This window comes from Saccopteryx bilineata, chromosome 9, assembly GCF_036850765.1.
Source record: "Saccopteryx bilineata isolate mSacBil1 chromosome 9, mSacBil1_pri_phased_curated, whole genome shotgun sequence".
Lineage (NCBI taxonomy): Eukaryota > Metazoa > Chordata > Mammalia > Chiroptera > Emballonuridae > Saccopteryx > Saccopteryx bilineata.
This window is the reverse complement of record NC_089498.1, coordinates 33,175,898-33,234,392: the sequence shown is the minus strand read 5'-3', so window position 1 is coordinate 33,234,392 and position 58,495 is coordinate 33,175,898. Positions and strand designations below refer to the sequence as shown.

At 46.0% G+C, this 58,495-nt stretch overlaps 1 protein-coding gene and 1 long non-coding RNA gene across 3 annotated transcripts; both read right to left on the bottom strand.

Annotated features, from left to right (window-relative positions):
• Positions 1-28,752: 28,752 nt before the first annotated feature.
• On the bottom strand, positions 28,753-39,026 carry LOC136312860 (uncharacterized). Of its 2 annotated transcripts, XR_010727069.1 has the most exons (6): positions 38,864-39,026; positions 38,615-38,692; positions 33,503-33,560; positions 32,499-32,600; positions 29,538-30,815; positions 28,753-29,433 (listed from the first exon to the last, which is right to left on the bottom strand). It is a non-coding gene; the product is annotated as an uncharacterized lncRNA (long non-coding RNA). The 2 variants fall into 2 exon arrangements; XR_010727070.1 differs by lacking the exon at positions 29,538-30,815.
• A 5,454-nt stretch (positions 39,027-44,480) lies between these two features.
• HSBP1 (heat shock factor binding protein 1) lies at positions 44,481-49,533 on the bottom strand. The gene is made up of 4 exons (XM_066243035.1): positions 49,380-49,533; positions 48,717-48,783; positions 47,594-47,714; positions 44,481-46,017 (listed from the first exon to the last, which is right to left on the bottom strand). Exons 1-3 carry the CDS (start codon positions 49,422-49,424, stop codon positions 47,596-47,598), a joined length of 231 nt encoding a protein of 76 aa, XP_066099132.1. The 5' UTR covers positions 49,425-49,533; the 3' UTR covers positions 44,481-46,017; positions 47,594-47,595.
• Positions 49,534-58,495: the final 8,962 nt, after the last annotated feature.

Below are 58,495 nucleotides of genomic sequence, written 5' to 3'. Positions count from 1 at the left end.
GATTTCCGCCTCCCTCCCGCCCTCCAGCCGCTGCCAGTGCCTCTGCTGCCTAGACCAGCTTGCACGGGAACCTGGAAATGCAGCCCCAAGAAGTCAGACACGGATACTGTCGAAGTCACACCGTCAGAGACACAGCAGAGAGGCAGACCCACATCTAATTTGCTCCTAAATTCAGGCTGCCAGAGTTAGCAAGTCAGAATACAGGCTGTGTAGCTGAATTTGAATTTTAGATAAACAACGAAATTTTTTTTTTAAAGGATAAGTATGTCTCATGCAATATGGGGACATATGTAGCCTAAAACATTCCTTACTTATCTGAACTTGAACTTGAGCTGTGCATCCTGAGTTGGATCTGTCGATCCTATCCTAAGCTCTTACGGTCTCCACTACACTTCCCACGGCTTCTTGTAGGGAGACTACATTGCTCCTAGCTCCCAGACCCACATTTTTCCAGGAGCGATAGAAGGGCGTCTTCAATTATTAATGCTGGAAAACAATCATGGGAAAGCCCATTTTAGGTCACAGAGAAGCAATTCCCACACCACTGGTCTTCAGGAGTGTGATCCCAGAGTGGCAGCGACCATCCGTGGGAGTGCACAGGCTGCCTCAGAGGCCCTGAACCGGAATCTGGTTCAATAGCCTCCACTTGATTCTGACGCATGCCCAGAGGTGAGAACCACGCCCTCGGTGAAGGGGAGTTGCTCTTTCTAGAGGAAGAGAAAGGTTTTGGGCAGAAAGCAGTAAATTGTTACCTATTACCACACAAGACTCTCTGCACCCAGTTAGCACGATTTCTTACAATGTTTTGATCAAGTTGTCTGGGAGCTTGCAAGACGTCACCAAGAGAGGTGCCGGGGGCGGGGTGGAATGGCCTGGTGGTCAACCCAAGGGAGTCTTTCAACCCTTGACCCCTCCCCTTCCCAATCCAGGCCCTTCTACCTCTATTCCTCCATAATGAAATCATCATCATTTGGTCATAATTGTGGTAAAAATAAGTATGCAGTGTTAGTTGTCCCTTTAAACAGGAGCCTTTTCCATATTGTAAAAATCACGCAATTATATTAATATGCCTAACTGATTATGGTTTCTTCAAATGTTTCTTCTCACTTAAGACACTAAAGCCTACATTTTAAGCAGTCTCTTTGTGCGTCTCCAACATTAACGAATTATTAGACACTAACTGCTCTGGGTTCTAGCCACTTCTCTTAAGCAGACAGAGCTTTCCACTCACAGGATTTAAAACATAGCAGAGCAATCTGTGTTCCTTAATAGCTACAAATTTGTTAGCTTGACTTGGAACCAGCAAAACCTGGGAAGCTATTATGTAAATATAGATAATGTCTCTCCAATGATGCTAATTAATGCACAGATCTCCAGAAAAGCATTCACTGTATGATGAGGTCAGGAGAGCTTTGGGAAGCCTCTGGGGTGGCACAATGAACCCACAGGACACTTCCCTGGCTCCTCTGTGGTTCTTTCTGAGTCTTTGGTTTCCCTAGAGGGACTAAGAAACAGGATGCAGTCTGCTCCTTCTCCTCTGGGGCCCCAGAGCTGACTGCCAGCAGAGTGGCGGCAGATGGTTATGTAATTCCTCTCCCTGTCTCTCTCTCTCAAATGGTCAGTTCCATTTCAATATAGTGTTGGGTCTGACACTGAGTATTCTAAATTGCATTAAAATCTGTCATTAAAAGTTGTGTTTACTCTTAATCAGGACACAGATTTGCATGTTTCAGGTAACTCTAGGCGATGAGGTTCTATTTGCCAATGCAGGAAAGGTCTACCTGACAAGCTGATCTAACGCTTGTATTTTATAGAAGAGGAAACGGAGGCCCAGAGAAAGGATTCATCTGACGGGAGAAGCAGTAGGTTATGGCAAGAGACCTAGGAACCTACCCCAAAGTACTGTCTGATCTTTATACTATCTCCTAACTGCAAATCAATGAAACTAACATGTTTGGGGGTTTGCATGGGGTTTTCGTTACTGTGCAAGGTGCATGGAGGACAGAACGGTGGGTAAGACGGGTAAGACATGGTTTTAGTTTTAAGAAACTTTCAATCCAACATGAGAGTCACATATAAAAAGAAATTAGCAACAATATTAGAATAGAAAGAAGTGATGTTACTTAGATGTCTTGTCCTACTTGCCACAGGGCCTTTACACATGTTTTCTTTTCCTGATTCACTTGGTCTTTCCTCTTTCCCTTAGTAAACTCTAACTCATCGTTCCTTGTTCTGTCAACACTTCCTTTCCACCAGGAGGGGTTAGAGCCTCTTATGGACTCTCATTACACATTCAAGTTCCTTAACCAGAATGAAAGTTCCCTGAAGGCCTCCACTGCAGTTTCACTGCTTGTCATGGTACTCACTACCTAAAGATGGAGACTAGTATATTCTATGCATATTAAAATTGTAAAAGATGCCCTGTGTTTACATGTCAACAAAAGCATCCACCTTTGTGAATGCCCATCAAGATAACAGAATGTTTCAAAAGATAGGGACAAGCTTTTCTTGACTGACCATCTCTTGCATTGTAGAATACTACCCATCTCTTTCGGAGGCCACAGCCCCCGCCAAGTACTGTGACTATGAGAAAATATCCTCAAACTTCCAGAGCACCCTTCTGGGGGTGACAACTCTTACAATCAAGAGCCACCACTCTAGAAACCCAACAGAACTGGCTACATCCAAAGAGACTAACCTGCTGGGATATATGACATGGATGGAGATTGAGGAGTGACAATATAGCTGCATGCCTTCATCCCTTCATTCATTCAACACTTACTTCTGTGGATACTCACACAGGCTGGGTGTTGAGGACTACGGGTGAGCAAAACCTGGCATGGTCTCTGCCTTCATGGGGCTTCCCATCCATGATTATAACAGAGGCTATAGGGAGTGTCTCTGATATGCACAGGGATAGGAGCTTTGCACCACTACTTGTTAGAAAGTGCTGGAAGGAGGCAGGATTCCGAACCTCTTGGCAGAGCACTGGTGCATTACACAGGAGATGGTGCTGACAGCTCATTTTCATGTGTGCACTCACCTGTCTGCCCATCCCAGGTGGAACGGAAGGCACAGTTACCAGATTTGGAGATGAGAACAAAAAGAGATGGCTCTTATACTGGATGATAGAATTAAGATTTGAAAAATCTTAACAGGTTGAAAGGATGGATATAGAATAATGAATAAATCAAATGAGGTAAATGCTAATAATCTTATATACTCCCTAATTTCCACAAATATAGGACAAAGGAGATCTAGCTGAAGAGAAGCTCGTATGAAGAAGAATCCTTGGGAGGTTTAGGTACCTCTAGACCAGCAATGACCTCTGGGGGCCATAAAGGAAATGCAGCCCATGAGCTATATTAAAATAGGTATTGGGTCCTGATGCAGGGAGGAGATTCTTCTTCTTTTTTTTTTTTTTTTTTTTGTATTTTTCTGAAGTGAAAGCAGGAAGGCAGACAGACAGACTCCTGCATGCACCCGACCAGGACCCACCCAGCACGCTCACCAGGGGGTGATGCTCTGCCCATCTGGGGCATTGCTCCATTGCAATGGGAGCCATTCTAGCACTTGAGGCAGAGACCATGGAGCCACCCTCAGCATCAGGGCCAACTTTGCTCCAATGGAGCCTTGGCTGCAGGAGGGGAAGAGAGAGGTAGAGAGAAAGGAGAGGGGGAGGGGTGGAGAAGCAGATGGCTGCCTCTCCTATGTGCACTGGCCAGGAATCAAACCTGGGACTTCCACATGCCAGGCTGATGCTCTACCGCAGGAGGGGATTATTCTTGATGCAAATCATACTATTACTATTACCGAGTCCCCCAACCTTCCCCATTATTGTTGCCCGTAGCACTCTACGAACCTCCTATTGACATTACTAAAATATCAGGACCTTGAGAGAGCCTGGGATAAAGCTCAGTGGAAGGGGAGTGGCCTTCCTAATTAGCTTTTTTGAATCTCAGTTCCACCAGTTTAGCCCAGTGACATTGGTCAAATTAGTTCATCTTTCTGAAGCTCAGTTCTATCACCTGTGAGGTGGAGATATGTGAGGATTAAAGGGAATGATTTATATATAGTATAAGGTCAGCCTTCAATTATGCTGAGGTCCCTTCCCTATAATTTCTAAGATTGGGTGCAATTTTACTTCTTCTTTCCTTTTCATCTAGACTTGATGAATGCTTAAAACGTTCTACAGAGAGAAAGTAAGGGTCTTGTTACCAATCCCAATTAGGTATTACAAAAGCCCCATAAACCTTGGTGAATGTTATAGGAAATTAAAAGCTGATATTGTACAGTCATGGCTTTAAAGAACTCAGCCATCGTTCTCCTAAAGATCTCGTGTAATTTTCCCAGTCTACTTAGCAGTACTTGTGTTGGTCAAGTAAGTTTGTAAAATATGATTTTTATGTTTGCTCGCTTATAGTTTGCATTGGGGCTGGGCAGCTCCAGGTATACGTGATCTGTGAAATTGCAAATTACCTTCCTGCTTGCGATGGGCCATTGTTTTGCTAATGTTTGCTGGAGGAGGGTTTTTTGTGGCCCCAGGCAGTTTTGCAGAGAGAGAGAAAGACACACAGAGAGAGAGAGAGAGAGAGAGAGAGAGAACAGCAGAAGAGACAGAAAGAAGCCGTGTTCGCAGAGCGGAGCAGGGAGAGCAGAGAGATGCAGAGTGCTGAAGGAGAAGCCATGTTGGCAGGGAAAAGAGAAGGTGTGTAGATGGGGGGCCAGAGCTGAGGGGCTTTGGGAGCTCCACTAAGACTGGTGAGGCCTTTGATTCTAGGAGAAATCAGAGAAGATTCTCCTGGTTGTGGAACCTGAGAATGTGTCAGTGGCTTTGGGTGCCCTGGGTGAAAGGGAAGTATTTTCCCTGTGTGTTTGCTCGTCGGCTGGTGCGAGACTTTAATAAAGGAATGGCCCACCATTTTTTGGCTCCCCAGTTTCTTTACTGTCTGTCTGAATTCAATGAGAACCTGCATGTGCATGGCCACGGCAGCGGCAGCCACGGCTACTGGCCATACAACATAGCTATCAAAGATCGGCCCATCTTCGATTTCCTAACTCTGAGTAATGCAGCTAACAGTACCTATTCTTCCCAGCCAGGGCTAAATGAGAGGGCAGAGGGTGTTGAAAAAGATGACTACTTGGCTTATGATTTAGGAGCATGTTAATCCAAAGCATGAATGACCTATACAGAATTTGGATGTCTCTGGCTTTTGAGAATGGAATTGAATATTGATTTCTATACCGTTCTCTTATTATTTAATTCAACAAACCACAATCCCTAAGTGTGTGCTGGCGACCCAGTTTCTTATACATTAATAAGTTAAATGGGAAGATGTCTGAGTTATCACATTACCTGCCACAGCTCTGTGTGAGTGGAAGCCTGTGGCTCCTTGACAATTCAGAATAGAATTCATAGCTCATGTTCCACTTCCTATAGCAGACAGACTCCATTCAAATCTGTAGCAAATAACCCTGCTCCTATATCATCAGGCAGGAGGAATGCATGATGATGAATTCTGTGTTAACTTGACTGGCCATGGGATGCCTGGATTCAACATCATTTCTGGGTGTGTCTGCAATGGCATTTCCGGATGAGATTAGCATTTGAATCACTGGACTCAGTAAAGTAGATGCCCCTCTCTAATGTGGGTGGACACCATCTAATCCTTTGTGATCCTAAATAGAACAAAAGACAGGAGGAAGAAGTAACTGTTTTTTCCTTGAAATTGGGTTGCTGGTATATCACATCTCAGCTGCCTTCATTCTAGGATTTACACCATCAGCTTCCCTGGTTCCTAGACCTTTGGACTTGGACTCAATTATGCCACAGGCTCTCCTGAGTCTCCATCTCGTAGATGACAGCTTACGGAGATTCTCAGTCTTCATAACTTGCTTGAGCCAAGCCATGATAAATATTTATATGTATCTGCTATTGGTTGTGTTTTCCTGGAGAATCCTGAGTCGTGACATTCTGATGTGCCTCTGTTCCCCTTGTTTACCAGTCAGCCAATGTGCTCATCATTCCCCAACCTAGTTCAGCCCCGGACACAACTGGCAGGAATGGGGGGTGTGGGCAGGAGGAAACTGGGGAGGAAGAGACTGTGATTTAAAGTGTGTGTGTGTGTGTGTGTGTGTGTGTGTGTGTGTGTGGTAGGTGGAACACAGGAAAAAGAAGGTCAATGCCTGTGGTTGATGGCATATGTCAATGTAAAACAACTTCCAAACCTGTAAGAATTTTTATGAGTTTATTTGAGCCAAACTGTCGACAATTGCCGGGAAGCAAAGTCTTAATGGATTGAGAAAGTGCTCTGGAAAATGATGGTTTCACCACTTATTTTACACATTAGAATAAAAGGGAAAGACAGTAAAGGGGTTACATGAAATTGATTGGTGATAGATTTGGGAGGCAGGAGAAGGCAAAGCAGGGAAATCTCTGGGATTGGGTTAAAAAAAGTATATGCTGAAACTTCTTTTACAGAGGAGGGAACAAGATGGTTAACAGTTAATGGTTCACATAACAATAACAAGGAAGGTGTCTGCTGGCTCCTGCTCTGGTGGGATGTCTGGCCTAATGAAATAAAATGACCCTCACATTCCAAAGGCATGTTATCAGGTACATTATCGTAGATACAAAAGACAACAGACAGGCTTGAGTAAAAGTAAGCACTGACCTTTGTGGAGAAAGAGAACACCCCTCGAGGACATGACTACCCACCCCTAAACTGCTTTTAGCTAGAAAGGTTTAACTTAGACCATCCTGAGCGTTTACTTTAGGTCTTTGGGTTTGCAAGGCCACTGTGCAGGGCTCATCTCAGCTTTTCAGGTTTAGTTCCTGGCCCCATCTTTTATTTTTTTCACCCATACATCATTTGTACATGATTCTTCTTTCTCTACTGCCTTTGCCAAGACATCATTGTGGGTGGAGTCATCTCCCCCCAGCTGAAGTAGGGCTTAGCCATATGACTTGCTTTGGCCAATGGAATATGAGCAGATGTAGTATATGTCACACTGCGCCTGAGTATTTACATATGCTTGTGCCTCTAATGCCCTCAGCTTTCCAGAAAAGCATGCCCTAGAAAGCCGCTGATCCTTTAGGAATTAGAAGACTCACAATGCATATCAGAACCCAGTCCCCAGCCAGAACAGAGCTGAGCCTTGCTCACCTGCTGACGCATGAGTGAGAAATAAATACCTGTAAGCTCCCAGGATCTGTGACTGTTTATTACTTAGCATTACTGCCCACACGCTAACTGCTACACTGGCTGTATCAGGAGCTGGGGAACAGGAAGCAGGAGGTGGGGAAGGCCAGCCGTGAGAACTGAGAAGGGGAACTGCTGCACGGGGCCCAAACTCTGAGCCACAGGCTTTGTCTGAGACTCGGGAGGTGGCTTCCTGCTAAACGCCCCAACCTGAGGTGTGTTTCCCGGATAGATAAGTGCACCACTGTGACACTGTCATGGGCACTCAGGGAGCGGTAGGTGAGGACTGGAACTGCAGCATTGTTTGCAAAGAGGAACAATTTGATGCAACTGAAATTTCCATCCACAGGAGAAAGAACAAAACCTCTGGGGCGGATTCCAATCCAAGGGAACACGAAACATCAGGGGAACTGAGTGAGCAGAACCATGTCTATCCACCTGGCTGCAGCTAACACCGTGAAGCCCAAAACAGCAAGGTGTGGAATGATACAGCCTGGATGATAATCTTTATATAAAATTAAACCCAAAAATCCAATACCGCATGTTGTTTATGGATACGTAAACATGGACTAATAGTATAAAAACATACACATGGAAAAGCAGCGCCAAATAAGGATGGGAGGACCTCAGGAGAGAGGAAGGGAAGGGAAAGGCTGGGAGGCGGCCTCTCGGGCGGCCTCAGCCAAACAGGTGGAAAAACAGAGATTTGAGCAAGTGTGACGTTCAGCTAAGACTTGATAAAGCTGCAGGGGGCGCCTGGGCATTCGTTGTCTTGTCCTCCCTTTCTGTCTGTCTGGAGGAACTATTCCAGATAAAACTGCTTTAAAGAAAAATGTCTGTGGTGTGTGATGTGCGTGAGGAAGGGTAAGTGATGGTGGCGGGAGTGTGGGGGTGTGATGAGGCTGGGGGTGTCTGCAGCAGGCTGGAAGCCCAGGGCACTGCCTCTGAGAAGGCTGAGCTGCAGTCGGCACTAGCTGGGGGAACCTGGGGGTCAGCACCGTGGCTGGGTGGGGATGCAGGCTTGGCAGGGGGGCACAAAGCTGCCATGCAGCCTTGGCTGGCCCCCTGGGAGCTATGGCGCTGGGGCGGCCCTCAGAGTTGTCCCCAGCTGGGCTGAGATGGCCAGGCCTTCACGCACCAACATGGGTCACTGAGCACAGGCCGGGAGAAGGGCCTAACCTTGCGAGCAGCTGACCCTGAGGGTGACAGCTGAGCTGTCTGATGACAGCATCACCAGCGGCTGGGACATGTCCCCCCACTGAGGGGGTCTGTAGCCCCACAGATCATTTTGGGCAAATTCATGAAGAACTCAGGAATCTGGACTTGATTATCCCAGCAACTGTCACTTGTTAGTGACACAGGATTGCTATACCTAGAATTTTAAATAACATTTTTAAAACTTTAATCTGAAAAACATTTTAAACTACAGAGAAGTTGCAAGAACAGAATAACAGACACCACCTGCATAAGCCCCTCACCTGCAGTCATGGCCTGCTAACACACACCCTGAACAAACACGCCCTCTCCCTGCACTTTCTCAGGAAGCCTTGTCACCCCGAGTTAGAAGCGGGAGTCATCATGACTCTTTCTCCTTCAGTTCGTCAGCGTGCATTCCCCAGGAACAAGGACCTCCTCTTCTACAATCAGAGCACAGCGATCGAGTTCGGGAAGCTTGCTATTCAGCCAATGCTACTGTCTAAATAATAATCGATATCTCATTATCCGACACCACGCTGGGCAACAATTGTCCCCCCAATCCAGGATCCAATCTAGGATCACTCATTGTATTGTATTTCAGAGTCATGCTAACTAGCTTCTTAAAGGAACAATACTTTGCGCCTTTTTTTTTTTTTTGAGTTTTCCTGACATTTTCCAGCTTCAACTCATGGGGGAGCCTCAGCTTGGAAAGAGCAGCCATTCCCTCCCACGGAAAGAGAAAACTTAGCTGGCCCAGGGTCGGAGGGTCCAACCCAAGCCCCTCTCTCCACCTAACTCTCCTCTGTCTGTCCCTTCCCTGGGACGCCAGTGATGACCAGCGGGAAGGTTTCACTTGGCCTGTGGCTCTCAGAGCCTTGCTGTCTGATCCACAGTAGGCAGGAGAATGAAGCCACTGAGAGCCTTGTAATGAGGTCCTAACCTTACCGGGGATTCTCAGGCCCCTGGAGGAATATGCACCTTAGGCTGACCAGAGCTGAGCAGAGATGCTTCTAAATCTGTGAAGCTACTTCTATTGTTTCCAGTCCTGCAGCATGCCCCTAGCATGCCCCACTGAAACTATGTAGTACTAAGTGCAGAAGCCCCTGACATTTCTACCAAGTTTGCACCATCGGCTGTGGCCTGAGGCCGTCTTCCACTATCAACCAAGCCTCTGACTTCCCATGGTCATTCAGACGCTGCCTTCTCTCTCAAACCTTCACCCAGAAGCTGCTCGGAATATGATCCAGTATCTATAAATCTCAGCCAGAGATGTCATCAGGGATGCTTCACCCACAATTCACCCTCCACGTCACAAGTAACAATAATTAAACGTCCTTTATGAAAATCCCTATCTGTTCAAGCAACTGTAGTTGGGAGTTCCTGTTACATATGCCAAGCGTTCCCACTGGATACAGGCTCCTACAGGTACAGCTGGCCGGAACCTGAATTTCACAGCAGCGGATGCTTGCTCTCTCATCTGCCGCTACCAGCAGTCAGGCTCTGGCCCTGGCTCTGTTCCTGAGGGACCTAGAACAAGCACTGAAGTCCTGTGAACCCCCCTTACCTCATCTGTAAGCAAGTGACGTTGTGAGAATTAAGAGAACTAAGGCGGGGGGGACATCTTGGCGGTGACCGGCCAGCACGCAGCGTGTTCGCCGCAGGCATTACTACCCCGGCCAGCCCGTCCTCCCAAGAATGATTCCTGCGTCGGCGCTGGGCTCCTCACACAGAATGCACATGGTCAGCAAAAGGCACTCACGTTACCTTTCACACCAATAAAAAAAAAAATACCAGTCAATGGAAAAAGTATTTCTACCATCTATACAGATTAATGCTCATATCCTTAAAATAGAGAAAGATCCTACGAGACAGAAAAAGAAAAATTAATAACCGTCCTTTCAAAAATGGGCAAAACCTTTATGCTGGCAATTCACAAAGAAGAACCTTAAGGCTGAAAATCACACATTGCACTAGTAACAAAAGAAATGCAACTTAAATCAATAAAGAGATAAAAAAATAAAACTTTTCCCACACTATGGCAGGATTTTAAATTTATATCATTCAAGGGTCAAATTGGCAACATTTGGCAAGACTTTCTAATCATTTAGTATCTATGAATACATCTTTTTTTTTTTTTACATTTTCAAGAAGTCTGATTTGTCTATTTTTTATTTTTCTGAAGCCGGAAACGGGGAGTCAGACAGACTCCTGCATGCGCCCGACCGGGATCCACCCGGCACGCCCACCAGGGGGCGATGCTCTGCCCCTCCCGGGCGTTGCTCTGTTGCAACCAGAGCCACTCTAGCACCTGGGGCAGAGGCCGAGGAGCCATCCCCAACGCCGGGCCATCTTTGCTCCAGTGGAGCCTCGGCTGCGGGAGGGGGAGAGAGAGACAGAGAGGAAGGAGAGGGGGAGGGGTGGAGAAGCAGATGGGCGCTTCTCCTGTGTGCCCTGGCCGGGAATCGAACCCGGGACTTCTGCATGCCAGGCCGACGCTCTACCACTGAGCCAACCGGCCAGGGCTATGAATACATCTTAAGGAAATAATGATAGAGGTCTAGAAGGAGCGTCCAGTGTTCACTGCCTGCTGCTTGTAATAGTGAACAATTAGATTCAACCTAAGGGCTAAGAAGGGATCATTTACATAAATTAGCGCACATCCACACTATGAAAAACTATACCTTTTCAAAGTGGTAAAAAATGTTTACTGAGCCTGACTAGGTGGTAGCATAGTGTACAGAGTGTACGTCTGGGATGCTGAGGATCCAGGTTTGAAACCCCGAGGTCACTGGCTTGAGTGCGGGGTTGCTGGCTAAGCGTGGGATAATAGATATGACCCCATGGTCGGTGGCTTGAGCTCAAAGGTTGCTGGCTTGAGCCTAAGGTCACTGGCTTGGCTGGAACCCCCCAGTCAAGGCATGTATGAGAAAGCAATCAATGAACAACTAAGGTCCCACAACTATGAATTGATGCTTCTAATCTCTCTCCCTTCCTATCTGTCTGCCCTGTCTGTCCTTCTCTCTCTCTCACTAAAAAAAATAAAGTGAATATATATAATTTACTGATCTAAAAAAGTTTTCACAAGTTATTGGTCAGTGAAAACACAGTTTAAATAACATATTGTACATATAGGATAACCCATTTTGGTAAAAAATAAAAAGTGAATTTATGCAAAGGAAAAAAATTTAGAATAGTACGCTCCCAAATTTTAACAGTAGCTTATCTCTAAGTAATAGAGTATAGATAATTTTAATTTTCTTTTGACTTTTTACATTTTCTAGTTTTATAGGAGTCATATTTTTAAAATATTTTATTTACTGATTGACTTTAGAGAGAGAGGAAGGGAGAAAGTGAGACATCAATTTGCCATTCCACTTATTTCTGCATTCATTGGTTGACTCTTTTTTTTTTTTTTTGTATTTTTCTGAAGTTGGAAACCGGGAGGCAGTCAGACAGACTCCTGCATGGACCCGACTGGGATCCACCCGGCACACCCACCAGGGGGCGATGCTCTGCCCATCTGGGGCGTCGCTCTGTTGCAACCAGAGCCATTATAGCGCCTGAGGCAGAGGCCATAGAGCCATCCTCAGCGCCCGGGTCAACTTTGCTCCAATAGAGCCTTGGCTGCGGGAGGGGAAAAGAGAGACAGAGAGGAGGGAGAGGGGAAGGGGTGGAGAAGCACGTGGGCACTTCTCCTGTGTGCCCTGGCCGGGAGTCGAACCCGGGACTCCTGCACGCTAGGCCGATGCTCTACCACTGAGCCAACTGGCCAGGGCCCATTGGTTGACTCTTGTTCGTGCCCTGACTGGAGATCAAACCCACAACCTTGGTGTCTCAGGATGATGTTGCAATCAGCTGAGCTACCTGGCCAGGGCTCACATTTATTTTTTAAAAATGAAAATAAGTGGTGATTACCTGTGGGGAGTACAACTGAATAAGTATGAATTAAATACTTCTTTTTAATATACTTTTTCAAAAAGTGGTAATAAAGGTGGTTTTCCTATTTTCTTTCGTCTTTTTCAAAATAAGAAAAGGAACAAGTTGTGGCGACAGAGAGCCCAAACTCGGCCAGGGTTGTTTAAGGAACTACTAATTAAGGTCCTCACATGTGATGTCAGGTAGCCTCTCTGTATGTCCGAGAGGTTCAGCCTTTGTCTTGTCCGAAAGCCCACAAAAAGTGAAGTCATCTGCTTAGGCAGAGTATTTATTACACGATAAGTTGAATGTAGCCACTGAAAATATTCATGCAAATATCTTCATTAGTTAAATCATGCAATTAACCTGAAATACGTGCTAAATGAAGCAGCCAAATTGTTGCATATTTTCTCAGCTCTTAATTATAATTTTGGTAATCAATTTTTCTCCTGATTACCAAAAATAAAAAATAAAAAAAGAAATCCTCAGCGGATGCAAGCTCTGAGGATGAGTTGGAATGTGAGATAAAAACCCTGAATCATTTTAGCAAAGAAGGCCATTAACCTTTCCTGTGTTTTTGTTCATCGCAGGCATTTCCTGCTAATGCTCATTGCTGAAGATGATTGGATTTTAACAAGAGCTTTTTGGATCAAGCGTCAGCCCTTCCTGAACTGTACATTTTGCAAGTGCCACTGTCATTAAAGCTTACCAGCACCTCTATTATCAACTTTCTGGCGTTTCTTAAATGGCTTTTGGCCGCAGGGTAAAAAATTTCCCTAAGTAAAAACTGACATTCAGCTCACAGTCTGACTTATTTGGATGGCCCCAAATGCCCAGCGGCCACGTGAAAAGCAGGAAGGGTAGACACATCTCTCATGTCCTTTGGTCTCCAATTTACAGAGCTGTCAGGGGATTTGAAGGTGGGCCGAACCACCATAGAGCATTTCACAGGGTGACTCTGGAGGAGTTGCTTAGCCACGGAGAGCCTCAAATTCCATACGAGAGCCTCAGATTCCATATTCCGTGTCTGTAAAATGGGGGAAACGAATTCACTAGCCAGTGAGGGCTGACACAAGGTGGGCCAAGTCTCTAGCACATGTGCAGAAAATAATTTGCCAACATTGAGGCTGACACTTTTTAACTCCCCTCTTTTAACCTGTTCTCCCTGAAAGAGTCTACCTCCTTAGGCTCCCTAGGAATTTATCACCCCTGGATAGGAAACAGGACAGGGGGGGTAGTATTTGATCTTTCCAGAAAGATGTTTTTCTTGCTCACTTGATCTTAGGGTCTTCCAAAGATGCAGAGATGCTTAATGCTTAGTTGTGGGAGTGGAGTTGGGGAGAACATGTATGTGACACGAAGAAGTGCCAGGCAGCCAGCGCTGGGCGTGCAGGCTGTGCATTGTACGGGGACGTCCCCTAAGGGGGCCTGCCATTCATGGAGAGACACTGCAGGTTTGTATATTTACCCTGAGTTTTTAAGATCTCACTCAGTGCACTGTAGTGCTTTTCTGCCAGATGGAAGCAGAGCATCCTGAGAAAGGGGTACCTCTTTCTAGGATGCACAGACGCTGTGTAGCTGTTACGGAGGATTTGCTGGGAGAACAGGAAACATACAGGGAGCAGAGGGGAAGGCGGGATGCACAGGGTCTTCGGGCCTTCAGAGGAGACCCTTGTGAGGAACTTACGAAGAAGCCTGACTAGGGAGGGCTGTCCCTGGTTCCTGGTTAGGATCTGGAAGGCGCTGCCTCTTGGGTGGTCCTGGCTGTGTCAGGGCAAAGGTGGTGAAGCAGTGAGGCTAGAAGAAAAGGGCTGAGTATCCGCAGGTTCCTGGCAGGTAACAGACGCACCTTCAAGCCAGAAACTGGTAAAGATGTGGGCAGGGCTTAGGGGAGGCAGTGAGGGATTCGGCAGGGCTGAAGCCAGCAAAGGCAGGGGCCATGGCACTCCTAGGCCTGAACAGGCAAGAGAGGGAGCTAGATGGACAGGCTGCCCTGCCCAAGGGAGCCGGGTCTGGGGTAGAGGATGCAGCAGGAGGGGAGCACCGGGCCTGGGGTAGAGGATGCAGCAGGAGGGGAGCACCGGGCCTGGGGTAGAGGATGCAGCAGGAGGGGAGCGCCGGGCCTGGGGTAGAGGATGCAGCAGGAGGGGAGCACCAGGCCTGGGGTAGAGGATGCAGCAGGAGAGGAGCACCAGGCCTGGGGTAGAGGATGCAGCAGGGGAGCACCAGGCCTGGGGTAGAGGATGCAGCAGGGGAGCACCAGGCCTGGGGTAGAGGATGCAGCAGGGGAGCACCAGGCCTGGGGTAGAGGATGCAGCAGGGGAGCACCAGGCCTGGGGTAGAGGATGCAGCAGGAGGGGAGCACCAGGCCTGGGGTAGAGGATGCAGCAGGAGGGGAGCACCAGGCCTGGGGTAGAGGATGCAGCAGGAGGGGAGCACCAGGCCTGGGGTAGAGGATGCAGCAGGAGGGGAGCACCTGGGGTAGAGGATGCAGCAGGAGGAGAGCACCTGGGGTAGAGGATGCAGCAGGAGGGGAGCACCTGGGGTAGAGGACGCAGCAGGAGGGGAGCACCTGGGGTAGAGGATGCAGCAGGAGGGGAGCACCTGGGGTAGAGGATGCAGCAGGAGGGGAGCCGGGCCTGGGGTAGAGGATGCAGCAGGAGGGGAGCGCCGGGCCTGGGGTAGAGGATGCAGGAGGGGAGCACCTGGGGTAGAGCATGCAGCAGGAGGGGAGCCGGGCCTGGGGTAGAGGATGCAGCAGGAGGGGAGCGCCGGGCCTGGGGTAGAGGATGCAGGAGGGGAGCACCTGGGGTAGAGCATGCAGCAGGAGGGGAGCACCTGGGGTAGAGGATGCAGCAGGAGGGGAGCCGGGCCTGGGGTAGAGGATGCAGCAGGAGGGGAGCACCTGGGGTAGAGGATGCAGCAGGAGGGGAGCACCTGGGGTAGAGGATGCAGCAGGAGGGGAGCACCTGGGGTAGAGGATGCAGCAGGAGGGGAGCACCTGGGGTAGAGGATGCAGCAGGAGGGGAGCACCTGGGGTAGAGGATGCAGCAGGAGGGGAGCAGAGACATAATGATACCCAACTTCACAGTCCTTCTTCTCTCTCTGTGTGTATGTGTGTGTGTATGTGTGTGTGTGTGTGTGTGTGTGTGTGTGTGTGTGTGAGAGAGAGAGAGAGAGAGAGAGAGAGAGAGAGAGAGAGAGATGGTGCCAAGGTGGAGGGAGGGGAAGAGGGAGAGGGAGGGAGATCATTAAATCAAGCCCCTTTCTAATATTCAATCCCAGAAATTTTTTTTAATCCCAGAAACTTAAATGATTACTTTACCCTCATATAATGAAATGTTCTAGATGCATGAACAAAATTCTATTTCTGAAAAATATTAAAGATCAATAGCACATATCATGATAGATGCATAGGTTCGTGATAAAATTTTACCAACCAGCATAAAACAACTCATTAGAGAAGAGTCACCCAAACCAAATTGGCTTTGTTCTTAACATAATTTATCACTTCATAAGAGAAAACGCTAAAAAGAATTAATAATTGAAGCAGAAAAAAAACTTTAAAAATGATTCGATGTTCCCATTTCATAAAGAATGGAAAATAGTGGTTAAAGGGAGTTTTCCATTAACACAGTGACACTTTGCATTTGGACTTCAAATCCAACAGGTATTTAGGGTAAGGAATGCATTCTGTGCATGGCATTGTGCTGGGGCATTGGTGACCTCACTCGGTCCTCAAAGTGATGTGCTGAGCCCTACTCTGCTTGGCCCTGTGCCGCTACTTTGGCCTCACTTCTCCTGCCTTCCTTCTTGATCACTTAGCACCAGCCTGCTGGCCTCTCTGTTCTTCTGGAGCCTGCCAACTCCCCTTCTGCCACAGGACCTTTGCACTGACAGTTCCCTCTGCCTAGAACACTTTCCCCTGCCACAAACAGCCCCATGGCTGGCTCCCCCATTATCTGAAGTCTCAGCTTAAATGTCACTGTCTCCTTAAGGACTTAGTCAAGAACCCTATGTAAAAACACAAGCAAGGCCCACCCCTGAGAGGGGAGAAACCAGAAGAATGCAGGAGAGGGGGCCTGCAATGTCTGTGGTCTTACGCTCAAGCCAGCGACCTCAGGGTTTTGGACTGAGGGAGGAAGGACTGACTGAGAAAGTTTGAAAAATAACAAACCACAGCTGTAGCCCCTTTATCAGTTCCCTGAAATAAACTTGCAGCACCAGCAAGAAAAATGGAATAGGTGAATAGTCAAGGACAGACATTTCAAACTTCCCCTCTTACCCTCTTCCTTCCTGGAGACACAAAAGTCATGTAGGTCTGCAGACAAAAAAGCCAAAGAAATCAGGCACTTGTCATGTGCAAACTAAAGCTGTAGAGGTATAGAAGATTCAGAAAAACTAACTTTGGGGAGCTCGTACTTTGGTGCTACTAACTCCACGTGCTCTGCCAGCTACTAATAAATTCTTCTTCCTTCATTGAGTTGTCTGGGTGCCTGTTATCCTCCATTTACAGGCCAATTCCTGCTTCACTCCAGCTCCCACCAGTGCTGGTCATCTCTCCCACTGCCTTCCCTCCATCTCCCATCATGACCACATGCTGACTCATTTATTTGTTGTCTGTCTCCTGCTGCTCCCCTGCAAGGGCCATAAAGGCAGAGGCTTTGCTAGCTATTTCCCCAGGGCCCAGAACAATACCAGCCATAGTCACTGCTCAGAGAATACTTGTTGCATGAATGAATGAGCAGACCAAAGGGTTGCCTGGGGTTAGAGGAAGTAACATCTGCAAATGCTCAATTTCCAAACGTTTTGCTTAGGAATTATGCTTGCTTGCCTTTAAAACATTTATTTTTGAAAAGGCAAAATATGTACCTGGTATAAAATTTGAAAGGACAGACTGGACTGACCAGGTGGTGGAGCAGTGGATAAAGTGTCGGACTGGGACGTAGAGGACCCAGGTTCGAGACCCCGAGGTCGCCGGTTTGAGCGTGGGCTCCTTTGGCTTGAGCACGGGCTCACCAGCTTGAGTGTGGGGTCACTGGCTTGAGCGTGGAATCATAGACATGACTCCATGGTTGCTGGTTTGAACCCAAAGGTCACTGGCTTGAGTCCAAGGTCAATGGCTTCAGCAAGGGTCACTCGCTCTGCTGTAGCCCCCTGGTCAAGGCACATATGAGAAAGCAATCAATGAACAACTAAGGAGCCACAACAAAGAATTGATGCTTCTCATCTCTCTCCTTTCCTGTCTGTCTGTCCCTCTCTCTGACTCTGCCAAAAAAAAAAAAAAAAAAAAAAAGAAAAGAAAGGGGGACAGACTTAGGTGTACACAGTAAACAGTAAGTCCCCCATCCCATCCATGGAGACCCAACCCCTTGTTAGTCGCACAGATGGAAAGGGTAGCCCCTGTCATTGTAATTTGCCTCTCTCTTTCCGCAAGTGAGACTGAGCTCCTTCTCAGAGACTTATGAGCAGTTATGGTTCATTTTTTCTGGGGACTGTCTGATGGTAGCCTTGCCCATTTTCCTATTCAGTTGTCAAGTTATTTTCTTATTGATTCTTAGGCACTCTTCTCATATTAAAGAGATCAGGCCTTTAGATATGCAAATCATTTTTCAGTCTGTCAGGTCATTTGACATACATTTCCATGCAGAACAGCTTAATTCTCCCATCAAAAACACTGATCTCCTTTATGGCTTCTAAGTCTTGTATCAGGCTTAGAAAAGCTTTCTTTACTTAAAGACGGCCCCATCATTCTCCTGCGTTTTCTTGTGGCCCCTTGACTTGCTTTTTGTTAATGTATGTTGCCATACAGATTAGGAGCAGACTTGTCCCCCTGTATTCCACGCAACAGGACAAGGAGTTATGAACCCACCATGTCTGTCCCAAGGAAAACATCAAAAAGACCAAAGCACCACAACTGTGATGAGAAGGTATTTTCAGTGGTTCCGATGGGGGCTGGGCTGCAGGTGTGGGTGGCAAGGCCTCCCGTGGCTGCCTGGTTGGTGGGGAACAGCGCCACCCCAGAACTCCAAAGTGTCCACTCTCAGGCCCAGGGCTGGAGGCAGTCTGGGGTGCCTCTGGGTGTCTCTGGACATTGCATTTAATGGAGAAGAAAACTGGGAATGTGAAACCCTGGGACAGATCTCTTAACATGGAGTGTTCTAGAATTTCTATCACACAGTGACTCAAAGAAATCCAAATCTAAGCTAACCAGGGAGTACACCAGAGGCGGGGAGGGGCCCTAAGTCCCTTTCTTGGAAACCCTGGACAACAGCGGGGTCTGATCCAAGTTGATCAGCTCTCAGCTAGCACCTCTTGGTGCTCGGTGCTCAATGCCCATCTTCCCTCTGATAAAGGCGATGCCCCACAGCTATGTGCCTGCTTGAAACCTCCTCCCCGCCCCCCGCCCCCAGGAACTACCCCCAGGTGGACACAGGGAGCCTCTCCATGCTGATCGCTACCAAAGGGTTATCTTTGCCGATGCTTTTAAAGCCAGGCTCTCTGAGGTAGAGGTCTAACCTGGAGGAAACGAGGAAAAATATCTTAGCTGTTTGTTTTTTGATAAAAAATAATTACTTTATAGTTTTCATAAAATGATACATGGTTTAGCTTTTAAAAAGGTTAACAATGTATAAAAACGCAAGGAATAATGCCAAATGAAAAGCACCCTCGATGTCCCACTTTCCCAAATAATCATTATTAGTACATGGTCTCTGCTACATGGATAGAAAACCAAGTAATATGCATTGCTGAAAATGAGGAATTTTACTCTACATGCTGTGGTGGATGGGAGAGCATTTGATTTTACTTAGATGTGACAATAAAAGAATCTGCAGTTGAACTAAAGAAACTGCCAGCTGTCTCACACAAACACACACAACCGAGTTCAAATGCTAGAGAGATGTTAACCTGAAACCCAAGTGTTCTTATGGACCAATGTCACCCCATTACATTTAATTTCTAAATAAAAAAATTGTGGGTCCTGCCAGCTGGCTCAGTGGATTGAGCATCGGCCCAGAATGTAGACATCCCAGGTTCGAGCCCAGGTCAGGGCACACAAGAGAAGCGACCATCTGCTTCTTCTCTTCCCCTCCCTCTCTCCCTTCTCTCCCTCTTCTCCTCCCATAGCCAGTGGCACCACTGATTCAAACATTGGCCCAAGATGGGGATTGCCAGGTGGATCCCAGTTGGGTACATGTAGGAGTCTGTCTACCTCCCCTTCTCTCACTTAAAAATATGTAGAAGCTGAGGTCATTAAATTTTTCTGTTGACTATTGACTCTCTGACATAAAAAATGAGAAAATTGCCTGACCTGTGGTGGCGCAGTGGATAATGCGTCGACCTGGAAATGCTGAGGTCGCCGGTTCGAAATCCTGGGCTTGCCTGGTCAAGGCACATATAAGAGTTGATGCTTCCAGCTCCTCCTTCCTTCTCTCTCTCTGTCTCTCTCTCCCTCCCTCTCTCTCTCTTCTCTAAAAATGAATAAAGAAAAAAAGAAAAAAAGAGATTTTCAAAAAAAAAAAAAAAAAAAGAGAAAATTGGTGCATTTCCCGTTCCTACTCCCCTCCCTACCAGCCCCAGGAAATCATTTATATATAAAAAACCGGTTTTATGGTAGTTGATTAACAAATATTTATGCCATATAAACCCTCAAGACTTAACTACTGGCTGAATTTAAAATACTGAAAATCTGGAGAGTAAAGCAAATTAAATAATTACAATTGTGACACTTGAATTAATTAATCTGTTTTGTCTTTTCAACCCTGTCTTAAAGCTGAAATCTGAGAAGACACGAACACAATTCAACAGCTTTGAAGATTCTTTGCCTTCTGGTTTTGCCTCAGGAGCAAGAACTTGATACAAGTGGAAAATTAAGATTTCTGTTATACATGATAAAGATATACTAAAGAATTCCACCGAGTTCAAATTATCGTCAGTATTCCCAAACGGCACTTTTTATCTGGTTGCAGGAAGGAGAAATATCAACCTTACTAATAACTACAATAACCAGTTTGAGTGTAATTTCCTGAGATGTATTAATGGACGGTTTAGTTTTTACAGCTGTCAGGGGACCTGGACCTGAAATTTGGATGTTCTTTTACGATCCATAGAAAAGACATGACAAGTTGTTCTGATGCAATTAGAAGATCATGGCTGATCACATCTTTCTTTCTAAGTACAGTCTGTGAAATCATCAATTAAGAGATCGTGGTTGTTGTAACTTGATCCTCCTACTCTGTGGAATTATTCTGTTCAACAGAATAAAAGGGTTTCATCTTTCATATTTCTCTTTTACTCATTCATTCATTCGTCAGTTCTTTCTTTTGCATATGGACTCATTCATTCATCAGGCACGAACTAGTGTCAACACCGCGCTAGGCATGAAGGAAAAAATGGTGAATGTGTCAGTTAATATTTGCTGGCTAACAAGCCATCGCAATATTAAGTACTGATACATGGTTTGAAATAACAGTGATATTTTATTACTTATGATTCTGTGGATTGGCTGGTAATTCTGGGCTTGCTCATGTGCCTCCATTTTCAGCCAGAGGGTCAGCGGGACTGGAAGTCCTAATGGCCTTACTCACAAATATGGTGTTTGCTGCGGGGTGTGTGTAGGGGGTGCTTCAGTTTCCCTCCAGGTGGAGGTCAGGTTAGAAGCTGGGTTCAACTAGCTTCCTTGCAGAGCAGCATTCCACAATAATGAGAGTGGAAGCTGCAAGAACTCTGAAGGCCTAGCCTCAGAAATTGTAGACAGTCCCTTGTGTGGCATTTATTGGTCAAAGCAAGTCATGCAGCCAGCCCAGATTCAAGGGGAGGGGAACCAGGGCTTTCTCCCTGGGTGGGAGGAGGAGCAAAATCACATTGCAGAGGGACATGTATACCATGATAAGGGGAATCAGAGGCCATCGTTTGAAATTCATCACAGGTAATCAGATGGATGGGGGCCCTGGTTGGGTAGCTCAGTTGGTTAGAGCATCATCCCAATATGCCGAGGTTGCAGGTTCGATCCCTGGTCAGGGCACAGACAAGAATCAATCAATGACTGTATGAATACGTGGAACAACAAATAGATGTTTCTCTGTCTCTGTCTTTCTCCCTTCTGTTCTAAGACTCAAAAAAAGAAAAACATGGATGGAGTTCCTGCCCTCATGTAGCTAACAGTCTATTCATAACAGTAATAGCAGATTACATTTCAGTTCTTACAATACAAAGTGTCAGGCACTGTCCTAAATGATTTAGAAGTGTTAAGATACTTAATCCTCAGCCCTGATAGGTTGGCTTAGTGGATAGAGTATCAGCCTGGTGTGCAGACCTCACAGGTTTGATCCCTGGTCAGAGCACATGTGAGAAGCAACCATCTTTTTCTTCTCCCTCTCTCTCTTCCCCCCCCCCCCCTTTTTTTTTGTATTTTTGTATTTTTCTGAAGTTGGAAACGGGGAGGCAGTCAGACAGACTCCCACATGCACCTGACAGGGATCCACCCGGCCTGCCCACCAGGGGGCGATGCTCTGCCCATCTGGGGCGTTGCTTTGTTGCAACCAGAGCCATTCTAGCGCCTGAGGCAGAGACCACAGAGCCATCCTCAGTGCCCGGGCCAACTTTGCTCCAATGGAGCCTCGGCTGTGGGAGGGGAAGAGAGAGAGACAGAGAGGAAGGAGGGGGGGAGGGGTGGAGAAGCAGGTGGGCGCTTCTCCTGTGTGCCCTGGCTGGGAATTGAACCCGGGACTTCTGCACGCCAGGCCGACGCTCTACCACTGAGCCAACCGGCCAGGGCCTCTCTCTCTTCCCCTCTTAGAGTCAGTGGCTTGACTGGTTCAAGCTGTTGGCCCCGGCCACTGAGGACAGCTTGGTTGATTTGAGCATTGGTCTCAGATGGAGGTTGCCGTGTGGATCCTGGCTGGGATGCATGCAGAAGTCTGTCTCTCTATCTCCCCTCCTCCCACTTAGAAAAAGAAAAAAGATACTTAATCCTCATAACAATCTGATGATATAATAGTATGAGCCCCATTTTTAACACCAATAAACAACTATGAGGAGGTTATATGATTCTCGGAGTCTCGGAGAGATACTGAATAAAAGAAACGTGTATGAAAGTCTATGGTCTGTCCACAAGTCTAGACTGACAGTATTTTCTGTAGGTCAGGAATATTTCTCAAGCTAGCCCAATGAACTAAACAATGGTTGCACGATCACAACTGTGTCGAGCATGAACAAGGATGGTACATGGTGCCATGAGGGCACACATCACAGGGTGACATGGCCTATCATGGGGGCTGTTACGGACACTTCTCCACAGAAGTTCAGACTCTCATCTAAAGGATACAAGAAGTAGCAAGGGAAAGGGAGCAGGGTGGGGAGAAGGGAAAAGTCCACGAGCCAACAGGCTTTGAGAGGTGGAATTCTGTGGGAGAAGCACCCCAGTAGACAGCAGGAAGAAACTGTGGCCAGGGAAAGCGGCCATGTTGGGCAGCAAAGGGAGAGCCTCCCTGGAACAGGCGCGTGCACCCCGTCTTAGGGAAATCACTGACGGATTTTTTTTTTTTTTGTATTTTTCTGAAAGCTGGAAATGGGGAGAGACAGTCAGACAGACTCCCGCATGCGCCCGACCAGGATCCACCCGGCACGCCCACCAGGGGGCGACGCTCTGCCCCTCCGGGGCGTAGCTCTGCCGCGACCAGAGCCACTCTAGCGCCTGGGGCAGAGGCCAAGGAGCCATCCCCAGCGCCCGGGCCATCCTTGCTCCAATGGAGCCTTGGCTGCGGGAGGGGAAGAGAGAGACAGAGAGGAAGGAGGGGGCGTGGAGAAGCAAATGGGCTCTTCTCCTATGTGCCCTGGCCGGGAATCAAACCCGGGTCCCCCGCATGCCAGGCCGACGCTCTACCGCTGAGCCAACTGGCCAGGGCCGACAGATTTTGAAAATCAGTAATATTGCTTATAACTCCATGGACAAAATCCAAAAGGCAGATGCCAAACGAGAAAAAAACATTAGTAATGTGTTAGTCCCATCATTTATTCACTTATCTATTGAGTACCTAGATGCGACAGTTCTAGACTGTTTCCAAGCATCCACCAAATAAATACCCATATAGAAAATTACTGTGGGCGGCATTATCTAACATCAGTTCAAACTCGATTAATTTTTTTACCACAAATTTTCCCTTTACATGTATTATAATCATCAGCTGTATTGACTGGTCTCACTTATTCTCAAATGTATGCACACTGCTGTTTACTTAAATCTTGATGGGTTTTAGGTTGTCTGTAATTTTCTCCTATCTCAATCAATGCTCTGAGGCACTTTGTTCTTGTCTCTTTGCATGCAGGTAGGTTTTACTTGAGTGTAATATCTAGAAATGAAGTAGATGCATTCTAAACATTTTAATAGCTACTGCCACAATACTTTCCAATAAGGCTGCACCTACTTGTATCCTATAAACCGGTAGGAGAGTAGCCACTCCTTTGCCAATACTAGATATAATCAATTGTTATTTAACAAACCTGCAAGGCAAATCACTCCCCTTCCAAAAAAAACCCAATCAACCCAACTCAGAAACCAATAAACCCCCAAAACAATGGAACAAACACCAACAAAACCCTCATCTACTGATCTATCACTGTTGAGTTGGTTTGAATTTGAATTGTCCTCATTTTCAGCGTACACCTTACCAATTTTAAAATGCCATATTTATGAGATGAGGACTAACATTTCAGGAGTAATTTGCTTCGGGAAATTGACCAGTTTTCTTTAAAAGTTTGTGGATAAATTGAGGGTTAAATTGCCTCCAAATGAAGTTTCAGGTTTATAACAAAATGGATTGCTTTGAAGGATATCAAAGTAACAGCTCACAGCAATTCTGCAGTACTTACAAGGCGCCTATCAGAGTAAGAGCATATATGAACAGGGAATCCATGATACGTGTACGGCTTGTTCATTACAGAATTCTATTTGGGATAATAATACAAATTGACAGGCCACCTTTCCTTCTGAGCACAGTAAATGTGATAATGCTGTACTCCTTGCATTCATCAAGACAGGACGGTAATGTCCATGTTGATAAATGTAGGCTTTATCATTTTAGTAGTTGTTTAGGAAAAGAATGACTCAGCAGGAAATGCGGACATAAAACCACATGAAAACTGAAGTGGGCTTTGACTGGAGCTGGTTTAATAAAAGCCATTATGTTTTTACTTTATACCTGGACATTTATATTTTAAATTTAATCAAGCTGAAGCCTTAAGTGGCATAATCTTATTAAACCTGGAATTGATTGACTCCAATGTTGGCTTTATTTCTTTAAAAATTACTCCAGATTGGGCTGAATTAATTCTAGGTACTCAGGACAGGAACATTTGGTGAAGTCACTGATGGGGACAAAATATTCCCAGTAAACTGGGCCCTTCCTTATTCATACAGAATTTCACCTCTGAAGGCTCACATTTATAATAGAATAGTGTTTTCTGTGGTGGTTTTGGGATGTGATTACTAGAAAACTCAATTTAAGAAAACCACCATGTAATGTTTACTCCATATAAAGAATTTATCTCTAGTACCAAGGTATCCAATCCATCAAAAAATCCTATTGATTCTCTTGAATACACATCTGATTCATCTAGTTCTCCATGTGTCAGCCGCTAGTCAGGCACCATTGCCTCCTGCCCGGACTCTTGCGGGACAACCCCCCCCCCCGGGGTCTTTCTGCATACACGCAGCTCTGGATGGTGGACATAGTTTGGTGCCAATCCTGCAACCAGATCCCTCCTTGCTGAGTCCTTGCTGAGAACACCCAAGAACTCAACTCGGAAAGTGACACCATCTCCAGCCCAGGGGTAGATGCTGGTTAGTCTAAGCCAGCTATGGTCACCTCATCTTCCCCGCAGTGAATGGCTTGGAGGAAGGACATTTTGCCAGGAACTTCTGGGAACAGTTTCCTCATTAAAAAAAAAAAAAAAAGAGTTACTGAAGTTGTTGGTCCTCTTTCCTTTGGATATGGTACCTGAGTGTGATGCCTGGAAGCAGGGCGCCCATCCTGCCGCCAGCCCAAAGATAAGGGCTGCCTCGTGGGGTGAAGTGGGGTCAAAGCCCATAAAATTAACTTAGTCTGCAGCCCAGACATGAGCCTGAGTCAGCTCTATGTCCATGCTCCAGGAAAAGGGAGAGCCGAAACTTCCTTCTTCCTCAATCAGTTGGAACGGGGTTTTCTGTCACTTGCACCTAAAGCTTATGGTGTCCATGGTTTCTCAGCCTGGCACACAGGGGCAGGTTACACAAAACACAAGCATGAACGCCACTTCTCAGCTTAACACCTCACAGTGGCTTCTGGTGGCTCTTGGGACACCAGAAGTTTTGATAAGGTCATTCATCCCCTGAAAAGTAATCTGGCGCTTACTGACTGCACCTTCTGCGTCTGAGCTCCCTTGTGCTCGGGGCTACACTTGCTGCAATCACCCTCCCACCCTCTGGTCAGACAACTCTTCCAGCCTCTGAAACACCTTCCTGGGGGCCGTCCGCCTATACGGGTCAAGTCCCCCTTTTACCGGTTCTCACGCCACCCCATCTTTTGTAAGCCCTATCATAGCTTTGCAGATTTCCCATGTTTTGATGACCTTGAGTTTTGAGGAGTACTGGTCAGGTCTACTAAAGAAGATTCCTGTACGAGAATTTTGTTTGATGTTATTCTCCTGATAAGAGTTGGGTTATGTGGTTTGGGGACAAAGACTTTCAGAAGTACAGCGCCCTTCTCATCCATCATCTCAAGGGTGCGTGCTGTCCCCACGACTTAGCACTGTGATGTGGACCTTGATTACTGGGTTTGTCAGATTCCCCCACGGCACAGCTCCTCCGCTCCCTGCTTCCATTCTGGAGTCTCTGGGAGGGAGGCACTCTGTGCAGCCCGAGCTAAGGAATGAGCAGCTTTGCTCGCCTGTGGTGCAGTTCTGAGGAAAGCTTGGCAGAGCTGTTGGGGAGTTACAGGTGCCAGGGTCACCCATCAGAAAGTCCTACATCCTTCAAGAACAGGACAGGCTCAGTATTTCTGCCATGCTCCGTCCTTGGCTGGGCACAGCCCATGGCAAAGCATAACCGTGGTGCAGACATGGCAATGGATCTTGGGATGCGGCAGCTGTGGATGTGGGCCACCTCTTCAGGGAAGCCCAGGCCACACGGAGAAGCCATGTACAGTGCTCCTTTGACAGTTGCAGCTCAAGTCCCAGCCAACCGCCAGATTATGCCTTAAGCCTCTGCACCTTCCCAGCAGAGGCCCCAGGCATCACGGAGCAGCAACACACCCTTCCTGCTGTACCCTGCCACTGTCCCGACCCAAAGAATCTAGGAGCATTACAAAAAGTGGTTGTGTTAAGGCTGTTAGGGTTTGAGATGACGTGTTATACAGCCCTGCTGATGGGAACACTGCCCACCCTCACTTTCCTGAGGCCTGTTTTGCTTACATGGCTGTGGTCACTTCAGTGACATCCACCCTGAAGCATGTCACTGAAGACCTTCTTTGGCCTGCAATGTAAGGAGATGCTGAAGTTGCTGGTAAGAGCTGCTGAAAAGAACCTTCTGCTTTTGACCATAGCAAAAAATGGTCACGGAGAGCTCTTCCAAGCCAGGGGCTTGGTCCTCCTGGCCCCATGCTGTGGGCATTTCTCTCCTTGTTGAAGGCAATTTTTAATTTATCCTAAACCCTGAAAACGCTTCTATTTGAGGGGTATAGCCCATTGCAGTAGAAAGGGAAGATAGAACTACTCAGCACCCATGGCCACGCCTACCATCCAGCTGGTCCCATTTGACGTGTCTTCCTACCTGGGTGGGAAATCGCAGCATCTTCTGAGCAACACAAATTGACAGGGTGAGACTAGTCCTTTGACACAACGAGGCTTTTGGCAAGGACATCAGAGCTACTATTTTGTGCTCATAGAAAGAAACTGAAGCATGATTTTACGCAAACAAGATCTGCTGATGAATGCATTCTGTAGTGTTTGTTCACCACCTTTTGGAAAATTAAAATTTCTGTTTAAACAAAAGATTTTCTTCTCATAATCTATTTATGCCTGACATTGCAAAAGTCATTGTATAATACGAACTAAAGAGTGAGAAGCAGAGAGTCGGAGAAAGAGCAGAAGGGATGATGAGAGTGGGAAATGAACAATGAATGAATTTTCAATTGTCCACTTTATGCAACCACATGTGGGGGGGGGTAGGAGAGGAAGAAGGGGTGGGAGTGAGGGAGAGAGGAGGGGCCGCTGGCAGGGCGGTCTGCTCTCTTCCTAAGGGCGTTCAGTTGTACTCCAGCACTGTCCACCCTCGAAGCAGTCACCCAGCAGGAGAAGCTGCTCCTACCCCTGGCCCCAGGACTTGCCTGCATGTATAACATCAACGGGCAATAGAATGCGAATGGAAATTGTGGGGTAAGAAGGTTTGGACTAAAACCCCAGCTTTGCCACTTACAAGTGGTGCAACCTTGACCAACTAACCTAACCTCTCTGTGCCAGAGCTTCCTCACGTGAAGTGTGGATAATAATTATACCCGCCTTACAGGGCCGTAAGAGGACTGAGTTAGTACTGTGAAGTGCTTAGAATGATGTCTGACACAGAGTGTTTAGTTCCATAAATAAAGCCAGCCTCATACTTTGTACCAGTGTTTGGTTCAGGAATGGATATATGACTGTCTTCAAGCATATATACATGAGGAAGCTGCCTCTCCAGGCTTATTAGATGAGAAAAACACCCCCCTCTGTTTGGGCTCCAAAGGGGTCTGATACTCAACACTAGAGCCTTCCTGAGCTATTTCACTATAAGCCACTCAATTAATTGTTGGTTACGAGATCTCAGCACCCCATACCTGGGAATTTTTGTGACGTGAGAAAACAAAACTTGCAACTTACTCTCAAATCTAATGGCATGCTATAAACCGTTCACCATAACCATTAATAAAGTTGACATAATGACATATTTTGCAGATATGTATTTAAACATGTGTTGGGTCTTTATCATTTCCTTTTTGTATTTTGGCAGGAATACCATTTTCTTCCAGGTCTGCAGTAGGTTTGTATGTCCTGAAAGGTTCGTAGTCCTGCGCCCTGAACACCGATCCTACTGAATAAAATGAACACCTCAGTCTTCATTGTTGGTAGACTTCCTGCAAAGCAGCGAGGTGGCTGCAGAGCTCTCCCAAGCCTTTGTCCTCCCTATAGCTCGGTATTTCAGAGAAGGAGAAATCGAGCTCGTCCTCTCCCCCAGTTACCAATACCTGACAAAGGTCTTGCTTGGCCTGCTCCGGCCGCACAGACCGACACCTTCTGCTTTGGAGAATGGGTGCGTGAGTATATGTGTGTGTGTGTGTGTGTGTGGGGGGGGGGGTAATGGGTCCAGTGAGGGCTCTGCCAGCATCACCAGGGAAAGGGGCAGCCCTAGGATAGCTTTTGCACCAGCCACAGTGACTTCTCAGCGTTATCGCATTAGCCAGGATCTCTGGGCAGTAAATGCTGCCAAACAGACTAACTCACCTTAAGGGAAACAGGCTCATCTGCATGGCTGTCGATGGACACAGCACTGAAAGCTTCCTGCTGCGTGCACGCCGCATGTTGGAAGGACGCATGGCCACACTGTGGCACTGTGGCGAGACCAATGTGCTGCCTGGGCACAGTCCTCTCACCGCCCTAACAGCGCATATGTGTGTGTCAGGCCTGGTTCATGCGTCACATCCGCAGGGCAAGCTCCGCTCACGTGTCCTTGGCTTGCTCCCCATTGGCCAAAGGAAGCCACGTGGTCCGACCCTCGTGGGGCACCCATCTGCGAGTCCTAGTCTGGGGCTGTGGTTCTGACCCTGAGACCTGAGTACACACAGGGAAGGAAGACTGGGCGCTAAGCTAGTGGCGCAGCTATTTACTGTTGTTTGTGGTGTCTGTGAACTTGGACTGCCCTTCTAGCATGGCGCTGCCATCCCCTGGCCGTGCTGCTGCAGAGCAGAGAACTGACCAGGTGCATCTTCAAGATAGGATTTCTCCGTCATTCCGTGAAACTGGTACTAATACCTGGTTAGCAGGCCTCTCCCTGCTCACCGCTGCACCCCATTACCACAGGAGCACAGCAGCAAAGTTGGGCACATGAGCCATCCTGCGTGTTGGGGAAGAAAAAATGATTCTAGAAGTCATGCATGATCATACCCATGATAAAATCTGAACAATAAAGAAATGTACAAAATAAACACATGAACTCACCGGGCATTCTTCCCTCTGCCTCCACGTAGGTAGACATTGTAATCCCCCTGCTGCTGCCTCTTCGCTGTCCCTGAGCACACATTCCTCCAGAATCCCGGGGCCAGGACCAACCCATCAGAGCAGTGCCCAAACTTCCATCGTTTGTGGGTGTCAAGATAAGGATCCCCGTGCCCCTCGCTTTCCCACTTCCCCAGCCTGCTGTTGCCTCCCTGGGAATTCTGGCATCTGCAGAGATGGAGGTTCTAAAAACATGCCAGTATCCCTTATCCTAAAGTACAATTTGACTCTGCCCATCAGAGGGAGCAGCTGCACCTGGCTAGGCCTGCTCTCCCTTTCGCAATAGGCTGAGCTCCCGCTGCTTCTTGCTGATGTTGATGTTGATGTTGATGGCCCAGTACGGCCAGGAGCAGTGCATCTTTACCACACTGTGAAAGGCGGGTTCAGAGCAGCCTCTTTCCTATGCTTGTGCCCCCCAACCAAGTAACACTGGCTGAGGAGAGGCAGCGGGGGTCAGGGGGAGTTGGGGGGCGGGTGGTCTGGCAGGGATGGCCCAGGTCCCAGAGGCTTTTATTTTTAGCACAGGGACCACTCAGTAGTTGGCTCTGTCATTTGGCTCTTCCCTGACCTTCCCCTTATCTTCATTACAAAGGTCCCAGCCCCCATCTCTAGTCCCTTTAATGGAGTGCTGAGTATTATAAAGGCCTCTGCCTCACTGCAGTGCAATCATTAAATGGTTACCATGGGAGACTTTGTCTACCCTCTGCCCTGCTGAGGAGGGTGCTGGCAATCAGCTCAGCTTCCTCAGTGACAAAGGTGGGGGTGGGGACAGCCAGTTGGAGTAAAGGAGAGAAACTTATCCTGTGGCCTTGAGGGGCAGACATACCTGGATAACAATCTTGGCTAATTGTGTGACAGTGCCCTTAGTGTTGTTCAAGTGCTGGGCACTGCGTGGGAATTTTAATCACTGATAGCAGACACTGCTGTGCTGTAGGGTCTGTATCAGCTTGCTGGGACCATGACCACCACAACCAAGTGCCACAAACTGGGGGGTTATGATGACAGAGGTGAATTCTCTCATAGCCTGGAGGCCAGAAATCTGCAATCAAGATATCAGCAGGGCCGTGCTCCCTCTGGAACCTCTAAGGGAGAATCCTGCCTTCCAGCTTCCGGTGGCTGAGGCAATCGGCCTCCCTCGGTTTACAGCAGCATCGCTCCGATCCATGCCTCTGCCATCACTGGGCTTCTCCCTGGATGTTTGCATCTGTCCAGATTTCCCTCCTACAAGGACCCCAGTCATTGGATTTAGGGCCACCCTAAACCAGCATGACCTCATTTTATCTTAATTACATCTCCAAAGGCCCTATTTCCAAATAAGGCCACACTCAGGTACCGGAGGTTAGGACTTCAACATGCCTTTTGGGGGAACACAGTCCTACTTACTGCAATGTCCTTTTCATATCCCCCATCTTTGCTATTTCAATAAACATAAGCCTGACATCTGATTGCCAGCATCTGCAGCCCTTTGCCTGAGAGCTATTTGTTGTCACTGAAACCTATGTTGCCACCAGTGCCGGTGAACACCACTTCATACCCACCCCTCTGTCCTCAGCAGTGCTCAAGCAATGGCTGCCAGAAGTTGGTAGATGGATATTTCAGCCCTTACCCTTGGGGGATAACTCAGCCCTAGACTGGCTTTTTGAGGGCCCCCGAGATACTGAGCTCCAGGTGCTCAAAGTACAGCTGGCTCAATCACCTGTCCTACATTAGCTGCTTTCCAACTTCCCGATAAGTGTTTCTTTCACCTCCCACATACTGACATCAGAAACTTGGGGTTCACTTCTGGGAGAAGCCCCAAAAAGACAATAATAGACACTCAGTAGTCTTTCCCTGGGACTGGGAAGAAGGAAGCTGCACGGGCTTAACAAAGCCAGTATCTTCTTGAACTACCAGAAAGGCATCTTGAGCCTTTGGCTGCAGAAACACAGAAGCTGCAAAGAGTCTGGGAGTAAGAGGTTCATATTGGATTAGCCAGCTGTGTGGTTTGGGGCAGGTCACTTAATCTCTCTGTGCCTCCATCCCCCCTCCCCGCCCCTTTACAGTGGTGACAGGGGTCAGATGGCCTGTAGAATCCTTTGTGCATTGGGGACTATAGAATCCGATAGCTGGCTCCTTCCCAACCCTGACTTTTGACAACTTCTTTGCCTGGTTCATCTACTTATTATATTTTTATATATTAATGTTTTCGAGGAAGAGAGAGTGTAGAAACTAGGGTTTGTTTCTGAGGGGCAGTCTTGTTTTTTGTATGAATTCGAGAAAACATAACATAGTAACAGTAAAGTTTTGTCATTAAAAGAGAAAAAAATGATTTTCTTTATCCTATTTGTAACTGACATTTGTTCATATTTGGCAACAAGATAAAGTGGGAAGTGGACTGAGTTAGGGATCAGGCGATCTGTAAAGAACACTAGCTAGCTGTGCCTCTTAGTAAGTGGTGTGATATTGGGCAACTGTATTCATTCATTCAACAAATACATATTTATGGGCATGTGTCAGGCAATGTCTAGGATATTGGAGAGTCAGTGGTGAGCCAAATGGTGAGTTCCTGCCTTGCTGCTTACAGACTAATGAGAGAAAGCCATTATTTAGATAACCACTCAGGTATACATGTATAACATCATGATAGAAGCCCAGAAATGTAACCACAGTTTGATATGAAAGCAATAAACAAGATCCTGGCAAGGCCTGCAAGATTTGAAAAAGTCTCCTTGGTAATGTGATGACTGGACTGAGATGGAAATATGTGTATGTCAACCAAGTAAGGAGTAGAATAGAAGAATAGAATTTCTAGCTAAAGAAATGGCACATGCAAAGGCCCTGGGGTGGAAGGGAGCCAGCATGTCCTAGAAATAGCTCTGGAAGTTTCTTCTGTTTAGAAACAAATGAATATATAAAAATTCTTACCTCTCTCCAGGTCATTGTGAGTATGAAATGGAATACTGTATGGGGATGTGCTCAGTAAGTGCTTCCTTGGGAAAGCCAGACAAGGCTCTGAAGTTCCTCATCCTGGGGATAGAGGAACGGGAGGAATTGGGTTATAGGTCTCATGTAAGTGATTACTTCATGGTGCTTTTTTATTGCATGTGGGTCATGAGTCATTTGCTTTAATCTAATGTCTTAGTCTCATGAAGGTCACTGGTTGGGATTATTTCTTGCAGCTTTGTTTGCTTTAGTTTTGAGAATTAGGAGTAGCTTCTCGCCATACCTTCTTGCAAAGGATTCCCTTGAGTTTGGGGGCTTTCCTGACACCTGCGCCCTAGTCACTCAAAGCTGTCCTCTGCTGGCCACAGCTAGAGGTCTGGGGGCAGCTCTTAGGTGGGGCAAGACGCCAGGCAATGTAGACAGCTTTCATCTTTCAATTTGCAGGTGGAGATGGGACCACCACTCAAACCGAGTGGCCAATCTACCTCCTTTCCTTTCTTCTCTCTTTCTTTTTCCCTTCACTCACTAAATGGGTTTGCAAGCCCTGCCCTAAGCATTGCACATTCATGGCCTTATTGTGGTCTGCACAATAGCCCTAGAAGCAAACACTGCAAATTCCTTTGTATATATGAGTCAGGATCTTAGGGCAGTCAAAACACTTTCCCAAGATCCAAGATCCTGAGCAATAAAACCGGGCTGGCTTTACGGGCATGTGATCTATGCCCAGGGCTTTCCACTCAGACACCCTCCCCCCAACGTATCCCCCACCCCCTGCACTCCCCTCAGCTTTAGTAGTTTCTGAACAAAGGACCCACATTTTATTTTGCAGGGTCCCCCCGAAAATTCTGTGGCCAGTCCTGCTGTTAGAGTTGGGCTTCAAACCAGAGCTCTTCCCACACCCTATGTGGTCTTGCCTCCCCCAGAGCTATTTCTAAAATGCACACCTGTCTTCTCCCTGTTCGGCCCCCAAGGTGGCTCTCCATTACCTGCAGGACGAAGCATGTCGTTTCCTACTGCAGGGATTCTTCACCTGGCTGTATACACCTGCAGGAAGGAAGAAATAATTTGGGGAAAAATTACTGATGCCCTTGGCAATATGTTGGGAGCAATAAAACCAGAATTCCTGTGGGTTGGGCCCCAGCATTGCTGTGTATAAAAGTTTTCCAGGTGATTCTAATGAGTAGCCAGTATGGAGCACCTTAGTTAGAGGTCCTGGCATAGTTCCTGGCACATTCAGTGGGTGTTTCGTAAATGTCCTCCCACTTTCTAGAGTCATGAATTCACTAAAGACTCAGGGTGAGAATTAAACTGAGTTGTGAACCAGAGATTTATCTTTGGGTCCCATGCTTGTGTCAGAGTAGGAGCTCAATGGGGGGAGTTACCTGGGGTGCTGTACCGAGAACGTTCAAGTGGGGAGGAGGGAGAGAGACTGTAATACCGGTGGCTGAGGCCGGGAAGCTCCACATTGGATTCAGGCAGATGGTAGAGAAACTACAGAGCCAGAAAGTGTTGGGCCATTCCTGTTTAATAGAGTCTTTCAACGGTGGGCAAGCAAACAGGCAGGGGAAAGCCGCTTCTCACCACAGCAGGTGAATGAAAAGCATAAATGAACCCTCACAGTGGCAGGTGGGCAATCCTCAATCTGCCGTCTGCCCTGAGGGAAAGCACGTGTATTTAAAAAAAAATTAAATTAAATTAAATTTAATTATTTTATTCAGTGAGAGGAGGGGAGGCAGAGAGATAGACTCCCACATGCTCCCCAACTGGGATCCACCTGGCAAGCCCATTGGGGGCTGAAGCTCTGCCCATCTGGAGTGTTGCTCCATTGCTCAGCAACCGAGCTCTTCTTAGTGCCTGAGGCAGAAGCCATGGAGCCATCTTCAGAGTCCAGGGCCAACTTGCTCCAATCGAGCCATGGCTGCAGGATGGGAAGAGAGAGAGAGAGAGAGAGAGAGAGAGAGAGAGAGAGAGAGGTAAGAGGGGGAGGGGTGGAGAAGCAGATGGGCAGTTCTGTGTGCTCTGACCAGGAATAGGGGAATAGGAGCTAGGATATCCACATACCAGGCTAACACTCTACCACTGAGCCAACCAGCCAGGCCCACCCGCTGCTTTACATAGACTATACACATGTGGCACTGCCATGTGCTCATGCACTAATCAGAGACTGAGAAAGACTTGGAAATTAGGTGCATCTCTCTGAACTGATATTCACTCTTTGACTGGAAATAGCAGCCAATTCTAGTTGGGCAACATTTTGCCCCATTCTTAATTCCAGTACTTTGATGAGTGGATTCATCCCAACCATGGTCTTAGCAGAATGCATTGGCCCAGCTCAGGAAAACTCTTTCTTCTTGAGGAGATTGGCACCTGAGAGAGTTGGGTGCCATTTGGAACAGCCGGTGGCCATTGACCATGATGGCAAGAGCCACCACAGAGGTGGCAAAACTCCCTCGGGCTGATCAACCCCTGCTTGAACACTTGTGGGACTGGCAACTGGCCCCACTTAGGTGCTTCTCAAAGGTTACCTTATTAACATCAGCTGAGGTGTGGTTTCAAGGGGTTGGTTATGGATATCAAGACACCTTGGCCCTGGCCGGTTGGCTCAGTGGTAGAGCGTTGGCCTGGCGTGCAGAAGTCTGGGGTTCGATTCCCGGCCAGGGCACACAGGAGAAGCGCCCATCTGCTTCTCCACCCCTCCTCCTCTCCTTCCTCTCTGTCTCTCTCTTCCCCTCCACTGGAGCAAAGATGGCCCGGGCGCTGGGGATGGCTCCTCGGCCTCTGCCCCAGGCGCTAGAGTGGCTCTGGTCGCAACAGAGCGACGCCCCGGAGGGGCAGAGCATCGCCCCCTGGTGGGCAGAGTGTGCCCCCTGGTGGGCGTGCCAGGTGGATCCCGGTCGGGCGCATGCGGGAGTCTGTCTGACTGTCTCTCCCCATTTCCGGCTTCAGAAAAATACAGGAAAAAAAAAAAAGACACCTTTACAGCTCTTATCACTTAGGAAATTCCAAAGATTTTAGGATCTCTGTGCCAGAAATGGGGAGGAAAACCAAATATATATCACTTACTATAAATCACAAGGTCACGGGGGCTCAGGGATGAAGGACTTCTATCCTGAGCTGCTGAACTTGGAAAGTAAGGCTCAGAGTCTGCTTTGCACTTTCCATGTGAGAGTCCCCAGAGCAATTTGTCAGTCATCTAATTAAATAATTGACTCTCCAATGGAAAGCGCATAGAGATATGATCGAGCAAATGCAATTATCATCAAGTGAAAGCTTGAATTGTTCACAGTGCCATAGCCGATAAGTCAAGTGACAAGGAGTTGGGGCAAGGACAGCAACTTTCCTCAGAAAGCCGAGACGATGGCAGGCTAGTATCCCAAAGAACCATTTTGAGAAAGTATAGAATTCATGATTCTTTGATGTCCAGGAAAGGGGGGAAATGGGAGGGGTTTGAGGTCAGAAGGTGACTGCTGACAGCGGACATCTGGATGTCAGCAAGGGTCCAGGGGAAATGGTGAAAGGTCTTTCGTTTTCAGCCAACAAATTCCGGTTGCCGTGGTCCCTATCACAAGGTTTCTGTAAATCTTTTGATAAACAATCATTATTTTTTACATACCTTCTTTGTCTCCTGGGGGAGGTAGTCTTGAGCAAGGAGGTTGTTTCAGTAATTCCTAGGGTACAGGTAAGGTCCCTTTAATCATTAGCACACCTGTGTGCAGGACTGAGCAGAAGTTGCTAACTGGCGTGTTATGAGGATGGGGCTGGTTGGAGCAAGGTGGAGTCTGAAGGACTGATTATAGTATCTCATTCTGTTACATAGTCATCACGTGCCAGTGGCCAATCTGGGTGGTACATATGTAGGTGCTCACTGGGGAAATTCTTCCAGTTTTGCTATATGGTTGAAAGACTTCAGAAATAAATGTTTGGAAGAATGAACTCTTAATTCAAGTTTATTATGTCTCTCTCCTTTTCGCAATGCTCAATTTTCTTCAGCTTCTTTTTGATTACTAAAGTTGCTGGCACCGGAGCAATTACTTCTCGCAAACAAGTTGTCAGATGCCTCAAATGAATTTTAGACCTAATTTAATTCCCAATTTACTTATGAAAAAAAAAAATCCTAATTTCTCCAAATCAAATCAACCCTTGATATACCGGTGATGACTTTTTTCATAAAAAGCCAGTTGTCAAATGCTAAGCCAGTCACCCTGAGAAAGTCCGAAGGAATTAATGAGGACTGGGAAAAGAGAGGGGTGGTCAGAGCTTCCGGGACAAATGACAGATCCCAAGCACAGACCAAGGTGAGTTCGAGAGTGGCTGTCAGGATGAAGGGAGAGAGGTGACTGTGCAGAAGCTCGCTGCTTCCCCAAAACAAGGACAAACTGGGCCCCTAATGGTTGGAGAGGCAGGGAGCTAAGGACACATAGATGAGGAACTGGACGCTCTAAGCACTTTCCAAAATGTGAAAAATGTCTATGGAGACCAGTGGGTAGGAGTCAGAAGCTGAAAAGGTGCACTTAGCTTTTCCAGCCTCTGTAATGGAGACTGTATTAATTCCTAAAACTGCCATAACTAGAGACCACAAACTAGGGGGCCAAGAAAACAGAAATGTGTTTTCTCACAGTTCTGGAGGCTGAAGGTCCAAAGTCAAGGTGAGGGCAGGGTTGGCTCCTTTTTAGAGGCTGTGAGGGAGAACCAGTGTGTGCCTTTCTCCCAGCCTCTGTGCTGTGAGCAATTCTTGGTGTTCCTTGGCTTATAGACCCATCACTGCAGTCGCAGCCTCTGTTGTCACGTGGTGCTTGCTCCCCCTGTGTCAGTTGGCTTTGATGTCTCTTCCTCTTCTTTAAACGACCCCACTCACTAGATTAGGACCCATCGTAATCCAGCACGACCTCATTTTAACTTGATTACTTCTGTAAAGACTGTTTCCAGAAAAGTTTATATTCACTGGTACCAGGGGTTAGGACTTCAACGTATTTTTGGGGAACACAACTCAACCCATAACAGGTGGACAGGGAGAAAGGATTTAGGGAGTGGTGCTGGGTTGTTGCCCAGATGCGATGCTCAGATACATGTAGCAGGGTGAGGGGAAAGGCAAGACACACAGAGCAGCCAGCCTGGAGTCTGGACGGAGGAAGACTTGATAAATTAAGCATGCCCAGAGCTGCCTTCCTCTGCACTTCGCCTTTTATGTGGTCATTAAATAGCCTTACTGTTTAAGCCATTTGTAGTCATTGCTTGAAAGTGAAAGCATTCTAATTTTTTTATTATTAAAATAAAATATTTGACCATAAATGTTTGAGCTCAATGCCTTGATTTTGGGCTTAAACTTTAAATGCTTTCCTTTCTACCAATAAGAAGGAAAAGTCACGCATTAGTTATTTTCTTTAGGATGGGTGACTCAAAAGATAAATGAGGAACTTGTTCTTTTTTTAAGACATCAAACATGATTTCTTTTTAAGTACATAAAACCATGCTAAAAGTCCACCAAATGTTCTTTAGAAATGTAATTTTATAGTGCCTTTTCTTATTAGTAATATTTTGTTAATTTCACAAGTTAAATTATATTTCAATAAACTTACGTATAACAGAATTATCAACTTATAGTTTAACCTGCTATGGGGACAGAAAATTGCGCCCAGATGAAAAAAATGCACTTTCATGAAAATAAATCTAAAAGAACTAATAAGTTACTAGTTTTTAATAAATTCTTATCGAATAACTTATCCATCTGGTAAAATATTTACCATGCTCTTTTAAAACCTTTTTAATCAACTGAAACACTCAGGAAGTTTTAAATAATTGGATATCCTTTTGTGGCTTAAGAGTTGAAATTAATCAGGGTCAAAATGAGCTCCGTCCTTCCTCTGCTCTGGAAGGAGGTGAAAAAAAAAAAAAAAGTTAAAATTATTTTTTATTGAAGTACATTTTAATAAGAAGCAAATTGATTTAAAGTGATTCAGATCTTTGTGGAGTGAGGGCTCTTCAAGCTCAATTCCTTGGGCTGGAGGGCGAAGTCTTCATTGCACAGGGCTGGGAAGGTCACGCTCCTTTCCTAGCGCGGGTTGTTCTGGGTTATTAAGAATCAATTCCTGTTAAATTACCTTAGGACTGGCCCAGGCCTGAGTGATCCAGCAGGAGAATCTCTTCCATGCTCTCTCACTTCTTTATGCAGGGTTTTCCTGCGTAAGAAATAATATATTATATAACAGTAACAGACAGGGGCATTGATTGAAAACATGCCCCTCCCCCCCCCCCCAAGCACACGTGCTGTATCAGGAGATGAAAAGAAGAGCCTGTGAATCTGCGCGTTAATTAAGCCCCCCCCCCTCGGAGGAGGGGGTGCTTCTTACCTATAGTCTGACAACCAAAGTTGAGAGCTAAAGCCCTGGGTCTCACACTTGAGACAGAATCCCCTGGAGGGTGTGCGAAAACTCAGGCTTGGGGCCACACCAGGGCCTCTGCCTCCGTAGGGCTGGGCGGGCCTGGGCGTCTGCGGTTCTAACCAGCTCCCAGGTGCTGCTGCTGCACCCGCCCGAGACCGCATTTTAAGACCCCACTGCCTTACTGGGGTTCGGTTGAACAAATGATGTTCCTGGAATAGATTTTTTTTTTTTCCTCTGAGGAAAAAAAAAAACCCTCTCTCTATAGAGGTTTTGTTTAAACCCAAGGCAGACCACATACATACCTGTTCTCAGATATCATTGGACTGCCAAAGAATGGGTCTTGTTAGAGCTTTAGTGATTCTGGCTAGATGCCATTGCAAACCTGTCAGAACCAACACCAAACACACGGTCACGTAAGGAGGGAGTTATGACATCCAAAAGAGGACAGTTGTTAGTTCCCACGGAAGCAAACGCTTAGCATTTCAATGGTGTTAAATAGGGCATAAAGCAGACAAATTACCACATCAATTTCATTTCCAAGAATTCTTACCCAGTTTATTGTACTCTTTAGTACAAAAAGAGATTCTCCAAGTTTTGACTTGCCAAACACTAACTTCTTAAAGCATTACTAGCAAATCTTGTTCAGAACTCTCCTGGAATACAGATGAACTTCAATAAACCCAAGGAATTTCTGGCAGAGTTCACGGTGAGGGAAATGTTCTGAGCCAGTGGTTCCAGAGATCCTGGCTTAGCTGTGTCAGAAAGGCCCTACAAGGACTGCTTGTCATTATGGGGAAGACAAGGTTGGGTCACAGAACCTTGTCTGCACTTGAGAGAATGAGATTGACCCGCTAAAGAACCTTACGGTAGTTCTGTAGGAAGATGCTGGCACACATGCGTGTTTCATATAATCAACCTCTCAGACGAAACAGTTCTGACGGAAGGTCTGGCCGTAGCGATGAGGGCTCCCAGGCCCTGAGGCTGAGGTCTTTCTTAAATTTCTGCTAGCAAGATGGCATACATTTGATAGCCGGTTTCTCCAGAATATTTAAGAGTCATTCTGGGCCTAAGGAACTCAGGCTCTGAGGAACATCTGAGTTTGGCTCATGCCAGAGATGTCTGCCTGTGAAGGGGGGAGACTGGCCTGTGAAGGGGGGAGACTGATTTCTTTGATAACATTGCATTGCAGCCTTTCCAGCTTTGCAGTCTGTGGACCAGGCCAATCTCAGGCTGCTGTTCCACAAATAATTTGGACTCATCCTTTGTGTCAATGAGATTTGGGAGCAGAATCAGCCAAATTGCCTTCTCATATTCCCAGGAGAATGTATCATTAAAAGAAACAATCATGTTACTTAAATGCCTGGAAATGACTACTCTCTAATGATTATCCACTGCGCATCAATGTTAACGGCACTTTCTTCTGTATGACAGGCCTTGAGTGTTAAGATATTTAATATTTAAAGTTTATTTCTGGAAATACTCACTGGGTTTGGATGGCAGCTTCTAAAGACCTATGAAAGGCAAGAGGTAAATGGTTTTGGGAATGGATCTTTTGAAGGCTGAATAGAAGGAGAAAAATTCCACCTGGAAGATTTTCTGATGTCGCTGGCCCTCAGGGTTCTGAGACGTTAATGAGACAATGCAGGTGGAGGCACCTCACGCCCTGCTCAGGGCAGGACCAGCCATCGCAGAGGGGACGTAAACTTGAAGTTGAATTTGGCTAACAAGACATCACCTGCCAGGGAATCAGACATCCTTTTCTTAGAGCAGCGGTGGCACCATCTAGTTGTTAAAGCAAAAAACGACGCATAGGTTGAACTGAATGCCAGATAAGGTGTGCCTGTTTCGACTGTGTAAGTCGGGAGTGTCAGCTGGGTTGACAGGCTGGCAGAACCCCATCTGATTTGCTTGGTGGATCACATCACTGAGGAGCAGCTGTAGACAGTCCTCTGGAACGAGTTTCCAACCCTGATGTGCATGCAAGCTTAAAACAACCCCGCCTGGGCCCGCCTGCAGGAATCCGGAGGCAGGGTCTGGGTACTACCTCCTGTGAGGTTTTGAAATGTTCCCAAGGAGACTCTAATGTGCACACAAAGGTGACAATCAGCTAATTCCTGTTTAACTCTCTCTACTGCTACAATTCATCATCCAGAACCTGTATGAAAGAGGTCTGGGACAGGCGCTGTAGGTTGTCCATTCAATAGCCACCCTTTTCCTTTCTGATAGAGTCTGGTCTTGTTCTTCATCTCCCCTCCTCGGAGGGTCCAGCAGCTATTAGAGGAGGCCTCATCCCAGGCACAGGTTGAATCATGAATAGGTTAAGCTAGGGTTTCTGCACCTGGGCACTGTTAACCTTTGGAGCAGAATTCTTTGTGGTGGGGCCATCTGTCCGTGGATTGCAGGATGTTTGACAGTATCGTTGGTCTCACCCACCAGAAGCCAGAAGCACCCCAACCCCCTCCAAGCTGTGACAATCGAAAGATGAGAATCTCAGGGCGCAGCTTGTCACATGAGGCCTATGCTTTGCCAAGGGTTGTTTGAGGCACAGGCTGTGGGTAGGAATACCTTTGGGAAAACAAGGGGAAGGCAAAAACACATTTTCTCTCTGTGGGAGGCATGGAGATGGTCTGATGGGGGAGTGCCGTTCTCTGCCTGGAGTTGCCCTCCCTCTGGGCTTCCCACTGTGAAACAATACAGCCCCCTTTAGCTCACAGGGCTGTGCTTTGTTATTTGCAGCTAAATGCTTCCAAATGGCTTGACCCTGAATCTAGGTGATTCTTAATTATTGGGAATTAATTCTGTTCCTCTTTGGAAGATAGACATTTTGTCACTGACCAATAAGAATAATCAGTCAAAATATGTCTACAAAATAGAAATCTATTAAAATACCATCAAGATTATAACCATGAAGCAGGGTAGTATGTATGTGACGTGAATCTAATTTATGTATGTAGTATATAAACATTCTTTGGCCTTGTTCAAGGAGAGAGCAACAGAACATTACATTTCACCAGTGGTGGCCAGGGACGCACTGAAGCAGATGTTCCTTATCTATTAGATATAAATCTAATCCTAGGCAGGTGTCTGAGGAACCTTCAGGCACCTCTCTTGGTGAAGGTCTCAGCGTGGGAGGGCAGAGCATTAGAATTAAATCTCTTACAACAGTCAACCTGACTTGTACAAACTCCTTTCCAATTTCCAACATGATTGGTGGGGTCGATGAGTGTAACGTTCATCACAATCCCTCTGGTTTTCGATTCTGGGCAGTGACTCATGGTCCCCACCAAGATTTTCATTCATTCAAAAGTTTTATGAAGACACTGACGCTAAAAGCAGATGCTTAACATCAGTAACGAGAGATTAAGATTCCAGCTGATGGCTGCATGGGTACTATTTTAAGACATCTGTACTGTACTTACTTTTTTTAAATAAAGTTACCTTATAAGATGGTAAGCAGATAGGTCACTGGGGGAGAGGCATTATTTTTCCTCCAAGGTGGGTCTCAAAGGATAATTTTTGCTTGAGAGAAATGATGGGGGTGTTACTAAGTAAACTAATGTAAAAACTAGTACTTACTGTTCTGTCAGGGCAAACATTTGAGAAACTGAACTGGATTTGTTTCTATAGTTGTTCTCCAATAACTTATTTTGGAAAAAAAAAATGCTAGCCTAGGAGCACACATTTTCTAGCAGTCCTGAATACTTTCAATTCTAAATAAAAATTCACATCAAGATATTTATTATTTGAGTCATGTTTAATTGAAAATGTCACATCAGTCTTTTCGAACTGAATATCCACCGAGGAGGTGGGTTGATGATTCCCAGGTGGCTCTGACAGGTGAACGAACAGCCATGAGCAAGCTCCGCGGCCGCCGCTGCTTCTAGCTCCGTGCCCTGGTCAACTGCTGCCCAACGCTGGGTTCCTTCCAGGACTGACCAGATACAAACCAAACTCAGGGTTGTCAGGAGGATGAGAGCAAATAACGTAAACAAAATTCTGAGAACAGCAATGTTTACAATAAATGCTTTCCATAGGGCTATGACTAATTGTTTAACTGTTGCTAGGTAATTTTCAGGGTTAAATCTGACAACATATTGTGCAAATGCCTCCATTTTAATCCCATTAAAAATGCAAACTACACAAGATGTGAAAAAAAGAGGAACATAAATATCCATAGGAAACCTTCAATTTACAAACAGGATGCTAAAAAAGTTTCCCTTGAGTTGTTTGGAGGACGCTGTCCCCCTAGCAACAATGCTCTAAGTGTGGTTAGGATTCCAAGGACTAACAAAGGAAAATGAGCCTTTAATTACCTGAAATACTGTATGTTTGTTCTGATAAGGTCAAACACGATAGTACTTCAGTAGAAACCAAACAGTAGAGGAACAAAATTGATCGGCAAATAAGATTACAATGTTGAACACCCTGTGGCTTGACGGAAAGCAGGATTAACTAAAAGTCAGGTGAGGAAGCCGGTGTGGCCTCTGGGCCTGGGAGGTGAGGGCATCTAGTCCAACAGAAGGCTGCTTTGCTTGGTGCAAGCACCTCCATACTACTTAGATGGATAAGCCCGAGGTAGGATCTTCATTGGCCTTTAAATGAAAAACTAGTTGGGAGAAGAATAGAGAGGCAGGCATTTTCCTGCACAAAAAATTATGGCTGGAACTCGAAAGGGAAGTGATCTACAGACAGGTTAGAGGTCTTCATGGACTGGCTTTCATAGAGCAGAGGCTACAGGGCAGGGAGGGTATCTGTAACCCTGGGGAAGGGGGAGTGTGGTGGACCCAGGTTGTTCCAGAAAGGCCGCAGGTCACAAGACATAGTGAGTGTGGGGTAATGGAAGCTTAGTGGCCTGTCTCACTTCACATTGGCACTGCCTTAAGAGTTGAGGCAAACCGTCTGCGTGCACAGGCAGGAAGGTCTCACATGGGTCATGGAGCCCGTTTCTCCTGTGGCTGAAACGCTGCCTGGAGAACGGGCCGAGTGTGTGGCAGTGCAGGCGTTCGTTCAGAAATTGAACCCAATGCTATTTATTGGATTACTTGAACTGGTACCTCCCTGTATGTTTGGTTTTTACACCACACTAAATTCAATGAAATGTTAACTAGGTGGTAAGTATATATCTATATAGCTATAAAATCCTTGGCCAAATAACTTGACTTGCAACCTGGCAGGTGAGAAAGTGAAATCACATTTCTCTGCTCTGAGACCTCAGGGCCTTCAATATGCTAATTTACACTGTGAATTTTCCCAAAGTGAATCCAGTACAAGGCAAAGTTTCTGAACCCAAGCGACTATAAACCCTTTGTTCTCTGGAACTGCTCCAGGACTAGTGTCCTGGGGAACATACTGGGAAAAGGTTTCCGTCTTGCGCAGGGGAGACCTCAGCCCTCCTCCCGCATCCATCAAGCACCTCACATTCCCGAGGCTTCTCCGACAAGCCTCCACCCACCCTCCCTTTCCCTTTGGTTATTTGTATTTAATTGTTCCGGAGGTTTTAGCTCATAATCCAAAATGGTATGTGCCTTTTAATCTGACAATATAAAAAACCAGACAAATCATTTTGACACAAAGGAAACTTCAATAGCAGGATTTCAGGCACCTTTATTCACAGCAGGTATTTTTGGTCAGGGGAGCTTGCCTCAGGAATCTTTCCATTATTTAAGGAAGCCAACTCCTTCCTGAGTCCTCACTGACCTTCCCACCGAACCATTTCCACTTGCTGTTTCCTAGGCTTGAAAGCACCCACACGCAGGTTCCGTCTGCCTGGCTGGTAGGTTCTGGGGTGCACAGGGCTACACCTTGCAGCACAACCTACTGGCCATCAAAGGGGTGACTGCAGCTGGGTACTAATAGTGGTAAATTAATTTCATCACCGAAGAAAGTTACTCCTTTGTGTTCTCCATATAATTTATAAATAGGAAATATTTCTTAATATCATTGTATATTTGCAATACGAACAATCAAGACTGGTGATACAGAAAACTTAAAAATCATACTGTGTTCATGAAGGGTTTTCCTTTATGAGACAGTTTTTTTCTATACAAAATCCCTTCTCTGTGACAATCACATAGATCTCCTTCAGTCAATATTGGCCTCGAGGCTTAGCGCTCCTGACATTACAGTTCTGGGTGGCAAATATTATCATCCCTGTCTTCTATAGTCAATAATAAAACCATTAGTCTCCAAGAATTTAGGTAAGAAATAGTTTAAAACTTGAGTCTACTACCAGTCATTTATTATTTTCTGGTGAAGCAACTGGCACGAACTTAACATGATCTCTTCCTTTTCCGTTTCTTTTCCCAATTAGTGGCTCAAAGAATAGATGAAGTAACTGAGTTTTAAAATCCTGCCAGATTTTGTATAGTAACTATTGTAGATGAACATTGTAGGATCCTACTTAGTATTCAAGTCTCATGCAAAACTCTGATGATTGCCTCATGACATCAGGCAATTCTGTCATTTTCCATATTTAAAAACTCTCACTAAAGTGGCAGTGGTTACTATTCATTACTTTAGCATCTGACTTTAAAGACTCTGACATAAAACCACAGTTCAAGTCTGAGTTCTGGCAATAGAGTAGTGCCAGGTATTTCCAAATAAACAAATTTTAAATGTTTTAAACCACTCGAAAAGTATCACCAATACACTACTTGGTATTAGTTCAACAGTCACACTATTGAGAATTAAAGAACCCTAAACTCTACAAATGTTTTACTTCACAAAGTCTAATTATAACAGGATAACCAACTATATGTCTAATAGAAAAAAATTACACAGCAACTTTTATCAAACAGCAACTACTACAAAAGGAATAATAGGAAAAAAAAGGACTTCACAAAATACACTAAAAAATTTGACAATTTTATGCAGGAACTGCCAAAGTTTTAGTGTTTAATATTTAATAGCACAACTGACCAAGATCCAAGAGGTGAAGTTAGCATGTTCAAGAAACTGGGGTAGGAGGGTAGGTAATCACTCAATCAACTATTTAGTATGTGATAAGAAGAACGCACATTTTACAGTAGAAAATGTCTACATAGTAATTAACTGCAAAAAGCCATTCGGTCTTCTCTTGGCTTGTAAAAACAGTGTTCCAGATTTCAGTGTAAATTAGCAACCTATTGAAAAAGGAAAAACCATCAACATGTTATTCATTATATAAGGACAAATGGAAATGAATTTGTGAACTAAAAATCCTTTCAGAACCCTCTATTAAACTAAACTTATTTTCTGTGCACACACTCTAGCGGATCCACAATATATTTAATCGGGAGTCTTTATTAAAGACACTTCGGAATCCATTTCCTCCTCCCACGCCTTTCTCTGTATCATCCTTGTAACTCAAAGTCTTCAATCCTCAAGAGGATGCTCTTATTCACTTGATGGGATTTGAGATATGAACCCTGCAGGACACTTTCCAAACCATCTCTATATAGAAATAAAGATGACAACCCACGCAAAACAATTATGTGATTTACTCACACAGCGCATCAACCCAATCTATTGTCAAGATATCAACAAATGGAAGTCTTTTACATCTCAAACCTCTATTTTCTTGTGCTTCAAAGCAACTTGTATTTCATAGCAACTTATAATTTGGTCCAGCCAGGACATGCCCAGAAAATAAAAAGAGGAATATGGTCTCTTTCACTTCTATGTTCTGCTTGGTACTCTGGTTAGCTAAAAATTCTCAGTGAACTTTATTTTTATAGGGAATGAAAATGTTAAAAATGGGATGGGAGAAAAGGAGAAAAATGAAATTATTTTTGGGTTGTGACGAGGTAACGACCACACTCACATAAAGGATTACAATGAAGAAACCCACTTTGATGAGAGTAAGGCAGCCAACTGTGCAAATGGCTATCTTGTTATCCAGCTAGTTTTGTTTTGTTTTTACAGGGACAGAGAGAGTCAGAGAGAGGGAAAGACAGGGACAGACAGACAGGAACGGAGAGAGATGAGAAGCATCAATCATCAGTTTTTCGTTGCGACACCTTAATTGTTCATTGATTGCTTTCTCATATGTGCCTTGACCGTGGGCCTTCAGCAGACCGAGTAACCCCTTGCTTGAGCCAGCGATCTTGGGTCCAAGCTGGTGAGCTTTGCTCAAACCAGATGAGCCCACGCTCAAGCTGGCGACCTTGGGGTCTCGAACCTGGGTCCTTTGCATCCCAGTCCGACACTCTTATCCACTACACACCGCCTGGTCAGGCTAGCCAGGTAGTTTTTTTAATTATCAGTCATTCCTCTGGTGTCTGAAAACTATGAAGTGGAAACTGAAATTAACTCTAGGGTGAAGGTTTAATGTGGTCATAAGCCAGTTCATTCATCTCAGTCACAGTTAGTTATTGTCCTGGTGTTTACTGTGTACAGTACGTGTCCCCAAAAGAATCCTTAGAATTTATAGCATTTATGAAGGTGGCAATGTCAGTGCTTGAGTTATCCCTTTTGAAACACACACACACACACACACACACAAACCAAACCACTAAAATCTGCCAGTGATAAGAATTTTCAGGCCAACAAAACATACTTCTTTGTTTTTGGCTGTAATGATATAAACTCAGTGGTTATCTAATGTTAATCAATGGTCTTAACTAATGGGGATATAAGTCTAATAAATAAAAACTGGGAACATGACTACATCAAAAGTTGTACTGACATACACCATGCGCACACCGCCCCATCCCTCACCTTCAGCTCTTCTGGGCCGCAGGTATCTTGTTTTCCCCTTCCAGTTCTTCCACCCCGGCCTGCGTCATGAGGTCTGCGATGTTTTTCTCCAGGTCATCAATGCGACTACTCATGTCATCAAGTGGTGAAGTTAAAGATGAAGCACAGCAACATCTCCCATTTCTATTTTTTCCCTCCAGGGCCCTGCAGACCACAACCTTAAACACAACTGTCTTAATGGAATTGGTTTTCCAATTCCCTTTGGATAGTTATACAGTCATGTGTCACAAAAGACATTTCCATCAACGACTGGCCAAACATGTAAGAGTGGTCTACCATATAGCCTACATGTGGAGTGGGCTGCACCATCTGGTCTTCTGTAAGTACACTCTAGGACCGTGATGGGGAACCTTTTTATAAAAACCGCCCACTTTTGCAGTGCTGGTCAACCTGGTCCCTCCCGCCCACTAGTGGGCGTCCCAGCTTTCATGGTGGGCATAGCAGAGCAAACAAACGGTGCCTGGCACCTCACCTCGACTGGCTCACCATGAAAGCTGGAACGCCCAGTAGTGGGCAGTGGGGACCAGGTTGACCAGCACTGCAAAAGTGGGCGGTTTTTATAAAAAGGTTCCCCATCACAGCTCTAGAATGTCTGCATAAGGACAAGATCACCTCATAACACATGTCTCAGAATCTATCCTGTCATTAAGCAGGCATGACTATAATCTCCTGGTTAAAAGTACAGAGACCTTGGAAAAGGAATAAATCCCAGCCCTGCCCTTTATTGGTGATGGGCTCTGCGCAAGTTGTTTTACTTTGCTAGGCTCCTGTTTTCTCGTGCGCTAAAATAAAGGTAAAACCAGAATCGCTTCATCAGGTTATGGTGAGGATCAGGGAAAAGATACACATAAAATGTTTTGCTCACAGTCAACAATCTTAGACATTATGGTAGAATGCAAGTCCCTTGAGGCGGGCATTCAGTTGTCTCCCTGGCTCTTCATACAGTACTTTGCACAAAGGGCACACCCAAGCTCAGTAAAAACGTGAGGTGAAGGTGGCCTGAACGCCATCCATTTATTACAACACTACGGAGAAAACAGGATCCAGACACCAATAAGAAGACGACTACTAATGCAAAGGATATTTCTTCCAATGATCTGGTCGGACATGGTCTGAAATTTATCTTGCATCTGCTGCAGGAGTGTCTGCACCTATGAAACAACAAAACAAAACACCCGACGCTTACCCTGAGGCTCCTTCAAGGGGTGAGGACAGGAGCCCCGGTCCCCGAAGGAGACTAGGATCCTGGGTTCCTGCCTCCATTCAGCCTCCTCGCAGCTCCGTGGCCTTCAGCAAGGAGTTGCCCTCTCCAGGCGTCAGTTTTCCCAGCTGTCAAATTAGACTGAAGGGTCGGTGAAGCCCCTCCCCGTTTGGGCCCCCGCTGCCATTCAAAATTCTTTGGGCCTTTTGGTCGTTTTGACGGCTGGGGTGGGGTGTGCGGGAGGGGCTGAAGGGGGCCTGCGTGGAGGGCTGAGGGGTGCGGGGCTGGGGGGTGGACCAGGGCGTTACCTGGGGTGCGGTTCGGGAACAGGTGGGTGGGGGGTAACGGGGGTCGGGCCTGGAGACGTCAGAAAGCGCAGGGTGCTATACCCAGCGGCCCGGGGGTGGGGTCAAGGGGACCGGAGGCCTCAGCAGGAGAAGCCTCTAAAAACACGCCGGCTCCGCCCTGGGGTGCCGCGGCCTCAGGCGCACACACACACACACACACACACACACACACACACACACACACACTCATGACCCTTACCACCGAGGTGAGATCCTGCACGGTCTTGGGGTCAGTCTCGGCCATCTCCCCGGTTCCCAGTTTGGCGGTGATATCTCCGACCGACACTAACACTTCCGTTTGTCAGCAGACGCCCCCAGCGGCTTCTTCTCGCGACGACAAGTGCCAGGCGCGCGACCGCGGGGTGTTGTGGGAATTGTAGTTGATATCACGCGCCGGAAAGGCCGGCAATCTCACGCTTCCGTTCCGAGAGAGGCCCCGCCCCTCCTCCCCGCTTTGCCTAGCTTCACTCCATCCAGCACTCCTCTGCCCTTTCCCAGCCACACCCCAGCCACGCCCCCAGCCACGCCCCTAGTCACGCTCTGTACTCATCCCCGATGGGTAAAAGAGGAAGAATCACTGCAATAGGGCCAACCATTGAAGGGGTGGTTTCGACCTTTTTCCAGGCTGTAGGTACAGGCCACACTGGTTTTGGGCCCTGTCGGGTCTCACTTGCTGGGCACCTACGAGGTGCCAAACTCAGGCCTGGGCGCTGCCTGCACTCCAAAAAAAACCTCTTAAAAGGCCCTGGCCGGTTGGCTCAGTGATAGAGAGAGTCGGCCTGGTGTGCAGGAGTCTAGGGTTCGATTCCCGGCCAGGGCACACAGGAGAAGCGCCCATCTGCTTCTCCACCCCTCCCCCTCTCCTTCCTCTCTGTCTCTCTCTTCCCCTCCAGCAGCCGAGGCTCCATTGGAGCAAAGTTGGCCCAGATGCTGAGGATGGCTCTGTGGCCTCTGCCTCAGGTGCTAGAATGGCTCTGATTGCAACAGCATCGCCCCCTGGTGGGCGTGCCGAGTGGAACCTGGTCAGGCGCGTGTGGGAGTCTGTCTGACTGCTTCCCCGTTTCCAACTTCAGAAAAATACACACCCCCCCCTTAAACACTTGGAGGGGAAACTAAGGTCCCAGGCCCGAGGGGCACCACCAGCATGCACACAGCTGCTCACCTGAGGGCCTGGTTACGCCCTCGATCTCAGTGTTTTTCCTCCTCCCCATGAGGGTTGAGAGGAGGTGCCGGTGCAGTGGGGCAGGTGGTTTTTAGCTTTTAAAGTTAAATACGTTCTTGAGGGTGCAGAAATCACAAAGTCCACTCTTGTAACTGCCCCCAATCAAGAAACATTTCCAGCTCCCCAGAAGCCCCTTTTCTTTCACCCACACCCACCACTCACAAGGATAACAAACGTCCTGACTTGAACACAATCGATTCCTTTCGCTTGTGTTTCAATGTCATATAAATGGAATCAGACAAAGAGGCCTTCTTAGTGACTCGCTACTTAAAGTCAACATGATGTTCCCTGGTGTTGAGTCGGGAAAGTTTCTGGCTTGGTCAAGGAGGGAGCAGCGTTTGGTTAAGAGACTGGATTTGATTGTTTAAGGAGGGGACACTGCTGAGCTGGGACCTCAAGTTCCAGTTCCACAGGTGGTCTGGAAAGTGGGTCTCATTGGCAAGGGGTAGGAGAGTCCTTGACTGAAGGTCTGGCATGTCCCCACAAAGTTTGCATTCCTTATCTCATTTAAGGACGGTATTTTGGGGCCAGAACTTGATTTTAGCCGTAGAGAGTGTCTGCCCCAGTGTCTAAAACAAACCTGTGGGGTTGGCCATGGAGGGCATAAAACTCAACTCTCTTCACCCAACTTCACTCCCTGACCCCAACCTTGCCCTCCCCAACCCATATCCCATCCCTGCACCCCTACCCCATCTTCCTTCCCATGCCAAAGAGGCAAAACTCTTTATAAGCAGTTGTTGTTAACTAGTATTTGGTTAGTGCTTTACCCGATCTCTTAAAATAAACCTCTCTCAGTGTTTTAAGTTAAACCTCAGGAGAACCCTATGATACAGTTATCACCATTTTACAATTTTGAGAAAACTGACACAAAGGGGCTGAAACTTCTAAACCAGGCAGTCAAATTAGGGAGTAAGAGACAGGACTTGAGCCCAGGATTTTCTGACTCTGCCTTCTTCTTTTCCTATCACTCTAGAATTCTTTGAACTGTCTGAGTTTAGAGCAGGGTTGCTCACCAGTGGCACCACGGGCATTTTGAGTCCCCTAATTCTTTGTTACTGTGGGGTGGGTGCCCTGTGCCCTGTACATTGTGGGACTTCTCCCCAGTAGATGCTGGTAGCACCCCAAGTGTCTCCTGGGGTGGGTGGTGGTGGGGGGATCACCCTCAGCAGAGAACCACTGGCTTTAGAGGACTCGAGAAACATTGCTAGAATTCTGTTCACTTGTTCTTCATGTATGAATTTATTTTTCCTTGGGCCATCTTTTTGATACTTTTCCTCTGTACATATTGAGACTGAAGAATGGTATGAGTTTCCTAGGATTGCTGTAACAAAGCACCAAACTGGGCAGCTTACAACAATAGAAATTTATTGTCTCACAGTTCTGGAGGCTATAAGGCTGAGATCAGGGTGTCGGCAAGGTTGGTTCCTTCTGAGGATTCTGACACTCTGTTCTGTGCCACCCTCCCAGCTTCTGTTGGCTGCTGGTAATTCTTGATGTTCCTTAGCTTGTAGACGATCCTCTGCTTGCATCACTCCAATCTCTGCTTCCATCTTCCATGGCCTTCGACCTCGTTGTGTGTGTCTCTTCTTGTGGAGTATGGGCTGCCCTACTCCAGTATGACCTTATCCAAACTAATTATATCTGCAAAAACCCTGTTTCCAAATAAAGCCCAACTTCAGGGGGTTAGGACTTCAACACGTCTTTGTGTGTGAGGGGGCACAATTCAACCCATAATGGTTGGTAAAGTCATACTGCTTTAAATTTGTATCATACTTGGTATTTTATAAAGCGTTGACATGAAGCTCTGGAATCATTTAGCTAGTAAGTAATCAGTACTGGGTAGGATTTCAGACCTCTTCCCTTTGGAGCCCAAGCACTGGGGCTACCGCACCTTGCACAGAAGTCTGGACACCAACATCCAGATTTCTAGCTACCTCTGGCTTATGGTTGCAAGCAACACAGAACACAAATTAGCACTCAGACCTGGAGGGGCATGTGGATGTGCATGTGCATGTGTATGTAAATGTGCATGTGCATGTGTATGTGCACATGTATGTGCATGTGTATGTGTATGTGCATATGAGTATGCATGTGTATGAGTATGTGTTTGGCAGGAGACTTGAAGGCTTTTTATCCAAATTGAAATTTTCTTTACATAAATAGCAGGTAAATTTGACACTTTTTCTGGTGGATTATATATATATATATATATATTTGGCACTTAAAAAGACAGCATAGTCTCTCTGGTTGAAGGCTAAGGTCTTTTAAAGAGCTATGGTATGCAAAAGCTTCATTAATTTAGAGTCATGGCTGATATACTTACTTCGTAAGGTTGACACACTGAACCTAGTTGAATATTGTTCCATTAACAAAACTACTATATTATGTGTATGGCACTAGTAATTAACCTTTAAAACTTTGGTTTTGAACATCCCTCGTTTTAAACCTTTAAGTGTCATAGTTGCTTATCTCCTCTTAGCATTTTTTTAATAGCTCTTTCTAGACTAATTGCATAACTGAAGCAATTCTCTTTTTCTCCTTTGAGATGGCTTGGTTTTACATGAGTTTAATGTGGTACTTTTATAATTGTTCTTTGGTTCAAGCTGGGCCGCTCTCCCCACACTCCTCCTTTCCCAGATCTGCACTAAGGAAGGTGGTAATGTACAGCATGTCCGCACTGCATGAGCTGTCGTGTGTGTCTGCCTTGCATAGATAGAGAAGGAATGATCATCACAAGTCCTTGGAGAATTTCTCATTCATCCTTTCCTTAGTTGCACCTGCATAGCTCTGCTATGACCCAGCCCTGGCCTAAGCCACAGTTCACCTGGTTTTCTCCCATGTTGCCAAACGCTGCTGCTGAAGAATCCCACACCTGCTGGTGTGGCACGGCAGCAGTTTCAGGATATGATGCCTTGTCCTTCTGGCAGCCTGGGCTGCATTCCCTCCCAGCCGTTAGTGGATAGTTTAAACCTTTCTAGTCTCGTCACACCCATAAATATAAATATGTAAAACATCTGGCCCATAGGCATCCTTCCCCTCCTTTCATTAAGGATCTCACTAAAGTAATTTTCTTGTTGTTTATCTGTTCTATCTATCTATCTATCTATCTATCTATCTATCTATCTATCATCTATCTGACTATCTACATCTATAACATCAATCATCAAGCTATTCATTTATCATCAATCTATCATCAATCAATCAGTCACCTATCACCAATCTATTATCTATCTACTCTACTCTACTCTACTCTAATCTGTCATCCATTTGTCTTTTTCCAAATCAGAGGGATTTGAGTCTTAGAAAAGCAGAAAGGAAAGAGTGAATCATTAGATAGGCAGCATGTGGTTTTAGTCTTGGTATTTAGAAATTGTAGGCCAAACAAAGCACCATTAAAAATTTTTTAAAATTTATTTATTAAATTTTGAGAGAAAGAGGAAGTAAGAGAGAGATTTGTTGTTCCACTTATTTTTGCATTCACTGGTTGCTTTTTTTTTTTTTGCAAGAGAGAAAGAGATAGAGAGACAGACAGACAGCGACAGAGATGAGAAGCATGAACTCATAGTTGTGACACCTTAGTTGTTTATTGATTGCTTTCTCATATGTGCTTTGATGGAGGGGGACTCCAGCTGAGCCAGTGATCCCTTGCTCAAGCCAGTGAGTGACCTTGGGCTTCAAGCCAACAACCTTTGGGCACAAGCCTATGATTCCACACTCAAGCTGTATGAGCACGCACTCAAACTGGTGACCTCAGGGTCTTGAACCTGGGTCGTCAGCGTTCCAGACTAATATTCTATCTACTGTGCCACCACCTGGTCAAGCGACTGGTTGATTCTTGTATGTGCCCTGACCGGGGGTCAAACCTGCAACCTTGGTGTATCGAGATGATGCTCTAACCAACTGAGCTACCTGGCCAGGGCTCCAGAGCACCACTTGAAAAAAAAATCCCTTTCTTTGCCCTGTCACTGTGTTTAAACTGTACTAAAGATGGTCTAAGACCAAATGCACACATTAAAAATCCCAGATAACCTTTATTTGAATATTTTACAAACAAGTTACAACTTTTTTTTGCAACTACAGAATAAATCAAATGTTAATTTACAACCCAGAAACTATACGCAATTCAGCAACTAGAGCCCAAAGGAACTGCATCTACAATAGAATTAGGTAATTTTAAATGACAAACTTTTATCCCTTTTGCGTGTTTATTGAAAAAATTCATTTAAAATGTCTGAATATTTTTATCTTGGGGTAATACTATCATTATGTTGGTATTAATGTTTAACACAAGAACAGTGTTGATATGCGCATGACAACACATCATTTTTTCCCCAAGTAGCCTCATTTTCAACTCTTTAATTATCTGAATAGATAAGAAAAGAATTTATTATTTTCTAAAGAAAAAGCTTTGAAAAAGAAGCAGAAAATGGAAAAGTTCAGCATATACTAAGAATGCTTCTTTGAACCACTTTCTCAAAGGTTCAGAGCTTCACATGGAAAGTAACTGTGGTCTAACTCCACCTGCTGCTTCTCAGACAGCACCTGGGAGCCAAATAAAGTGGACCAAAGACTCGCTATGCTCTGCCACCTTCTGACCATTGGTGCTGTGACAGTGATGTCGCGTGAGTGACAGGGAGTTGCTTTCTGCCTGCTGGATTTGATGACTAGATTATTTCTGCTTAAATTATAGACTCGTTCTTAATTTATGGAATTAGAGTTCTTCTCTGAAATCCTTGGTCACACATTCATTCCTGCCAGTTTTTTCTGTCTCCACATATTTTGTATATGCTTTAACATAAGAGGAACCCATTTTGCATAGCACAAGAATTGTTCATTGCTTTAGATGAACAATTATGGAAGCATCTTATCATCAGATTAGGAGACGAATCTCAGCAGCCAGATGGAAAGAGGGGATGCATCACCTTTGGGAAAGGTGTAAACCAGGGGTCCCCAAACTATGGCCCGCGGGCCACATGCGGCCCCCTGAGGCCATTTATCCGGCCCCCATCGCACTTCCGGAAGGGGCACCTCTTTCATTGGTGGTCAGTGAGAGGAGCATAGTTCCCATTGAAATACTGGTCAGTTTGTTGATTTAAATTTACTTGTTCTTTATTTTAAATGTTATATTTGTTCCCGTTTTGTTTTTTTACTTTAAAATAAGATATGTGCAGTGTGCATAGGGATTTGTTCATAGTTTTTTTTATAGTCCGGCCCTCCAATGGTCTGAGGGACAGTGAACTGGCCCCCTGTGTAAAAAGTTTGGGGACCCCTGGTGTAGACAGACTATTAGATTACTATTATTGTTATTACTATTACTTTTATTATATAGTAGTTAAACAGAAAGGTGGTTTGTTCTTTCTCAGTGCTCACCTTTCTCTTGGTGTGATTTACCTGTTGATTCAGGCTCAAGTCACCTACACGTGGGTAGATCAGCGTGCCCCATTTACAGAATCAGAAACTGCTGGAAGAGCCTTTACAATGTGTCCACAGCCAAGCACAGCACAAGCTCATGAAAATCCCACACCACTTTCTCCTTCAGCTTTCCCTCCCCTCTGTTGTTTTGGCTGTGACTGACTGGGTCCCTGGGAGGCCAGAGATTTTCTTTTTGGATAACTGAGGTGTCTAATTAACCTGGTGTACCTGCTGACAAGCCATGGGATAGGAGGGAGGAAATACTTAAGACAATTATAATATCTTGTACAGGAAAAATTTCTAAGGTTCCAATAGTAATTTTGAATAGTGTTAACAGTTCCTAACAGGAAGTTCTTAGAATGAAGAAAACATAGAAGGTCTGTTTAGTTGGTCTGGATAGATAGTCACGCTAATTGGGGGTTCAGAAGAGAGGGTCCTGAAGCAGACGTTCCATCCGTCTGCGCTGATGAGTTGGCAGTGGCGCTGTGCTGGAGGGGGAAGGACAGGAGCCCTGGGCTCTGGTTCTACAGGTCACTGACTGTGGGGAACCCTTTGATTTTTCTTAGCCTCAGCTTTCTTTACCTGTAAGTTGGAGAAGAAAATAGTACTTGCCCCGCAGGGCTGTTGGGAGGATTCAATGAGTTAATCGGTATAAAGGATTTTGCACGGTGTGGGCACCATAATAAGAAATTAATAAATGTGAGGCATCATCATCATTAATTGCATTTCTGCACCTTGTTCATACATGCCAGGAGAACAGCAGACCCCTGCAGAACCCCCTGGAGAGTCTGTGTGTCAGTACAGCTGCACTAACCCCAGCATCAAGCATCATCACCTTGCCAATAACTTTTTAGTTGCCACATCTGAAGAGCAAGACCCAATGTATTTATTTTAAATGAAATGCGGTCTGATGTATTTTAAGAGTTTGATGGTACATGGTTATTTCATTTAACAGAAGGTTTAAAATGCCATTTTGAGATTCTGGGTTAAGTAATCAAAATTTCTGAAAATGTTCTTTAAGAATGAAAGTCTTATTTGCTGCCTGCCATGAAATTGAGCTAGGTTTACTTTGTTACAATGTTCAGGCGGGACATCCTGCAGAGAGCATGCTCATTTGGAGAGAACTGGCAGGATGAAGGTTAACTTTTACCAAAATCAGAAAATGTCTGCATGTTCTTGTTAAAATGGATGATCCGAAATAACTTAGCATAAGGAAAATGGGGGGAAAGTGACTTTGAATGAGCTAAGGTGGTTGATGTGCTACTAAAAAGCGAAGAAGGTGCCCACTGAGTAGAGATAAAGTCCTCGGTCTTGTGCTCGGTCCCTGGGAAAAGCCACTTCTGGCTCTTACTTGACTTTCTTTTTTCAATAACTTGGATTGAAATAAGATGCATTGATAATTGTGACATAACATTTTGATTACACTTTTGCTTTTAGTAAACAAGGTAAATGCATTCTAGCATGTTAGAAAACATCCTATAGTCCAGGAAATGCTACTGCTTTGGCTTCTAAAAATCAGTCTTTGTGTGTGTGTGTGTGTGTGTGTGGATTAAAAAGAACAACATGATAGAAGTATCTCTGTCCTGAGAAGGACTCTGGGCACAGGGAGTATACTTTAATAGGGGAAAATAAGGACATATTCTATTTGTTAATGAAGTATAGAGTTTACTTCTATTTTTCCTATTCTCAGCTAAGTTAATCTACTGGCTTGATTTCTCTTTTTCAAGAGAAAAATACCCAAGTGTGAAGTACAGGAGAGCCTACTGCCTTGAGAGAAGAGGAGGAGTCTTCACTTGCTTCCGTGAGTGAATGGGCCACTTGACATCTGCACTTCTCCCTAGGGATGGCCCAGGTTCATGAGGGAGAGTGAGCTTTTGGATTACCAGTTAGCTAGCCTATGGTCAGGCCGCTGAGCACCTGGCCATCTGAGGCTAGTCCTCACCGTGTTCCAGACTGACCACCCTCCCCCTGCCTTGCAGGAAGAGAGGAGTGAGTTTCACCAGTGAGCCAGGAGGCTGTGTCCTATAAAGCCAGAAGAGGAAGTCCAGTCAATTGTGAATGTGCAGGCTCAGATCCCCCTGCCCCTGAGCCTGCTCCCTGCATTCCTGGAGAACCATGATGTCACATGCAGGGTATGGCATCTCCTGATAGAGCACGAGGAATTGTTCAAGAGAAAAAAAAATACCCGGCCCTGGCCGTCTGGCTCAGTGGTAGAGCATTGGCCTGGCATGTAGATGTCCTGGGTTTGCTTCCCAGTCAGGGCACACAGGAGAAGTATCCATCTGCTTCTCCACCCCTCCCCTTCTCACTTCACTCCCTCCTCCACTTTCTGCAGCCATGGCTCGATTGGAGTGAGTTGGTCTTGGGTGCTGAGGATGGCTCCATGGACTCTGCTTCAGGTGCTAAGAAGAGCTTGGTTGCTGGGCAATGGAGCAACGCCCCAGATGGGCAAAGCATTGCCCCCTCATGGGTTTTTCAGATGGATCCTAGTTGAGGTGCATGTGGGAATCTGTCTCTGCCTCCCCTCCTCTCATTGAATAAAAAAAAAAAAATACCCATATCCCAGAACAGCAGGCAGATGGTTGTGACTATGTGTCATTCAGTCATCAAGCTGAGGATAGTCTTGCTCCTCCGTAAGTAAGTATGCCATCATCTTCACAGCCAAATGCGCAATACTCAAA

Excerpts from the sequence above, each read along its gene's own strand:
- HSBP1 (XM_066243035.1), bottom strand. The coding sequence starts at position 49,424 with ATGGCCGAGACTGACCCCAAGACCGTGCAGGATCTCACCTCGGTG. Across the intron at positions 48,784-49,379 it reads TGCAGGATCTCACCTCGGTG|GTGCAGACACTCCTGCAGCA; the intron begins GTAAGGGTCATG and ends GTTGTTTCATAG. Across the intron at positions 47,715-48,716 it reads CGACCAGATCATTGGAAGAA|TTGATGACATGAGTAGTCGC; the intron begins ATATCCTTTGCA and ends TAACTTCACCAC.